The 60,948-nt window shown below is 37.7% G+C and overlaps 3 protein-coding genes across 3 annotated transcripts; 1 reads left to right on the top strand and 2 right to left on the bottom strand.

Moving 5' to 3' along the window:
* Nucleotides 1–11,276: 11,276 nt before the first annotated feature.
* LOC149823235 (structural maintenance of chromosomes protein 2-1-like) lies at nucleotides 11,277–34,651 on the bottom strand. The gene is made up of 21 exons (XM_090018726.1): nucleotides 34,194–34,651; nucleotides 32,217–32,897; nucleotides 31,927–32,070; nucleotides 31,525–31,815; nucleotides 31,210–31,395; nucleotides 30,911–31,075; nucleotides 30,773–30,832; nucleotides 29,002–29,064; nucleotides 28,261–28,352; nucleotides 27,617–27,713; nucleotides 24,290–24,406; nucleotides 14,767–14,985; nucleotides 14,296–14,436; nucleotides 14,053–14,220; nucleotides 13,366–13,550; nucleotides 13,158–13,251; nucleotides 12,792–12,880; nucleotides 12,428–12,653; nucleotides 11,806–11,880; nucleotides 11,537–11,679; nucleotides 11,277–11,464 (listed from the first exon to the last, which is right to left on the bottom strand). The coding sequence occupies exons 1-21, from the start codon at nucleotides 34,509–34,511 to the stop codon at nucleotides 11,434–11,436; spliced, it is 3,585 nt and encodes a 1,194-aa protein (XP_089874852.1). The 5' UTR covers nucleotides 34,512–34,651; the 3' UTR covers nucleotides 11,277–11,433.
* Nucleotides 34,652–35,615: 964 nt separating this feature from the next.
* Nucleotides 35,616–36,014, bottom strand: LOC149823234 (uncharacterized). The gene has a single exon (XM_090019904.1). The coding sequence runs from the start codon at nucleotides 36,012–36,014 to the stop codon at nucleotides 35,616–35,618; it is 399 nt and encodes a 132-aa protein (XP_089876030.1).
* Nucleotides 36,015–51,423: 15,409 nt separating this feature from the next.
* On the top strand, nucleotides 51,424–59,608 carry LOC149823233 (CASP-like protein 5B2). Its single transcript, XM_090019995.1, has 3 exons — nucleotides 51,424–51,750; nucleotides 57,365–57,497; nucleotides 59,229–59,608. Exons 1-3 carry the CDS (start codon nucleotides 51,620–51,622, stop codon nucleotides 59,436–59,438), a joined length of 474 nt encoding a protein of 157 aa, XP_089876121.1. The 5' UTR covers nucleotides 51,424–51,619; the 3' UTR covers nucleotides 59,439–59,608.
* Nucleotides 59,609–60,948: the final 1,340 nt, after the last annotated feature.

Genomic DNA, 60,948 nt, shown 5'->3' with positions numbered 1-60,948 from the left:
GATTTATTTAGATATGCATAAGGTTTTCCATTCTATGAAACTTTGGGAGAGGGTGATTGAGTCTAGGTTGAGGAAGGTTGTCACGATATCGGAGAATCAATTTGGTTTTATGCCTGGAAGATCAACTATGGAAGCTATACATCTTCTTAGACAACTTATTGAAAGATGTAGAGAGAGGAACAAAGATTTGCATATGGTTTTTATTGATTTAGAAAAGGCATACGATAGAGTACCTAGGGACGTTCTCTGGTGGACAATGATAAAGAAAGGTGTTTCTCTCAAGTACATTAGTATAATTAAAGATATGTATGAAGGAGTAGTAACCAATGTCCGCACTTGTGGAGGGGTGACAACCAATTTTCCGATAACGGTTGGGTTACATCAAGGATCTGCTTTAAGCCCTTTCATATTTGCGATAGTGATGGATGAGCTTACGAGATCAATTCAAGAAAATGCACCATGGTGTATGTTGTTTGCTGATGATATTGTTTTGATTGATGAGTCTAGGGCTGGGGTTAATGCTAAGTTAGAATTATGGAGACAGACATTGGAAGCTAGAAGTTTTAAGTTGAGTAAGAGTAAGACTGAATATATGGAATGTCGGTTTAGTAAGCAACGAAGTAGTGATGGGAGTGTAGTGAAGCTTGGTGAGCAAGAAATACCGGTGAATGATTATTTCAAATATTTGGGATCCATCATTCAAAAGTTTGAAGAAATTGATGGAGATGTAAATCATAGGATAAAGGTTGGGTGGATGAAATGGAAAAGTGCAACTGGAGTGTTGTGCGATCGTAGAATGCCATTGCGGTTGAAGGGAAAGTTTTATAGGACGACTATTAGACCCGCTTTACTATATGGTACGAAATGTTGGGCTGCCAAGAGACATCATATTCAAAAAATGAGTGTAGCTGAGATGCGGATGCTTAGATGGATGTGTGGAAATACAATAAAAGATAAGATTCGGAACGAGGAGATACGTAAGAAGGTAGGTGTTGCACCCATTGAAAATAAGATGCGGGAGAATCGTTTACGGTGGTTTGGACATATTCGGCGAAGGCCTAATGATGCTCCAGTTAGAAGGTTGGAGAAATGGGAAAATAGATTAGTTAAAAGAGGTCGGGGTAGGCCTAGGAAGACTTGGATGGAGATGATCGGAAAGGATATGAATGCTTTGAACCTCACCGAGGACATGGCATTGGATAGAAATGATTGGAGGAAAAGGATTCATGTGGAAGACCCAAAATGAACTTCTCTTTTTGGTTCATAGCGCTGACCCCAATTGTTTTGGGATGAAGGCGTAGTAGTAGTAGTTGTTGTTGTTGTTGTTGTTGTTGCATAAGGTTTTCCATTCATTACATTCAGATATTACAATCACTGAGGAATCTAATGTTACTCAGGTTATATCATAGAATAACAATTTGTTCTGGATACTAAGCCCAAGTTTGGGATGAAGAAAAAGTTTGATAACTTGAGAACATTAGTCTAAGGATTTTTGTTTTTAAATATTTACATGGTTTGGTCCAATAAAAGAACCTAAATGAGCAGTATGGCCATTTACTACAATGTGTGACATGCTGAAATAATACGATTCATTTAAAAGAGTTCTTGGGCAAAAGAAACACTTAGAAACATCTGAACATCATGTGATTTAGTGAATAAAAAAGACAATTGATTTTACTGGGTCATATTTTGTTAAGAGACTTGATAAGGAACATAAAAAGAATGTGATGCTTCTTTCATTCAGCGTGTGTATATTTATGTACAACATATATTCACAAATAAGGTAACAACCAAAAGATAAGTATGAAATTTAAATTTTGAACTGCTAATTTAAATCCTACGATATCCTTGGATTATCAAGGGAAAAGAGTAACAGAAATCAGTTCCCAGAATCGCTCCATCCGAGAATCATGTCCAGGATAGCATTTTGAGAGTTACCATTTTGACACTCCCCCTCAAGTTGGTGCTCCTATGTCGATGAGGGCCAACTTGCGTGTTAGGTGACCGAATTGCTCTCGTCCAAGGGACTTGGTAAAAATATCGGCAATTTGATCCTTTGATCGTACGAAGGTAGTGCAAATCTCTCCTGTTTGAATTTTTTCTCTAATGAGATGACAATGTATCTCAATATGTTTGGTCCCTTCATGAAAGACTGGATTTGCTACTATGTGCATTGCTACTTGATTGTCGCAACATAGATTTATTGGTTCTTTATGTCCAATGCCCAAGTCTTTAAGCAAATACTGGATCCATGTTCATTCGCAACATGCTGATGCCATTGCTCTATACTTTGCTTCGGCTGATGAATTTGATACTGTGGTCTGCTTCTTAGTCTTCCATGATATGGGGCTTTTATCAATCATAACACAGTAACCCGTAGTGGATCGCCTGGTCATTGGGCAAGAAGCCCAATCAGAGTCAGAAAAACCTGTTACATTGACCTTGCTTCGTGATGACATCATGATTCCGTGTGATATGGTTCCCTTTAAGTATTTGAGGAGTCTGTACATTGCATCTTGGTGGGGAATCCTTGGCTCATTCATAAATTGGCTCAAAATATGGACTGAGTGAACTATATCTGGTCGTGTAATGGTCAAATAAATGAGTTTCCCTACTATTCTTTTGTACGACGTAGGATCTTTGAGAATTTCTCCACTTTCATTATCGAGTTTCAAATTTTGCTCCATGGGAAACTCACATGGTTTTACTCCTGTATATCCAACACTTTCTAAGATGCCGAGTGTATATTTTCTATGGGAAAGAAAGATGCCATCCTTGGATTTGGTAACTTCAATAACTAGAAAATATTTGAGCTTGCCCAGGTCCTTTAATCGAAAATGCTCATTGATGAGTTCTTTTAGCTGTGATATTCCCTGCAAATCATCTCCTGCAATGATGATGTCATCAACGTAGATAACTAGGAAAATCCTTCCACTGGCCGTGATTTTTGAGAATAGGGAATAATCGGCTTTGGATTGGAGGAATCCCACACTGACGAGAAAATCTGAAAGCTTGGCAAACCAGTTTCGTGAAGATTGCTTGAGCCCATATATGGATTTATTTAGTCGACATACAACATTCTCCCCCTGTCGACTATAGCCTGGTGGAAGAGTCATATAGACTTCTTCTTGAAGGTCTCCATGCAGGAAGGCATTGTTGACATCAACCTGGTAAAGATGCCAATTAAAGATAGCAGCAAGTGTTAGAATACGAGTGGTGGTGACTTTAGCCACAGGAGCAAATGCTTCGTTGTAGTCAATTCTTTCTGTTTGTGTATAGCCCTTGGCAACGAGGCATGCCTTATAGCGTTCAATAGATCCATCAGAGTGATACTTGATCTTGTAGACCCATTTGCATCGAATGGGATGTTTGCCAGGAGGTAAATTCATGAGGGTCCAAGTATTGCTTTCTTCTAATGCTCGAATCTCAGCTTGCATGGCGTTTTGCCACTTCTCATCTTGCATGGCTTGGTGGAAGGTGGATGGCTCAAAATCCTTAATTAGGTTAGTGAGAAAACAACGGTGTTTTGAAGAGTACCTATGATCATCCAAATGTGAAACAATTGGATAACGTGTTCCTTTTTGTTTGTAGGGAACAACACTCTTATGATTGTTGTTGGATTCGGGTAAAAGAGCAAGGCAAAGATAATCCTTGAGATGTGAAGGTGGGTAATGGTGTCGTGTAGATCGACGAACGAGTCATACTGAGGTTGGAGAATGGGTAGGGTCGGTCGCAGGCTCAAAATTTGTAGGTTGGGTTGGAGGTTCGATGGATATATGGCTTTGGTTGGTATTGATGCCTGTATTTGGATATGGATTGGAAGCAATTTGTTCATCGAAGGGTAAGGGGAGAACAATATGAGATTCATCCATTTGGGACCCATTATTTTCTTGGTATGGAAAATTGTTTTCATAAAAACGAACATCTCGGCTGGTAAAAACGATGTGGTTTTCTAAGTGATATAATTTGTATGCATTTTGGCCAAATGGATAACCTATGAATATACATTTTCGGGCTCTTTTATCAAACTTATTGATTTTATGGATATTGTGAGCATAGCAAAGACAACCAAAAACACAGAGATATTCATATTTTGGAGGACGATTATATAAAACTTCATAAGGAACCTTGTTTGAAATCGCATTAGTTGGTAAACGGTTGAGAAGAAAAGTTGTAGTCATGATACTTTCTCCCCAAAACTTAGTACATAGGCCGCTTTGAAAAAGAAGAGCACGGGCAATGTTCAAAAGATCGCGATGTTTGAATTCTACTACTCCATTTTGTTGGGGTGTGGCAACACAACTATGTTGACGTTCTATCCCCATTTCATTTAAAAACAACTGCATTTCTTGTGAAAAAAACTCAGTCCCATTGTCACTTCATATTTTCTTGATTCATACTCCAAATTGATTTTCAATAAGGTTCACAAAATTTTTAATGATGGAAAATGTTTCAGCTTTGTACTTTAATAAATAAACCCAAACGGCTCTTGAAAAATTGTCAACGATTGTTAGGAAATAATGGGCACCATTAAGGGATGCGGTCTTATATCCTCCCCATATGTCACAATGAATCAAATCAAACACTTTAGAGGTAGAAACTCCACTGTTGGGAAAAGGAAGTCTAGAGTCTTTAGCTAGATGGCAAGCATGACAATTGTCTATGTGCTTAAAATGTTCAATGAAATTAGTACCAAGTAGAGAAGTGGTTCTAGAATTTGATGGGTGTCCGAGACGACAATGCCATAAATTGGACTTATCAATGATGGAAGAATTGATGATTTGATCGGCTTGCTCAAGGATATATAGTCCACCTTGCAATTTACCCGTTCCAATCATAGTCGTCGAGTGTTGGTCCTGCAAGGTACAAGAAACATTATTAAATATTGCTTCACATTTGGAGTCATCACACAACTTGGGTATGGAAATAAGGTTGAATTGGAATTCTGGTACACATAGGACATCTTTGAGGATGAGAGTGGGAGTGATAGTTACGGTTCCTGTGTAGGTGACATTGGCACGGGTTCCATTAGGGAGACCGACGGATGGATGAAGGGATTTTTTTGGTGACTCTATCATTGTCAAGTTATTGCATATGTGATCGGTGACTCCGGTGTCCAAAATCCAAAGTTTGTTTGAAGAAACAGGACAACAAGACAAGTTTAGGTTCATACCTAATATGTTCGCAAGTGGTTCGGTTTTAACTTGGTTGGCCTTGGACATGAGTTCAACAATTTGCTTGAGTAGTTTGGGACTCACTTGATTTGTGTTAGGCTCACTTATGGTCTGGTTTGTGTTTGCAGATGTAGTGGCATTCACCTTAGGCCTTGAATGAGCATTAGAAAAATTCGTCCTACTTGGGAACCCCACCAAAAAATAACACTTTGCCTTTATGTGTCCCAATTTACCACAATGTTCACATTTCATTCGAGGTTTCGCTCGTCCTCGTCCTTGATGTTCTCTGTAATTGTTTGGCAAAGAAATATTGGCAGCAATAGATTCCGTTACTGGTGTCACCACGCTCAGTTCTTTATGTCTTTCTTCCTGTATAAGGAGAGAATAGGCTTTGGCCATAGTAGGTAATGGCTCCATCAATAGAATTTGGCTTCGAACTTGATTATAACTTTCACTCAACCCCATTAGGAATTGGATTAGTTGATCACGTTGTTGCAATTCATACACTTTCTTCATAGCACCGCAAACACATACGGGCAAGGATGTGTAAGAAGCAAGTTTGTCCCATAATGCTTTGATCTTGCTGTAATATACGACAATCGACTGTTGCCCTTGTCTACAATTCAAAATTTGATGTTGAATCTGGTATACTCGTGGTGCATCAGCTTGAGTGAATCGTTCACTCAATTCGACCCATACTTCGACCGCAGATTGAGCATAGATGACAATTGTAACAAGATCTTTATGTATGGCGTTTAAAATCCAAGATTGAACGAGGTTGTTGCACTGATTCCAGGCTGCGACTAAATGGGCTGGCGAATCTTGTTTTGAGATTGATCCATCGACAAATCCCATTTTGTTTTTGGCGTTTAATGCCATGATTATGGCAATTCGCCATGTACGGTAGTTATCCCCTGTTAAACAATGAGAAACGAGCATGGTACCTGGGCTGTCTGAATGATGGATGTAGTATGGGCTATCATTCTCAGTTTCTTTGCTTTGAGATTGAAGGTATGACTAGATATTTTCGCCTGCCATGGTCCTCTTTGGATGCAATTTAGTAGCCGGCTAACAGAATATGCAATAGTTCTTCGCCTGTGAGTAGCTTGATCTCACAGCTCAACACTGGAGTGGACAGAGATGGTGCAGCAGCAGAGATACGACAGTGTGACAACGGTGGTCAACAACAACGATGATAACAACGTTAGGTTTGATATGTTGCTCAGTGAACACACGATGGTCAGCAAATCTGCAGCGAGAAAAACTATTGTTTTGCTGCTTACATGACGACCAATAGAGAGGATGGGTTTGCAATGCCAATGGCCTGAGTTACAGACGCCATGCTCTAAGTGCCTATCCCACTTTGAGATTCTCAGTGAAGAAACAGTTCTGGTGGTGCTTTTCCTTCCCAGCAATATCGCAAGATGCAGAGGAGGCGACACTGTAGCAGCAACAACAGAAAGGGGAAAAGCAATATGAACCAAATAGCAAAACCAGATTTGGAGGAGGGGATCCGGTGGATGGCGACGCATTGTGTCAGATTTGAAGGATCTGACGGTCGGCGTTGAGGGGCGCCAAGGGCGATATGTACCCTCCTTTGATCCACAGACGATGGTCGAAAGAAGAAGAAGCTGATTGAGGCAACAATAGATCTTCAATGGAGAATACCAGCTTCAGAGATCTGGCTCTGATACCATGTTAAGAGACTTGATAAGGAACAGAAAAAGAATGTGATGCTTCTTTCATTCAGCGGGTGTATATTTATGTACAGCATATATTCACAAATAAGGTAACAACCTAAAGATAATTATGAAATTTAAATTTTGAACTGCTAATTTAAATCCTACGGTATCCTTGGATTATCAAGGAAAAGAGTAACAAAAATCAGTTCCCAGAATCGCTCCATCCGAGAATCATGTCCAGGATAGCATTTTGAGAGTTACCATTTTGACATATTTCCCGGTCCCAAAGCTCCTCCAGACTTTTATTAGGACTGCATGTAATGAACTGCAAAGTCTCGTCTCACCAACCTCTTCTGCAGGTTGAAAGTAAACTAATTAAAATAGTGGTCGGCACAGCAATAAGGTGCATAATTCTGCATATATCAGAACCCATAGATATACATTATGATTATTTCCATGTACTTTCATTCCCACGGAAGGACAAGAATGTGACAACTCTAATGCACCTTTGAGTACAGATTGTCAAGCTACTGTTTCAGACAGGATGACAATCCAGGTGAAATGCTGGAGCTCAAAATTCATTGTACACCATCCATACGAAGTCTAATGCAGAAGGTAAATGCCCACCGTATATGTGGAGCACTGCTGCACCCTACACAGAACGCATAATCGGCGAGTATCTAACTCTGATTTGCAGTTTCATAATGCAGATGACCAAGTGACCTGGATTTCTGAGAATTTTGAAAAGAGATCTTTGGGGATGGACCAATCAACTATATCAAAGTTCTTTGTTCTTGTAGCATTGGTGCTTTTTGGAAGAACAGTGTGGCCACTCTAGATGCCCTATCTTACTGCAACTTGTGCAGGAGATTTGTTTAGCTTATGGGCAATCGATTGGAAAGCTGGTTCTTTAAGGATCTCACCCTTTATCCAGGTCCCAGGAGAACCCAGAGGAGAATATGCCTGTAAAATGTACCATTGAATGCCACCCATGGGTTTTGAATGTGTGATGTCTTGTCAACTTGTTGGTATTCACAAGTAGCCGTTACCAGATGAGCAGAGCAACTGTGGACATCACTTTTACTTTTTAAAATAAAAAATATTGAAAATACTAAAAATATTAAAATAAGTGGCGATTCAAGGCCGAGTTGGGCTGAATCCTCTGATTCAATGCAAATTGGATTGAATTGCCAATTCAAGCTGATTCTAATTGATACTAACAACATTGCTATCTCCACTTGCTTCGACCTAGGTAAGGGAGGCCCTTCACCAGTGGGTTTTGATCCTAGGCCATCCCATGAAGGCTACAACTTTCGAAACCAAAAAACAGGATCATCGAGGGACTTGAGGGAAAAGAAGCCAAGCATGCGAGGGGGAATTCCTTGAAATTTACAGAGTATATAAAAAATGGAACATGGTAAAGAAATTAAACCACAGGAAATGGATCACCAAGTACCTGGTAGATTATATTAGAATAGCTTCCCTGCTTGCTTCTCAAAATGTGAAATTCAGAACAAATGATGGTGTTGAATCTGAAAAATATGAATGATTCCAAGCAGCGGAGGGTTTCCCAATAAAATCCCCAGATTACTTGCTCCTTGGAAACTATTTGGTCAAGGACTCAATACCTGCCTAAAAAAACAGTTTAGGATGTAAACTGTTCGAATTCGGTTGGAACAAAGTGCTAGCACTAGTATGTGAGGATTTAAAAAATTTCAAGTACATTTTTACTAGAACACATACTGATATGGTTTCAAAAGATTTTAACGAGTTTTTAATAAGCATTGGCACGTGTTTTGAAAAAATTGCTATGAGTTTCTATACATTAAATTTTCATAAAGGTACTTACAATTCAAAATAGTTAAATATGCACATTCGATGAATCATTTGTATTATATTTTTGTGTCATAATATTTAAAAATCTTAACGAAAAGTGTTTTTTGTATTCATACTTGTTTTTGCATGTGCCATGTTAATAATATAAACAAGTCTGATACTTATAATGGATATAAATGAGTTTCCACTAGTTATTGGACTAGTTTTTAAAGTAATTGGAACAAGTTTCTTAAACATTTATGGTTTCTAAAACAATTTTCTTATCAATATCAGATGCTGATACACGTGGTACATGATACCAGATGGTGTATCGAGTACCAATCATAGTGACAAATCTGTCGAGATTTATGAAAATATCGCAAGAAATTACCTGAAAGTTAAAAACAGTAAATTCTCTCTATATTTTTAATTTCATGCAAGTTTTTCGTCAAAAACCTTAATATCATATTTTAAATGTGATATTTATGTTCATATAAGCTATTTATTATGAAAAAACTGTGGTTTTTATTTTTAAATATTTTATATTTATATTTTCTTATAAAAATACATTTTATTTTTTTCGCCAAGACTATGTCAAAAAACATGAGATTTAAAAAAATCAAAATTGGCTGCTGATATTTTGCCGTTTGTAACTTTTATCACTATGGTACTGATACAACTATGGATTTTTTTCTTAACCATAACAAAATTTAGATGCATTTAAAAAAAAATTAAAATATAGGTACATTTTTATTTTTGCCAAAAAACTAAGTGCCAATTTGTAAATTATCCCTAACTAGGGCTATCAATAGGCCAAGTTTGTACTGGTACCCGATCCAACCCGGATTGGGTATGGGCATAAAAAGTATTAACCTGAATAATATCTAGGTCAACCCAAACCCAACCCAAGCAATATGTGGCTTGGATTTTGCCAGGTACCAGATTCGACTGGGCTTTTTTGCCAAGTACTCGACCCAACCCGAGTGTTTTATATGTACTTTAAGTAAAAGTAAACTTAAATTATACAGATCTGAGTTTGAGATTTCATTTTTGTGCTCCAACAAAACCCGAGCCTGACAATTTGTTATTTAGGCAAGTTCAGGTATACCTTTATAACTTGGGTACCTGATCGTTGACAGGTTTACCTAGTGCATTTATTTAGGCTCTGTTTGAGAGACCGTGTTGGAGAGAAGATGAGAGGGTGGTGGGAGTAGGATGAAAATGAGAGATGAGGCCGAGTTATCAACATCCTTTTGAGGATGTAGTTGAAAATGGCTCATTTTCACTCCAATCTCCACTCCCAACACCCTTCTCAACTCCAATTACACCCTCATTGAATAGTATCTCCACTCTCGTCTCCTTCCATCTCCAATTCCCAAACAGCACCTTAATGGAGGACATTCTAATCACTTTTCTCAAAGCCCCAAAATAAACGGAGTTACCCGCCATCAGTTGCTCATGCCGGCAAGCATGTCTCTAACGGCAGCTGCCATTGGATTCACAGCCCAGTTCAGGTCATGACCATCTGGTGCAGATGCATCTCATGTTCCCCTTAAAAGAATCTTAATCACCCAGCAGATGGGTCCACATCTCTCATCTGAGTTATATCCAAATACAGGCCCACGCCCAGAAATGCAGCCGAGTCAGATCTGGAACCAATCATCAGTTGCGCGGAAGGGCCAGTAGATTGGGAGTTGCAGCTTAATGGTTTTAGAGACTCAGCGTGCAGCTAGTGCACATCACCTTGTGTTGGGACGTTGCAGGTTCAAAACTCAATGGTATAGTTGTACAACTGATAGGAGCCTGCCTAACCCCAGCTCGCCTTTAAAAAAAAATCTACTGAGTCAGACAGCAGAGTCTAACGTGATAGAATCTACAAGCAAATTAAACTTGACGTCTTAACCATGAAAGCACGTATTTCAGTAGCTGACCACATATAAAGTGGTGCCCACAAAGGCTCCGGTCATCTGGTAAAGCTACATGTCAGTGTCACTAAGTTGACAGAATGTCGGGCGTTTGAAACCCACAAGGAGCAACCCTTGTCACAATGTCAAAGCAGGGTGAAGTCACTGACAGGTAGGGATGGCAGTGGACCCGAGGCAAAAAGGCCCCCACCCCACCTCACCCTCTTTGGACTTGGGATGGACATGAAATAGGGATGAAGGTTAAAATCAAAACCCATGCTGCGATGGACTTACGCTTTCTCCCACCCTGTCCCGCATGACCCCGTTTGAACCAGGGATGAAGGACATGAAAAAGGGATGGAGGTGGGGATGAAGATTAAAATGAAAACCGGTGTGAGGATGGAGGCAAGATGGACTTACCCTTTCCCCCACCCCATCCCAAATCCTTGTAAGGGATGGCAATAGACCGAGGGAAAATGGGGCCCAGCCCTGCCTCGCCCCCGTTTGGACCGGGGGGTGGAGGACATGAAACGGGGGTGGAAGTTAAAATCCAAACCCATTCACGGATAGAGGTCCGGATTTTGAGACAGACGGGGTGGGGGTGAAGACCTTGTTCCCCACCACCCCCACCCCAGTCCATTGGCCCTCCCTACTGATACGCAAGTGTGACTTCAAGGATTTCGCTAATGTACAGTTGGTGATGAGAACATTTTTCCTTGCTTAGTCCTTCGGCACTGTTGCGTAAAACAGGGAAATAAATAGAAACACACAGTTCATTCAACAGCAGAAATGAGGCGTGGCGGCTCAAATACATGTGGATTATCTACAGCAATAATGCTTCTCTTGCGGTTGGAACTATCACCTGACGGAGTTTTCTGCTAGCGGTGCTCTGTGGTAAGATTCAATCAATCAGCAAACAAATTGAAGAATGGGGATAAGAGTAACAAAACATAACATTTACCTAAAAGGTGTTTTGTCAGAAGACTTTTTGTTTGGTTTTGATGCAACTGTTCTCTGGACTGTCGAAACTCCATCGACGAATTTAGTTCGAAAGATCACATTTGCATTATTGAACATGCCTTCTTTGAGAGAAACAACAATGAACTGCAAAGCAGGGAGACCGATCACGAAAAGAAACAGGCTAATTACACAAACATCAAACAAGCATCGCCAAATGTTTACCAAACAAAAATGCCAAGTAAAATTCCAGTGTGCACACTTCTTACTTACCTGGGAATGTGGGAAATGTGATTTAATCATTCTTCCAATGTTTTGTGTATGGCTTAGGTCTAAAGCAGCATCAACCTGTGGAGAGACAATTATTCTTGTGTCAACCAGAATTACTGCAATAATTGAGGCATAGTTCTTGCAATTTCAGGGTTTCTTAGCTGATACATTACGAACCTAAAGAAATTATGTTGAACCAAATACAGTTCTATGAATATAAAAATCTAAAGGGAGTGACATTGTAAAAGTACTGCACAAAGCCATATTACAAGCTGGTCTCCCGTGGAGTTGACCAAATAGCTTATCATGGAACTTGGCACAATGAGGAAGCACTGCACAAAGCCATGTTACAAGCTGGTCTCCCGTGGAGTTGACAAAATAGCTTATCATGGAACTTGGCACAATGTGGCCACATGGAATCGTATCATTAATGCAAAAGCAACAAATATATAATACGGTTAAATCATAAATTTGTGCAGATATTGAAAAGATGGAAAATCCAGGGAAGAGTCAAGAAAAATATGAGATTACAGCAGAAGACCTTAAAACAAAATAAATGAGCACTTTAGATAAAATTGTAATAGAAACTAAAGGATTAAGTATAAAACAAGAAGTATGATGATACCTCATCTAGTATGTACAATGGTGCTGGTTTAAATAGAAGCAATGCCAAGATGAGAGACAAAGCAAGGAGTGATCTTTGGCCCCCACTTAGCTCTGATAAGGACTGCTTCCACACGCTTCCAAACGCAACACGCACCTCTAGTCCCTCCAAGAAACTGCATCCTTCTGGAGGCTGAAGCTTTGCCATTGTACCAGGCAGTAGAGTAGAGAAAATTGAACCAAAGTCTCTGGAAAAACACATAATATTAATATAAAACCTCATTTATAAACCTATACCGGCATGCTTTCAGATTTAGCAGAGGAACAAGACTACGTAAAATATGCAGGCAATTGTAATAGATGACCAAAAATGAAATCCAACTCACTTGTTCACTTTCTCCCAAGTAACCCTTAGTGTCTCCTTCTTCTTCTCATCCAACTCTTCAATCACCTTCTTAATCTTTGACTTGTCATTCTGTAAAGAAATTGACTTTTATTCAGAAGAACGCTATGGAAGACAAGTGATCAACATAAAAGGCAATTGCAGGTGGTTGGCCCTTGACCACCACCCTATTCCAAGTGCAATCTATCTTTGGCCTGTTGGTTCCCATCTGGGTTTTCCACTTCCCACCACCCCCCAAACCCCAAAACAAAGCCAAAAAGGAAAAACTAAGAACAAAACAGGGTTGATCTTTCAGGGAGGGAAAGGCTGCAGGTTCTTTCAATGAAATGAAAAAAGGACAGCAGCTTACCTCAATAATGGTTTTCTTTGATATCAAGCCTTTGTATTCATCTTCAGCCTTTTCAAACATTGCCATAACTTTCTTATTGACCCTCTTCTCAAGGCTTCAGGAGGAAAAAGTAAGGTCAGAAATTTGCAGTATTTGGGAAAAAGAGTGCCCAAAAGAGTGATTCTCCTGCAAAGATTCAGCCTAGAGAAGTTGGAATGTGAACACATACCCTGATTGCTCAGCTTGCAGCTTTTCAAATTCTTCCCTTGATTTATGAGGATTACGAGCAGAAAAATCATAATCACTATCACTTTTCCCAAAGAGATGTCTCTCAGCTCGAATCCAGCTATGCATTTCAAGTAGCTTATCTACCTTCAAAGCGCAATCAGCTCTATCCGTTTCCATCCGTCTCACCTAGATGAGAAACCAAAATTAACTCTAGAAATGGAGCTATACAAGTAAATACCAACATTAAAAGTAGGTGGGCTTCATGATTCTTATTTTGTTGAATCTTAAACCAATGAAAGGATTCTCATACCGAGACCGTATTACCAAAAAGAAAAAAAAGTGCAGGACTTCTTGAAAATAGGATGATGGGACACAACAGCACCATACATATACATGGAGACACATGCATGATTGTCTTCTATTGACAGACTTCAGCAACAATAAAAAGTGTAGGACTTCTTGAAAATAGGATGATGGAACATGACATCACCATGCGTGCACATGCAAATGCATGAGATTAAGCCTTCTACCCAGAGAGTTCAGAAGAATAAAATGACCAAACTCAATAGTTTCTCTCAGTTTAATCACCAGAATTCTTCCAGCAGAAACCAACACAAACCACCACCACAAGAAGAGACAAAAACCATCCTCCACAAAATACTAAGAAACCAACTACAGCTATAACTACCTCATTTTCCATTTTCTTTTTGTCTACACCTGCATCACTGAGCTTGTGTTGAAGCTTCTGTTGTTGTTTGTTGACAGAATTGATCTGGGCATCGCATTCTTTCATCTTGGAATGACTTATACCAAGTTCTGATTTGGCATGGTCATAATCTTCCTTGATGGAATGAACCTGCACACAAGTTAAAAAGCTGCTCGTAGTGAGAAGATTACGTTAAACTTACAGGTACAAATACAAGTATGCTACCTTGTCTTTCAGTCTGCCAATTTCCTCCTCAAAAGCCTTAATCTGTATTTCAAGAGAGCTCAGTTGATTTTCCAATGCTTCCTTTTCTTGAATCATTGCTTCCTTCTCCATAATTAGCTTCTGCTTTTCATTGTCATGCCCCTGCAACAACACAATTTGAAGTCAGAAACATGGTCCATCAAGTCACATGCACCGATACTATGAATCTAATGAAACCAAAGCCTAAAGATATTAATATATTGACTCCCCTTTCTATTAAACAAGAAAATGATTAGAACATCAACTCTGCAAGTGGAGGCGGTTATGCAACCATGCAGTAGCTCAGTATTCATTCACATCATTTGCATGCCCGCTTGAATAGGCACATAATAAAATGAGGAATAGGACATTAAAAAATAATTCAACTCAGAACCACAACCACATGAATAATAGCTTTGACATGGTTTTTATAAAGAACCCAAGTATATATACCTGAAGGTCCTTTGAAGCTGACTGCATTTGCCCTTTAATGGACTTAATTTTCTTATCCAGTGCCCCAAGTCTGCTTTCACGTTCATTTGTATGTTTCTTGATAGCTCTTTCAAGTGATGATACTGCAGACACACATGTTTCATGCAGAACTCGTTTCTCTTCTGCTTTATGCCTCTCTTCATCAAGTTCTTCCTCAATCCTTTTAACCATCTCAGCTAACTGCATGCAAATGTTGCATGAACAATAAATAATTGCAAAAACACATTTTAGTTGTGAAAAGTATATCAAACAATATCATGAAAAAGAATGCAAGTGGGATATATATATATATATATATATATATATATATATACACACACAGTTTTGTAATAACTAATGCCCGTTAGGGGCATTTTTGTCTTTTCACATATGTAACAAATAACTGGTTTTATAAACCAATTGTTTCTTTTTATTCCTTTTATTTTTGTTTTGTAATTAATAAATACATTGAGGGTGCTATGGTCATAAGACCATAGAGACGTTGGGGCTTCCCATCGTCTCTTTCGTTGTATAAATAGGGTTGTTTCCCCCCTATTCCCTTATGCTTTTTACTAAAGCATTTACTCAATAAATTGAATATATTTTTTATCCTTTTATGTTGCCCTTTGTTTGCTATTACATGTGCTTGAGCATATTATGATTGTGATCTTGTAAGCCCTTTGTGGCATTGGTTCTATATTTTTCCGCTATTTCATTACATGGTATTAGAGCCATAGTACTTGACGCAGAGCAGGATGGACTCTGGTCCATACAGCGTGACCCAAGCAGGGGACCGAATTTACACTCTGGGGATTGGATCCAAGCAGTGGTTCGAAGACACGGGGAAGAGGTCCCACTGCGTACCAATTCCAGGCGAGCACAGAGAGTACGGGACAGACAACTCCAGATCCAGCAGCACACCTGAGCGGCATCGGGTCCAGGGCCGGACCTGATACCCGAATCCATCCAAGGCCTTTAAAAACCCCTCTAGGGTTTTGTGCGCAGACAGAAAAAATTGAATACGCCCTTAGCAGCAGCTTTTCTTTCTTTGTGTGTGTGTTTTCTTTCAGTCTGTCGTTTTCCATATTGATTTCCTTGCCCTTCTTTTGCAACGTTATTTATTCATTTTCCTTGCTTCCTGTTAGTTGGATTTGCTTTGTCTCATTAGACTCTCTTTGAAAATAAAGCATAAAGAGTATTTTCACTGTTTCGGTGGCCCCTCCCCTGAATCTTTTCACTGTCATCGCGTGACGTGGGTCGTGCCTTCGGTTCAGCCCACAACACACGAGCAGCGTTCCTGTGTTTATTGTTTGCTATTTTTGTGCCTTGCACGATGTCGTAGCTGAGTCCCTCCATTCAACACCCAAGTGATGCAGCAGTCAACGTTCCCATGCATCAGTACTCTTGGTCTTGTGGGAAGCATCATCAAGTGTTTGTGGTGCTCGTGGTGACTCAAGTGGAAATATTCTTCCACGATATTTGTTCTCTTTCTCTCTCACTTTTACTACTCAAGATGGAGTATGAAAAAAAAATTGATTTATTCTTCAAACTAAATAACTCCAACTCTATGTCACACGGACTCTTCTAACTTAAAACTGTTAAAAATTATATATATATATATATATATATATACACACACACACTCCCCGCACCTAAGTTTTTTTGAAGTATCACATCGCCGCACTCGTACCTGCATCTGCACCTATGTGACATAACTCCAACTACATAGTATGAGCATCCACAATAGAAAATAACCTCGAAGGCAAAAAAAAACTTTGAGGATATGTGATGGGCACCATCTCAGAGCCGCAACTCAAGCTCACTAAAAGATACGGAGATCAAAAGAAAGCCTTGAAGGTGATGCACGTATGAAAGTTATTCAAGATCATCAAACTAAGGTAGAGGATTAGGAAAGTAACCATGTTAAGATTCTTGCATGGTTATGAACAATGTTGAGCTCAAGATATGTGCCAACATTGCCAAATTTCGTAAAGCCAATGAAGCTTAGTTCTTTATGAAGGGTATGCATGCCCAAAAGGACCTTGCAAAACAATTTTTCTTGCAAGAAAAAATATGAACCATCAAACAAAATGAAATGAGTGTTCATGATTATTTTAGTTCTCTAGGCCCACTATGGGATGAACTAACTCTTTTTTAACACAAATGGGTTGCTAGCAAAGATGTGGAACTTAGAAGAGAACAAATGGAAAAAAAAACATTTTTTTAAATTTTTACATAAGATTAAGCCCGAATTTGAGCAATTTAGATTTTCCCTTCTTCATAGATCTAAACCTCTTCTCTTAGAAGATGCAGTTAACGAATTTTACCAAGAGAAAACTTGTCTCGGCATGCTTAAAGGGGGAAATGAAGTGTTAGTTGTCTCTAAACTCGGAAACCATGTGAAATCTTATAAGGCTTTATGCTTTGGGAGGCAAAATAACTATAATGGTAGATAGAAGAAAGTTATTTGCCACTATTGAGATGAAACAGGACACATAACGCCTAATTGTCTCAAGCTCAATGAGATATCCAAAAACAAGGTAGCTTCTATTGAGGAGACCACACCAAAGAAAGAAGAATTCGCTAGAAAAGGAGGAGACCACACCAAAGAAAGAAGAATTCACTAGAAAAGGAGGAGACATTTTTTCACTTACTCAACTATCAGAAGCACTCCAACAACTTCAAGGGTCACGATAGCATCATCCTCTCCTCCCGATATGTGTTCTTGGATCCGTGACTCGGGAGCTTCTTTTATATGACTCCATATGAAAATTGTTATTATGATTTGTACGCTAATTCAAAAAATTCTTGTCTCCACCGTTGATGGAACATCCTTGCAAATTAAAAGTATTGGAACTTTAAATTCTTCTCAAAATTTTTGTGTTTCAAAAATTAGAGATGTTCCAAAATTAAATTTAAATCTTTTTTCGGTTTCTCAAATAGCCGATCATAAATGTGAAATCTCCTCAACTAAAGTTTTTTTCGTGAAGGATCTCCAATCTGGGAAGCGGATTGGGCAAAGCCATACGAGAGAAAATCTCAACTTCAGGGACTCTTTGAATCTTCCCTCAAAAATATTTTGTAATTATATCCAAGATACAGACATTGAAACTTGGAACAAAAGACTTGGATATCCAAGCTATTCAAAGATATATTTTTTTTCATTTTGAAAAAAAAAAATTGCAATATGAAATATTTAATTTGCAAGGATTATATTTTTTTAAAAATGAAAGTTATTCCATTTTCAAATAGAACATTTGTCTCTAAAAGACCATTTGAATTAGTGCATTCAAATGTTTGGGGGTCTTCCCTGGTCATGTCAAGAGGAGAATACTCATATTATGTTACATTTATCGATGATTTCACTAGATATGTATGGATTTACTTCTTTAATATCAAACCGATATATTTTCCAACGCTCTTTGTATTATCCCTTAGTGGACTTGTGCTTATGCATTTTTGGGCTTGTATGTACTATTGTACTTTGTTCTTGTAATTTTGCTTACTTCATTATATGGTATCAGAGCCATAGTGCCTTTGGTCCTTTAGAAAAATATTTGTGGGTTGGTGATATGCTTGCAGAACTCAAGGTCGATGAGCTCTTTTCAATAGATCTCCATATTTTCGCTTCCTTCTTCTATCAAAGTCAAAATGGAGAATGAACAAAAAATAGATCCCGCCTTCAAATTAAATGGTTCCAACTATACGAGGTAGCTATGAAAAATAACATTAAAGGCAAGAAGCTTTAGGGATATGTGATGAGCTCTATTACAGAGCCTCAACTCAAACTCACTAGGTTAGAAGCAAATCAAGAAAAAACATTGGAAGGAGATGCTCGAATCAAAGCCATTGAAGATCATAAAATCAAGGTAGAGGATTGGGAAAGCAAACATGCAAAAATTCTAGAATGGTTCATGAACAATGATGAGCTTAAAATATGTGCCGACATTACTAAGTTCTGGAAAGCTAACGAAGAACGGTTCTTTATGAAGGGTATGTATACCAAAAAAGACATTGCAAGGCAATTTTTTCTTCAAGAAAAAATATGTATCGTCAAATAAGGGGACATGAATGTCTGTGACTACTATAGTACTATTGGTCACTTATGGGATGAATTATCTCTTATTGAACCCAAATGGGTTGCTAGTGAGGATGTTAAACTAAGGGAACAAATGAAAAAAGTGCATATTTTTCAATTTTAACATGGGCTTAGGCCCAAATTTAAACAAGATCTTCTCTCTTCAATCGATCTAAACCTCTTCCTTTGGAAGACGTTGTTGCCGAAATATGCCAAGAAGAAACTCATCTTGGTATGATTAAAGTAGGAGATGAGGTATCAACTGTTAATATATATATATATATATATATATTCAAAATACCTGATAAGGGTATTTTGGTTTTTTCACATGTAATATAAGTTGTTTATTAACACAACTTATCTTTTGTTTTATTTTTTTTCTTTTTTACTTTGTGGAACCCTTGAGGACCCCGCCTATGGAATCGTTGGGATCCCCAACAATCATAAATATGATCGTTGGGGCTCCCTAACGACTACATCAGTGGGAGCCCCAAGGTCTCCCTCTCTCTCCTTGTTTGTGTATATAAAGGGGTTGTTCCCACCCTCATTAGTAATATGTTCTTTCCCTCTCTCTCAATAATATTTTTTCTTTTGCCTTTTGGCATTACCCCTTTATGGGTTTATGTGTTTGCACTTAAAGTGCTTGTGTACTCTTCGTGGTTCTTGACCACTGTTGGACTTACAAGTGATTTTCACTTATTATTTGTATTTTTGCTTATTTCATTACATTAGCCATTTCTAAACCTGGCAATCATGTGAAAACCTACAAGTCTCTACACTTTGGAAGGCAAAATAGCTATAATGGTAACTACAAAAAGGCTATTTGCCATCATTGGAATGAATCGGGGCATATAAGACCTAATTGTCGTTAGATAAATGACTCCCTAAAGAACAAGGTGGCTTCCATTGAAGAATCCACACCAAAGAAAGATGAACCAAGTAGAGGAAGAGACTCTTTTTTACTTGCTCAAGTATCGGAGGCACTTCAACAATTACTCAAATCTCCATTTACATCGGGTGCTGCGATAGCCTCATTTTCCCCTCTAGGTATGTCTTCTTGGATCCATGATTTGGGAGCTTCCTTTTATATGAAGCTCATGAGAATGGTCTATCTGAGTTATGCACTAATTCAAAAACTACCTATGTTTTCACTGCCAATAGAACATCTTTGCAAATTAAAAGTACTAAAACCTTGAATTCTTTTCAAAAATTTTGTGTATCAAAAGTTAAAGTTGTTCCACAACTAAATTTAAATCTTTTTTCCGTTTCTCAAATTTTCGATCATGGATGTGAAATCTCCTTCTCATCTAAGGGTTGCTCCATGCAGGATCTTTGATCCGGAAAGCAGATTGGGGAAGGTCATAGGAGAGGAGATCTCCATTTCATGAACTATCTAAATCTTCCCACAAATTCTTTTTTTAATTATGTCCAAGATAAGGATATTGAAACTAGGCATTGAAGTTGCTTACTCTCTCAAAGGATACATTTTGTCTCAAATGAAGCTTGTTGCTGATATTTGTGCTAAGTCTGGTATATCAGATGAAAAAAAAATAGAAACCCCTGAAGTGATCAATTTTAAGTTAAGACATGAAGATCCTACACTATATCGTCAATTGATCAATTAATCGAGTCACTCACCTACTTGTCAATCATCAGGCCTGATATAGCTCATGCAATTCATGTAGTCATCCAGTTTCAACATGCTCCAACAACTATGCACATGGGTGTTGTGTTAAGAATTATCAACTATATTAAAAACATCGTAACAAAAAGAGTTGTTTATCTTCAGCTTCTTCCCTAGAGTTGCTTGCTTGTACTGATGATGATTAGGGAAGACATCCCAATGATAGAATCTCAACCACAAGTTTTTTGTGTCTTTTTAGGATATTTCCTAATATCATAATGCAAGAAGCAGCAAAAAGTATCATTATTTTCAACTGAAGTGGAATATCGTGCAATGGCTACAACCACATAGAGTTTGTGTGGCTAAAAAGTCTTTTCAAAGATATGGATGTCATCATCTCAAAATCTTCGAAGATGTATTGTGACAATAAGAGTGCAATCTACATTACAAGTAACAACACCTTCTATGAGAGAACAAAGCAAATAGAGATGAATTGTCATTATGTCTGTGATGAGTACCTGAGAGGAACTATTATGTTGTCATATGTCACATCAGAATATCAACTCGTTGATTTCTTCACTGAAGCTCTTCCTGTATCTCAATTTTTTTCTCCTTAGCAAACTTTCGGTCACTTCATCGTAAGTTTAAAGGGGATGTTAATATATATATATATATATATATATATATATATTCAGTTTTGTAATAGCTAATGCACATTAAGGGCATTTATGTCTTTTCACATGTACAATAAATACTTGTTTTTATAAAATAGTTATTTATTTTTATTTCTTTTATTTTTGTTTTGTAATTAATAAATCCATTGAGGGCTCTATGGTCATAAGACCATAGAGACATTGGGGCTCCCCAACCAAGCTCCCAACATCTCTATGTAGGAGCCCCCAATGGCCTCACACTCTCTCTTTTGTTGTATAAATAGGGGTGTTTCCCCCCTTATTCCCTTATGCTTTTTACTAAAGCATTTATTCGAGAAATTAGATCAACTATGGAAGCTATACATCTTCTTAGACAACTTATTGAGAGATATAGAGAGGGAAACAAAGATTTGCATATGATTTTTATTGATTTGGAGAAGGCATACGATAGAGTACCTAGGGATATTCTCTGGTGGACAATGATGAAGAAAGGTATCTCTCTCAAGTACATTAATATAATTAAAGATATGTACGAAGGAGTATTAACCAATGTCCGCACTTGTGGAGGGGTGACAAACAATTTTCCTATAACGGTTGGGTTACATCAAGGATCTCCATTAAGCCCTTTCCTTTTTGCTATAGTGATAGATGAACTTACAAGATCAATTCAAGAATATGTGCCATGGTGTATGTTGTTTGCTAATGATATTGTTTTGATTGATGAGTCTAGAATTGGGGTTAATGCTAAGTTAGAATTATGGAGACAGACTTTGGAAGCAAGAGGTTTTACGTTGAGTAAGAGTAAGACAGAATATATGGAATGTCGGTTTAGTAAGCAACGAAGTAGTGAGGAGAGTGTAGTGAAGCTTGGTGAGCAAGAAATAGCGGTGGATGACAGTTTCAAATATTTGGGATCTATCATTCAAAAGAATGGAAAAATTGATGGAGATGTAAATCATAGGATTAAGGTTGGGTGGATGAAATGGAAAAGTGCAACTGGAGTGTTGTGCGATCGTAGAATGCCGTTGCGGTTGAAGGGGAAGTTTTATAGGACGACAATTAGACCCGCTTTACTATATGGTACGGAATGTTGGGCAGCCAAGAGACATCATATTCAAAAAATGAGTGTAACTGATATGTGTATGCTTCGATGGATGTGTGGAAAGACACTAAAAGATAAGATTCGGAACAAGGAAATATGTAAGAAGGTAGGTGTTGCATCCATTGAAAATAAGATGAGTGAGAATCGTTTACGATGGTTTGGGCATATTCGTCGAAGGCCTAATGATGCTTCGGTTAGAAGGATGGAGAAATGGGAAAATATATTAGCTAAAAGAGGTCGGGGTAGGCCAAAGAAGACTTGGATGGAGATGATAAGAAAGGATATGAATGCTTTGAACCTCACTGAGGACATGACATTGGATAGAAATGATTGCAGGAGAAGAATTCATGTGGAGGACCCAAAATGATTTTCTTGTTGGTTCATATCGCCGACCCCAATTGTTTGGGATGAAGGCGTTGTTGTTGTTGTTGTGATTTATTCAAGAAATTGAATATATTTTTTATCGTTGTGCACGTTGTGATTGTGATCTTGTAAGCCCTTAGTGGCACTGGTTCTATAATTTTTCGCTATTTCATTACAGAGGAGGCCAAACCAAACTAACCAAACCGAAGGTATTTGAGAGGGAGGGGTAAAAAATTATATGCTGGACATACACCTAATGAGACAGGATTCTACTAGGCAGATATCAAAGATATGGATATAGGTTTTTGGTAAACCAAAACATGTAAAACATTAAAAGCTCTAAATACTTTCTAAAAGGAATAGTAACATACTGACAAATATTGAACAATTAATATAGAATGCATTATTCTCTTGATAGGCATCCAAGGACTCATGATGTATACATATCATATACCATTGCAAGCGATAATAATCTATAATATTGATTTTTATACATTTAAGCATGTCGATTAGATCTGTAAAATACAACTGTACAGCGAAAGGAATGTGCTCATCACTGAACAATTAAGTACATCTAAAGTAATTCAGTTTGTGATGATATACACCTAAAGACATGCCCGCAAAAATATAATCCATGGCATATTAAGCAACGCACATACAAGATTCGGATACATGTAAGTCTATGCAATGATGGCATCATATTTTGTGCTATCTATGTAAGCATAACGAAACCAAATGAAACATGAGCAGCAGTCATATTTTCAAAATGTTTACGGATAAATTGGTTAAGATCTTGGAAAAAAAGAGAAAAAATAACTCTTTCCATTTACTATTCCACAGGTGGGCAATGAAGTAGGCTGCCCACAAGAACCTCAGGTTTGGCTCACTAAAAGCTTCATTTGAGCTCATTCACTTAATAAGTGAGACGAGTTTGAGATTTTTGAGCTAAATCTTAGACTTTAGTTAAATGAGTTGAACCTAAACCCACGCATAGGGTCATCTAAAACCAGATAACCTCATGTATAAGCTCTAAAAATGCCACAATACACACAAGCTATATAAAAGCTTTAACACAGAGCACACATGAAGTAATGATTAGTGTATGATCTTGCAAACATGAGCAGATCAAGTTAAATCCCATCTGTTCGACCATTCATAAAAATCCAGAAAAATATAAATGTTTTATTGAATATTTCTTAGATCGAGCTTAACCAAACTGAGCAGGAGCATGCTTGAGTTCAACCAAGCCAGCTCAAGCCTGGTACATTATGTATTAGCTGCACGGAAGCAACCCAGGTTTAGGTTCAGTTTAGCTTGTGTATGTCCCAACTACCATGATTAAATCAAAATAAGGTCAGCACAGTGAGGCAGCTAGGTAGGGCACACCCACCCACCCACCCCACCCCACACCCACACCCACGCACACACAAAACATCTCTTGAAGTGGTGACAGATTAGGGATTTAACTCTATAGGTAAAGCCTAAGCTGCAACATCCTTGGCAATGACTACAAACCATGCTGCCTAGTCACATGGCACGCAAAATTCAATGGAAACAAGTGCACCTGCTGCTATGACCAACCAGTGGTTTTGACTATATAACTAGATTATGATGACACATAGATGTGCAAGAGCAATCACTGATGTGAATTTAATTTCAAGTTTTCAACATATAGGTTATTGCACCTTGTGATGCTCATTTTGTTCAGCTCTGCGCTCGAAGAGAGACAGATCGTACAACTTCAGTTCTAACTGTGACTTCAGATCCATGAACTTCTTTTGCAGTGGAAGAAGATGGGCAATCTGCTTGAAACAGATAAGCAAAAGGTCAAAGGAAAAAAATTATAATTTCACTTGCTTAAAATTAGTCCGCACAAAGCAACGAAAAGATATCCAACTTAAATTATAACAAAAGTTATAAACTCAGAGTTCATGAAACATGTAATGTTATATATAGAAAACTAAAAGAGAACACCACAGCCTGCATTATTACAATATAAAGCCACAAGGTAAACCAAAGTTTTCAAAAACAGCTCCAGTTAATTAACCACATAAATTAGAACAATCATAAAATATCTAATTGAAATGTAGTTCCTGCATCAACCATATAGAACAAGCCTCCTACCTTGCTTACAGCTGCTGCAAATGTATGATTGTGAGTCATTAACCTTTACTGATGGAATTGGAACTAAAATAAGAACCCTTATCTAAAAGAACAAGTGATGAATAATCTTATTTTTGGTACCACAGACTTAAAGAAGCCTGACACATCCTGAAGGTATTTTAACAGTCAAATATGAGATATGTAAAGCATGATTTCCAACAGTAATGTTAATTGGCTCTTTTTTATGAAGTGGGCAACATTTAAAGGATTGCGTGGAACCTAAAATCATATTATCAACTTATACTGCCTTGGCAGAAATACAAACAAACAAACAAAGGACTGATCTACATAGAGGTGCTTAACTTGTGACTATTATGTGTCTAACCACTTATAGTATCAATCATCTCAAATAGAAGCCTAACTTTCGCAGAAATAGTTCAACCAGATGCCCAAATGAGCATCACCTAGTTTTTTGACAGAAAATGTCAATTTAGTAGCAATATTACAAATCTACCCCCTACAATTGCCCTATCGGTTTAGGCACAACTTTCCAATCTTAGGCACAACTTTTCAATCTTAGGCTCTTAGCCTCCATTGAACGAGGGAAGAATATCAAAGGGGCATCGATGAAATGCCAGACACTGCAACGAGGTAGAAGGTATATGTTTTCTTATTATTGGTTGTGGGCGCCTATGGATGAGAACACTGGTGGTAACCTGTCTTCACCTACTATGAAGTCATTGGTGGGAGTCTAGGCAAGCTTGGGGCTTCCACTCGTCTGAAGCCAGGTTGGCTACATAGAGCACTTTTAAACTACCAATAATTGTGAATACAAGTACACCAAGGAGGAAGTTCTACCAGAATCTCTCATCAAGAGTACCAAACGTGAGTTTTCTGAAGCTCTCATGTTGTCAACAGATCTTCATGCAAGCTGATGGTCAACTTCATGGATGGGTGACAATAACATCATGCCAAAATGGATCCAATAGAAATGCTGAGGCCTCTTCTTATCCTCATGCTTATGTGACCCTCCCAGTGGTTCTTGACAAACTTAGCTAGAAATCAGCATCTTGGTGAAGGACCAAGCTTAAAAACTACAGCCAAATGAAGGGGGCAGACCTGGCAAGCTGTTGGGTGGACACAACCGTACAAGAGGGGGTTGCCTGATCCTACTACAGCAGTCTATATGCAATACATTGCTGAATGCTGCACCATTCCTTACATGGAAGCACAGGTTGTGAAATTGCCGTTTCTGCATTACAGCAAAAGGGGATGTAGAAGCTTGGCCGCAAATTTGAACTCATATACAGTACCAAGGAGTTTATGACATGGGGCATGATATTTTACTCTTTTTTATATGAGTTTCAACATCTCATACATACATACATTTAATTTGGGAGATCATCCTATTCACGAGGGTTTGATTATAGGGTTCTTGTATTTTTGTATTTGCTCCGAATATATTTCAGGAAATTTGTGATTAGATTATGCAATGGGGGTGATTCTCCTAGCAGTAGATATAGTTTTACTATATAAGAGCCTACCCATAATGCATGTTCATTCCCTTGTTAGCATCACAAATCAACCTATGTGAAAGGCAGGAACAGTGTGGAGAGAGAGAGAGAGAGAGTTCACCTGATAACAAACTGGCTTTGTTATGCATGGATTTTGGAGGTAAATAAAGGACAAAACTGTCATTTTCCGATTTAATGATAGTTAAATGATATTCATGATTAAAATAATGTGTGAAAGAAGTTCCTATCTGAGTTATTTTTAAAAATCTCAGGTGTCAATCTAAAGTTTTTCATGCTACAGGCATTCAAACATAAAATGACCATAAGTCATGCAGCTGTGTAAAATTAAATTTTCCAAACAAAAAAGTGGTTCAAGATCACATTCCAGAACTGGTAGATCTGGGTTAGAAAATAAGGTAAGCCTTGTGATCTAGTAATATAGATGTTTAGAAGAAAAAATAAGTAAATAATTCAAATAAGGTCTGTGCTAGTAAAAAAATGGAACCCAGCACTCATTTTTCCATGTGAGATTTTCCTTGAAAAATAGAAAAACTACACAAAATTTCAAGTGGGATCATTTTTCCAAGAAATTGGTGATAAGCGATAACAGTAAAATTACAACATTTTCAATGCTTTACAATTTTATAGGCACTCTCAACTTGTAACAACATATTGTTTTTTTCTCAAGATATACAAAAAAACTGATGATATTTGTCACAGTGACATACAGGAGGTAGGATTACGGACAATAAATATGATTGCAAACATTCTACGCACTGATTATCCACTTTCCTAGTCTATCTGGCATGCAGACAATTTCAAGTATCAAACAACAAGCGCCATCCAGAAGATTAGAAAGACCATAGACATGCCAAGAAGCTGAAAAACACAAAATGCAATAAAGTTAAAACATGCATAAGACATCAAAAAAGAAAGGTACACCATCATATAACTCTTTCCAAGAAAATTGAAAGAAAAGAAAGGACAGCATGATGCTATAACACCAAAATGGCGACCTTGCAATTTCCACCCAAGCACGCATACAAAGTAGAAAGCCTACACGCACATTGCACACACATATAAAGACCCAATACTTATACATCTCAAGAAGAAATGACCAAACAAGCTATGTCAAAGTTTGGTTTCAAAATCAAGTTCGCATTTATATGCCAAAACATCACGCATTACAGTCACAAATAGTACAAACTTTCTGGCAACAAAATTTAGAATCATTCATGCATGTATCTACAGTTGCCACTCACAGTAGCAAAAGTTGTTCAGACAACAAATATATCAATGAACTCACAAAAATATGCATAAATGGTGGTACAAGTGGACAGGAAAATATCCATAAGATCACAAAAAAGAATTATGGAACATCACACTAAAAATCACCTCAGCTTCAATTTCAGACAACCTTATCTGGCAAATGTGAAGCCTTGATTCTGCATCAGATAGTGCATGCAGTTTCCTCAACAATTCACCACCACCTCTGCAGAAATGACAATTGAATTAAAGGAAAATTTGCAACAATAAATAGTATGATCAAAACTTTCCTTTTCTGGGAAATACCCCAATAAGAATAGTATTGATATTTTTCTTGGAGCATCTAAAGTAAGAGATATGAGGAACGTGTCATATGCATCTGATAGTGCATCAAGTTGCCTTAACAAGTGAGCACTGCCACCACTGAAATGATACTTTTCTTTCCCCCCTTCTGACAGCTAAGCTGGGGGATAGCCCCAGTGGTGTTGAAAGCCTTCCCCTCAGAAAAGACAGTGCAAATCTATCAGGTCTGGCTCTCTTATTCTACTCATCGAAGTGAATTAAAATTAAATTAAATAAGAAATAGTCTATTCAAAACAGAAACCAAGTTATATTAAAGCATCACCAGTGAGAGATCCACTTTATCAATATAAGAATATGCCTTTGTGAAATCCACCAAACAAAAGGATAAAGTTTAAGATCAAGATCAGTAAATAAAACAGACATTAATCAAAAAGTTACAACATAATGAACTAGAAATTTGGCAGACATACTTCCGGCTTCCTCCAGTGAGAAGACCACTTGGCTGGAAAATATCACCGTCTAGAGTTACACTAGGTGTGTGGATATCTCTATGAAATGCAACCTACACATGAAAGAGCTTACCATGAAATGAACTAAACAACAATAGTAAAATTCTAAAAGATGAATAAACCCCAGTGTTGATGCCATAAACTAATAAGAAAAACTGCAAATGTAGGACGTTTCTGCTTTCACCCCCTTATCCTGATAAACAAAATAAAATGGGAAACTTGTGTGCTGAACCCAGGTGAGCACAAAAGATCCAACTTTAAAAAGATGATAGCAAACATAATGGATCTCAAATATGCTCCACTATGCAATGCTTATCAGAATAAATAGGGGACACAAATAACCCTGTATAGGAACATTATGAATCACCTCTTACGATAGACACATATGTTAATAAGTGAAGTACAATCATTTTGTAATCAGAATAAGGGATATTGAAAATATGTAAAATGGCAAAGAAACATCCATACACACAAATTCAAAAAAATTAAGGCCAGTCAGTTAAACCAAAATACATTTACACAGGCATATGTGATAAAGAAGATGGAACAATAGAAGCTAGAAATAAACAGGATTTGAAGGTATGAAATACCAAAGAAACCACCTTTCTCACTAAGGAGAAGCACGAATTCACCTATGAAATTGATTGTCAATGTCAATTTGAAGGACCCCATATTAGTGAAACAGCCAAAGATTTAGCATACCTCTTTTGCAGCATCCATACTACGACAAACAAACGTTGAACCAAATACAAAGGCCATTGCTCTCTGAGAAAAAGCAAAAGGCAAACAAGAGTTAAAAGAAATATATTAAACCATTCATTGTCACGCTCATACTACACATTCCCCATCTAGAAGAAACATCAGGAACAAATCAAGAATAAAGAACATGAAACCGTTCATTTTCTATAGCTATCAGATACTTCATCTTTAACCAGCGAGGGCAGCTCACTGATGGCAACGTATCCCCCCTCTTCAACACACCCAATAACACCATCAAGAAAAGGAGACAACAACATCAGAAAAAGAACAACAAAACGAGCAAAAACCTGAAATCCCTCATATTTAAAAAGCAAATAAAACATAAAGGAACTTTCTTTAGAATTGTCAAACTCTCTCCACATCAACAAAATAAAAGAGAGCACAAACAATGATTGAGAATGGGCTAAGCTAGGATCTTGCTATTCAAATAACTTAATTTAATGCATGCTAGTTGTTGTGTGGATCATGACAAGCATACCGAGTGGCCCATCTACATTCTGTAAGGAGTGCCAAGAACTTGATTCTGTGCTCACTGACACTGGAAAACCATCAGATTAGTAGGTTGAGATGTGCATGTGCATGTGGGCAAGCCTTAAAGAACTAAAGCATGTTACTTGTAGCTTGGACTATGACAAGCATATCTAGGGATAGGGGTGTAACTGGGTTGGTTTGCATTTATCCTCAGTAGATCCATTTCTAGAATAAGTCAAGAATTGGACCCAAACCTGATCGCTATATGGTTCGGGTTTGGGTTCAGGTTTTCACATGACAAATTATGAAATCATATGGGTTATTGAATTCAGGTATGAATCAGGTCGGGTTCTCAGCAGATCCATTTCTTAATCGGGCCTAAAAGTTAGACTCAAATCCAAACCTACACAAAACAGGTATGGGTTTGGTTATGGAAATCAACCAGGTCGGGACTTTACAGGTTCAGGTATGAAGTGGGTCTGGTCAATAACCATTCGGGTATAAATTGGTTCTATTTCATACAACAGAGGTTATGAAACAAATTTAGTTCAAAATTTATGTAAAAGTTCACTAAACAAGTAAAAAATTAGAAATCTTGATGTTTATATATAAGGATAGGTGGCAAATCGGGTCTAAATGGCATTGATGAGAATACAGTCAGGTAATATCAGTTTATGCATGAATTTGATTTGGTTACCGAATAGTCCAAGTATGAAATTGATTTAGGAGGTTCAGGGTTTGGGTATGTTCGGGTATATAAGTTGTGGCCAGGTTTTAAATGATATGGTCCTGACATGGACCATATGGATACAAGTACATATAGCACTGGGTTGAGACTTGAGAGTAAGAATAGGGATACAAAAAGGTTCAGGTTTATATTTTTCCTACCCAAGAACTCGCCTGGTGTAAAAATGGGTCAAAATTTTAGATCTGACTACGCCCATCAGATCTAACAAAATCAAGTTGGGCTGGGTCTAACTGGTTTGAGTCGGGCATTCCAGACCCAATTACACCCCAATTTAACGGCTTATTTATGAACCATAAGGAGTGCTCTCCACTTGATTCCATCCACACTGGCACTGGATACAAATCAGATAAACAAGTTGAATGTGTTGTCATGTAAACATGCCCATGTTGGCCTACATGTTTGGCTGCATTAAGAACAAATTCATATTTTCATAGATGTGAACTAGAACATAAAAGATAATGTTACCATCTTTCCCTTTCAAAACTCATGTCATACCTTCAGTTCTTCATCATATCCAACCAAAGAAAGTGCCAGTTCTGCATTCCCCTCACCAACCTGAAATTGACTAACTGCTTGTCAACCAGGAAACCAGAAAGCAATGGAGGAAAGCCAAAAGATATGCAAAGAACAAACCAGCCGAGAGGCAGCCTGCTGAACTCTTGCAGGAACTACATGAGATTGGATTTTGTTGAGAGGTATAATGGTTACTCTTTTCCGAAGGTCACCCTTTTCAAGCAGCTGTTTGCCAGTGTTCTCAGTGTCAACAACAACATTAAACAACTTTCCACCTGCAGCCACCTACATAGTAAAACAAGCTAAATTATTCATCAAAAACCTGATGAATTCAAATCTCTGAGCTAGCATTATCATAAGAACAAATACCAAACAGCAAATATAATAATGAATGATATGCTTGCACCAAGCGACACCACCTCTATAGCTATCATTGCAGTGGCATCCTTCACTTTAATGAGTTTAGCAACCACTCCTTTAACCTTTGATCTGTCAAAATCTCTTACAGGATCACGATATGTGAATTGAACATTTGTTAATTGTGCTGAAAGAACTCTTATTTCATCCTTCAACTTCTGCACTGCATCCAAGCCCTCAGAGCGCTCCTAGGAAGGAGATCAAGAAGATGGTAAACCAGAAAAGCTCACAACCTGTGAACAATAACATGAATCTGACACAGAAAAGGTTTCTTTGAATATATGTTAAAGAACTGTCAAAGTCATCACTTTCAGAACCTTTTGCAAAGCTTCCATGTGACCTTCTTCATAAACAAGAGATTCCAACGCTGCCTTGACATTCTCTACATCTTTCATTTTGCATTTCAACTCATTCTCTACTTTCTTGGCTTCTTCTTGCTTAGACATTGCTTGTTTCTTTTTGTCCTTGAGCTCTTTCTCTAAATGTTCAATCTTTGTTTTCAGTTGTTTCACTTCAGTTTCAGCATTGCCAGCAGCAGCTTTCGCATCAGTAAGTTGATCGTCCAGACATTTAACCTCATTTCCATTACTCTTACCTGCTAATACTCCCTGTAAACACCAACTGTTCAGTCATTTTCTAGTGAATTAATAAGTCTTAAGTGCAGAAAGCATAAAAATTAATATATTCTGCAAATGAAGGAAGCCAAGATAAACCAATACCTGGTACTCTTTTTCATACTCATTCAGGCGCTTAGAAAGGTCGTCCACCCTTTTCCTTAAATCATGTGCTCCATCCTCAGCTTGTTTAATGGAAGTTTCCTTTTCATTTATAGATTTTTTGATGTCTTTTATAGTTGTTAAAAGCTGGTGGGACAGACAATACCACAGAACACATAAATAATCTCTTATAATGTCATAGAACAAAAACGAGAACAAGAAACAGATTCCTGCTGCAGCTGAACTACTATGGAAAAGAAAATTCACATAGAATTACAATATACTGTGCACACCTTTTGAACAGACTTGTTCTCGCTTTTGAGAGACTCCTGCTGATTATTAAGCACAGATGTTTCTCTCACAAGGTCATGTGATAGAACATCTACCTTCTCGGATAAAGATTTAACCTCACCGCCCATCATTGCCTCCTTTTCAGCTGCCAAAACTGATATCTTTTTCTCCATTTCTTCAATTTCCAGTTGCATGCCTTTCATGGTCTCATCAAGATCAGAAATCTTAAGCTTCATCTCATCCACACTGCCAACTGCAAGGTCACGAGTTTTCTCTGCCTGAACGAATTCATAAGCAATACAGAATCTTCTCAATCGATCTAGTTCTACATTGCCATTGGTCCATTGCATATATTGTCCCTTTTCTTTTCGAAGCTTCTCCAGGGCAGGTAAAATTTCCTGATCAAGCAGCTTGTCAATCTCATCTACCTTTGTCTGTTTCTTCTCAAGTGTCTTCAAAGCACCCTCCTTTTTCATTTCATACATCCGTGTTCCAGCAGCTTCTTCAAGCATTGATAAAATCTCTGGCGGTTTCATGTTCAAAACCTTAGTTATTCTTCCTTGCATGATGAGAAAATGTGGATTGTTCACATTAAGCTGAACAGAATGGAAAAGATTCTGGACTCGAGAGGGCTGAGCAAGGTGCCCATTAATAAGATATTTGTTCCTTCCACCAACCACAATCTGCACACAATGCAATGCTAGTCAAGGCTAAATCAATATGCAATGATGGCCAAAATTCAACAAGTAAACTGGAGCAGATCCACTATATAGCATTGACTGAACAATGTTATGAACTTATGATGTCTGCCATTGCCAAGGTCTCCAACCATTAAAAGCTATCATAAGAGCACACCTCATAGCATAGAAGCTCAGCATGCCAAGGCCATGGATTTCTTGTGAGATTTTCACAATGTTGACTGTTCTCAAGATTTTTTTTTGCTGATCAGTAGGTCCAGCGCAAAATGGAAGAAGATCGAAAGGATCTTTCAGAATAGTCCCTTTTCTTGAACCAGAGATGCTAATGGGATAGGAAACAAAGTGGGGAATCTCTCTACTGCACCAGTCTCCCAGACTAAGAATAAGTAATGCTGATCCTTCTCAAGTTTCTACTAGAAAAACTTGAAAAGATAAGCTAGAAGTAAAAAAAAGTGAAGTAGTAATGATGTGCATCAAAAATTAAGGTAGTAGATAAATAAACCACGAATTCAGAAAATAGATAGCTTCTAAGTATATTCAAGTAAATCGTGTAACATTTCTTATGGGAATCTAAAAACTTTTTTTTACTGAATTAAACATATCATATTGTAATCGTGATAACAGTGCAACATAATCATTTAGAATATAATTTATCATGATATCATACAGGATTCAACAAGATACACCATTAAATATTATATAGTATAATTAATCGTATTGTATTGTACAAGTCGAAATATATAGGTTCCAGAGAGTTTTCTTTTCCGTTAGAAACATCTTCACCCTCAACACGTTAGAAACTTATTTTCTCTCCCGTTCTATGGTTTTTTATACCTAAGAAAAATGGGGTTTTCGGAAATTTTGCCCTAATAAAACTCTTAAGAGACCCGATTCAACCGTGGTCTTCAAGAGTTTTCCGTAATGGAAACTTCGAGAAGACAGATTCATGTATGAAGAGGCTAGACCTATAGATTCATGACGTAGTCCCGCTCTTCCTTCTGTTCTCGGTCTTTTGTGGGGCTTAATCCATAAATGAGGAGGATAGACTATGGATTTAAGGGAAAACAAAGGACAACTATAAGGCAACAGGTTAAGTACATATCCAAATCTGCTAACTACTTTCAGGTCTTTAAGAACTCCGAATTTGGTCACTTTTCTATTTTTAGTGATTATATCATAGCAAATGCCAACAGATCTACAGTACAGAATACAAGATCATGCAATACAAATTTTCATGACAAAATTAGGCTATGACAATCAAAAGAGAAACACGAGGCTTACCTGGCGGGTGACACTGATCTCCTGCGAGTCCTCGTAGCCGAGAGGGCTACGGGCACGATCGGAATTGTCGAAGACGACGGAGACGGTGGCTTTGGTGACCCCCGACTGGCCCTGCTTGTAAACCAATTCCTGCAGATTGGAGGCCCTGACTTGCTGGAGGTTCGTGATCCCGAGAACGAAGCAGATGGAGTCGAGGATGTTGGATTTGCCGGATCCATTGAGCCCGGTGATGGCGTTGAAGTAAGGGTCGAACCCTGGAACCACCGTTCTGGTGGCGTAGGACTTGAAGCCCTCGAGGCAGATCTCCTTTATATGCATTCCTCTTCCACTTCCTCTTCCTCTTCCTCTTCCTCTGTAGGGTTTGGATTGGGGTTAGGGTTTTTCTGTGCTTTCCTTTAGTTGGGTAGGAGGGAAGGGAAAGAAAAGGGTTTTATTAGTTTTCTCCTCTGAGTTGATACGAACAGGACTCATTTTCTCTGAGGACTCTTGGCGGGAATGTGAAAGTTTTAACTCTGGTTTGAAATTTTACCAGAGTCGCTTAACCGGCGGAGCTCGTGCGATGTTGGGTTTTTAATGCTCCGTTCTGACCCGGGTTTGATTTTTATGGCCCTTTTGGACCTGATGGAAGCAAGCACTTTGTCAATTGTCACTAGGATACACACTAGCTGAACTCGAGCCCGCCCAAGCCGAGTTTGGCACATACAAGCTCGGTTCCCTCAAACCTGCCTTAGCCAAATTTGGCTCATAAAAAGCTCGGTTCGCTCAAGTAAATTGGTGTACTAGCTTAGACTCGACCTGAAGTGATGCAGGGCAGGCGGTACCAGTACCAGTACCATGTGACCCTGGCACAGCCAGGGAACCCGACCCACCAGTTGGAATGGACGATCGGACCCAGCAGCAGGGTCCGACCCCAGGTGAGTTGACTCGATGCAGGAAGATAACGCGCACCTACTCCAGAAAAGAGAAGACTTGGCTTAGCACCGATCCAGTCCCGAATTGAAGCCTTCTCGGGTCCGGGTCCGGACCCGGATCCAATGACCATCTTTAAAAAGCACAACTTAGGGCTGCGTGAGGCCGTCTTTTGGAGGATAACTACAGCTTCTTTTCTTTTCTCAGCAGCCTCACTTTCTTTCCCTGTCATTTTTGTTCTTTTCTTTTATTAATGTTCGTTGTTTACCATTTCCTTCAATTTGTTTATCAGCAACCTGTCATAGACATTGGTATTTAATAAAATAAGCCCAGCAACACCATCTGGGTGAGTTCTTTATTGTTTTAAAGTTTGTTCAGCCTACGATCGTATCGGTCGTGCCTTTCCAGCTTCCATCAAGATCACGCGAGGGTTGGAGATCGCCTCCAACAACTGCGTCTTCGTTGCCTTTGTAGCAGTCAGTTGACGGTTGCATCATGAAGTCACCAACTAGCCTAAGTAAACAAGTGTAGTGGTGTATGGGCTCGGGTCGAGTCCAAGTAAACTGACAGAGACCAGCACTTTGTGTAGCCCCCGTGCTTCTCGAAGCGGTTGGTGAGGGTGTCGACTGAGAAAAGGAAGGGCACTCGGTAGACGGCCTCCCATGGCTTCTCGAGCTCGCCCATTGCGGCCTTGAGCTTTGTTCGCTTTTGCATCTTATAGAGCTGACGACACAGACGCGCCTTGAGCAGTTGCTTAGCCTGCATTAGCTTCCATTGTTGCTTCGACACTCCACTAGGGAACGTCCGTTGTCTAGCGCCCATCCTGTCGATCGTTGGAGAGTAGTCGAGCCTCGCCAAAAAAGGGGTGGGCCTGACCGAAAAAAGGAGGGCCTCAATTCCTAAAGAAACCATCCTCATGGAAGAGTGGCACTAGTGGTGGGGCTTGGGAAGCGTTGAAGCCACCTGCAGCATTGTCACCATCTTTTAAATTTCCACGACCTGATATCCCACCGTCAACATGGTTTGAAGCCTCTGTTTCAATGGAATGTTGGGAAAAAAGAAGTGCAAACCGAATGCAACTACTTCTCAAACAGAGGTAATGGCAACAAAGTACCTAGAAGAAGAGTATTTTTATGCCTTGCACACATAGAATAACTCCTTCCATCTGAGCTCCAAAATAAAACCCTTATCATCCAAAGGATACCATAAAATATATATATATATATATACTTCGATCCGCAAGAGCAAGGGATAATAAAGAAAATAAAAAACGCAATAAAAAAGCGGCACATATCAATTTTAACGTGAAAACCCATCCCAAAATGAGAGGTAAAAAACCACAGGGTTGAGAGTAACACAATAACTCCAATATATGATATAAAGAATGGCTACAAAGGGGCATACACAATACCTACCCACAATAAGCCCACAAATCACCACAATAGGGAAACAACAAAGCAAATAAAGAGGTGGAAGTCGAAGAATATCACCTAATCAATAGTGACAACATTCCCACAATAAGAAGCATGCAGATATGATGACCAAGGAGTTGCCTCATGGTAAGCTTGAAGTATGTTGCTCTATTGTCGGTTTGGCGAAATCCTCCACATAATCAGTGAGGGAGAGATGTGTTGGATTTGGGTCCCCTCCATGTGAAGGACCTGATTTAAGGAAGGTGAAGAGACGCACTTCACCTTGCATCTTTATTGAGGCTTGAAAAGGAACAAGATAACAAGAAGTGAGGGTCTAAAATTGAAAAAGTGAAAAAGAAAAAAAAAGGAGAAAAAGGGCACAATGGCCCGTATGCTTAGTGGAGTCCTTTTGGGTTTTGCTCTTTGAAGAAAATAGAGAAAGAAAGAGAGGGAAGAGGGTTTTTCTTCCTCTTGTTTTATGTGGGGCTTCCACAAGATTGTGAGAAATAGTGAGAGAGAGTGGGAGAGAAGGAGGAAGAAGGGAGAAAAGCTTTGATTGTTGGTGTTCTTTATCTTCTATATTATTTCATTCTTATTTTGTAAATATTAGGGCAAGAGAAAGAGGACTTTTTGTTGTGAGAAGGTCATTACTATTGATTAGGTGATATTCTTCTACTTCCACCGCTTTATTTGCTTTGTTGTTTCCCTATTGTGGTGATTTGTGGGCTTATTGTGGGAAGGCATTATGTATGCCCTCTTGTAGTCATTCTTTATATCACATAGTGGAGCTATGTTGCTCTTAACCCCGTGGTTTTTTACCTCTCATTTTGAAAGGGTTTTTTTACGTTAAAATTGGTGTGTGTCTCTTTCTTATTGTGTTCTTTATTTTCTTTATTATTCATTGCTCTTTTGAATCGAAGTACATATATATATTTTGTGGTATCCCTTGGATGATAAGGGTTTTATTTTGGAGCTCGGGTGGAAGGAGTAATTGTATGTGTTATGTGCAAGGCATAGAAGTACTCTTCTTCTAGGTACTTTGTTGTCATCGCCTTCGTTTGAAAAGTGGTTACATTTGGTTTGCACTTTTTTTTTTCAACATGAAAACCATGAAAATTTCTTTTGATTGACTCTCCCTCTCTTAGCCATGATAGGATGTGGCATAACAGACGATGAAGCTCTGAGGTATTGTAACAAGCCTTCTTTAAGGGGGTTTCTCACTTTAGATTTTGATAGATCATCGATATGTGAGATCCTATTCCTTAAAAGGAAGAGTGTGTTGGTGGTTTCACTCCCTTAGGTAGTTGTTATCTAGCATTGCAGAATCTAAAATAATGAGAGAAAATTGGTAGCTACTTTCATGTCATGCTTATCCAAATGAAGCATGTTCAAGAGTATTTCATTTGGATAAACCTCAACACTAGGTGGTTTCATGCATTGGAGAGAGAGTGGATTCACTTCTCTCCTCAACACATGAACCCATGCATGAAACATGGCCATCCTTGGTCATGTATGACTAACATCTCCCACTTGGCCATGTAAAAATAACTATGATGTTGGATTTTACTTTACAAATTTGGAGTGTTTTACTTGCATTAATGCTTCTGAAATGAGTTATATATTTGGTTACTCATTCAGCCATATGTCTTATCAGACATATTTTAATCTCATACAAGATACATGTTTAGAGAACATTTCCTCTAATATGCCCTTTGTTAAGGGATAAGCAATCATATTAGATGTATGTAACTAACTGACTTTGATTTCATTCATTTCAATAATGTCATAAATATAATGATATTTTACCATTATATGTTTACTTTTAGAATTGTCTACCTCACTTTTCATAAGTGAGATGGCAGCTTGGTTGTCACAATCAATTTAAACTAACATGTTAGTTATATTCTGCTTCAAATTATTAATAAAGCGACTTATCCAAATGGCAAAAGTGGCAGCATCATTGCATGCAATATATTCTGTTTATTGGGTATGCTGAGTTGCACAACCCTATTTGTTACAAGACCAGGAAATTGCTCCTCATTTTAGGAAAAAAATATATCCAAAAGTGGATTTACTATCATCTCTGACGAGCTACGATAGTGAGAATTATCCTTATCAAAGCAATTTTTCTAACAGGTGAATATGTATCAACATAGTCTAACCCTTATTTCTAAGAAAATCCTTTAGTTGCCAACCTTGTTTTAAATTTATCAATACTACTATTGGACTTGATTTTTTTTTTTAATCAATTTACATCCAATGGCTTTCCTTTTCTCATACTTGATTTTTCTCAATAGACTCAATATCTTCGTCTATGGCTTTTACCTAGTCTGTTGACTCACGTGATTTCATTGCTTTATTATAGGTCAGGTTATCTTTTATGTCATTCAAGTCTAACACATAATATAGTTCCTCCAACAGGTAGACATAATAGTCATCCAAGTATGAGAGAGAGCTCTAGACTTCTTGCGGCCAACCTCGGTCTAAATAGAAGAAGACGAAAAACTAACAGATGGTCCATCATTACATAAGCATTCTTATGAGTTGTCAAAGTCATAATATAAATGAAGATCATCTCTATTTATTTCAGGAATAATTTCTTTTATGTTTTGATCTTCCAAGAATATAACATTTCTACTTTCATACAAACCCTTATCTGGATGGTAAAATCTATAACCTTTAGATCATTTGAGATATTCAATATAGATGCACCTTATAGATCTTGTATCGAGTTTATCTTCTGATCGGTCTATATCCTTTATATGAGATATTAAACCTCATCTACGATGGTGACTTAGGTTAGCTTTTCTTCCAGTACATACAAGAAACCCTACTTAAAACATATGTTGTCGTATATATCGTTTCTCATTAGATAACATGCATCTAACCATGTCAATAAGTGTAACGCTCCAAATAATTAACTCAAAGATTTTGGAATAATTTTTTTTTCTAAACATCAACGGAAAAACTTTATTAAATCCTCAGTCAATTTATTTGGGTGGGTTACAAGCAACAGTGCATAAGCAATAACATTAAACTCTTACATTGAATGATTACAAGTCATCAATTACAAACTTAATGAGTTTATTACAAGTCAGAGTTCCTCAGAACATCCGCAAAAGATATAGTCACATGGCACTATCTTCAACAACGACCACAATCACTCGCCTTTCTCTATTTCCTGAAAACATTAATTCAGAAGGGGTCAGAGTACCCCGTATGAGTAAGAAGCATAATATCCGTATGAATGTACTCAGTGTCATGTGTACAAGTACATGTGCTACCCATTTATATAAGCAGTAACAAACTTTTGGGTAGTAACAAACTTTTGAACAAATGTGGATTTACCATTCATTTAATTAAACATTTCATGACATATTGCATACAGTATAGACATCAATGTACAATACATTCTATTTATGACTCACATTTAAGGTATCACATTTTTCATGTAAAGGAAACAGATCTGAGTTAAGCACCACCTGAATGAATCACAACGTACTCTCGAAATTGCAATATCAAGCATTATGCAACTACTTAAATATTTTCAGAAATGCACTAACTTTATGTTTTCTTTTGTTAATTACCCAGTGGGTACGCACAAGCATTCAACATCGTAGCAGACCGAAACCACACAGAGGTTTGTTTGTTTTAATCAGTACTCCATATAACTAGCCATACGGAGGTCCATAGGGGATAGTTCACAGTTGAGAGAGTACTCCCCAATGGCAAAACTAGAATTAGGATGCATCCTGTAACTTTTGCAGAAGACTTGGATCTACCACCTAGGACGCATTGGTAGTCCTGCCCCTAACTCCGAAGACTAGGAATTGGGTGAGACGCCTCGCTCTCACAAAACTAAGATGCCCCACAGAGTTTGTACCATCTACCCTCTCTAAGGTAGACCTTGGGTCCAGTAACATACACCGTCTTTCAGGTGTACACAAATCCTTAAGAAATCAGTAACATATATCGTTTTTAGGTGTACCCAGTATCCCGGGAAACCAGTAACATATATCGTCTTTTAGCTATACCCAGAATCCCTTTTTTATTTTAGATGTGCATATTTTTCATTTTTGTTCGTTTGGGTCCAGTAACATACACCATTTTTCAGGTACCCAGAGCTTTGGAAAACCAGTAACATATACCATCTTTCAGGTATACCCAGAATCCCAATAGAAACATGTAGCATGTCTTTCAGGTATACCCAGGATTTTGATTTTTCATTATGTGAACATATTTTAATTTAGCTTTTATTTTTGTTGTTAGGGTATACGTATCATACCCCACTGGTTATGCTACAACCTGGCATAACCCAACTTTAACATTTCCTAAGTGCTCGTATGGTACTACAAGGGTTTTACGAAGCCACGAACTTAATTTTGAATGTTTCATAATTCATGATCCGCCATATCAATAGAGTTTATCAAATCTCATGCCTTAATTTATTTACATTTTTGAATTAGAACCATGGTCATGACATTCATAGGTGTAAGATACATAATCTCATGTGTTCGATGGACAAAAGTTTGTAAGACTCTCTCATGCTTGATAGATTTTCAAAGTAAAAGCAATTAAACTAACATTATATTTCTTATATCAGAGTTTTCTCATAAACATAGGTTCATATACAAGCTGATCCCTTATGCAGGCATACATTTAATAACAACATGAAAAATTTCAACAATCAACTTTATATGATACAAGTTATATGTCAAAAGTAATATACCATATATTGCACCTAATTATTAATTGGGGTGTCCAGTTCATTCTATGAAAATTAACAAAATTTTGTACACCATACATTTACCATCACATCATATGCAACTAAAATATCATGCATCCTCATTTGCTTACATTACTTATTTATTTGCTATAATGCATGCATATGTATTTATATAAACATGATTATGTTAAAACACACATAAATTGACTGTACGTATTTTCTGGAAGAATGATATCACTTATCATTCAAGGAAGTTAACCATTTACGCTTTTATTTCCAGACAATACTATGAGCTGACCAAAACTGAAAGTCACAACCTTCCAAGTGGGAAAAATCAGTAACTACTCAATTAATCACTATTATGGCAGTTCAATTAAAATTCTAGAGTTTACAGTAGAGGAAAACTCAACAAACACATATTTCATTTTATGACAAAAGATAAGATGGATAATTGCAATATGAGTTTCATAATTTCACATTATGGCAACAACAATGAATACGATATCCAATAAAATTTCTAGATCCCCATGTAAACAACAAGGAATTGTCAATCATAGATTCTTTGGCCAGAAAACCATTTGTGAATTCTCACCATCTTACTAATGTCACAACTATGTGCATTCCAAAAACTTCTTAAACAGTAACATGTATAACTATTATGAACCTAAACTGAATAATTTTACTCCATCCTCATCATAACAACCACAACTGAAAATAACTGAACAACATCAAGTAACAACAAAAGAGCTGAAAATCCTCTACTTCTGAACAAAAAAAAAAGTGATCCATGAAACTAGAAAAATGTCAGTTCTAATGAACTTATCAAAAACCAATCATTACAAACAAGGGTATTTCTATCTAGAGTAAAAATCTAAATTAACAAAACTGAAAATTCCCTTTAAGAACACCTAAGATATATGTAACGTTGGCAAAAAACCCTTTATGTACACTAAAGGAAAAAAATGGATAATTGAAGAAGAACTCCATGCCAAATGAGTCTAAATTACTTCATAAAAATGAAGAGTAGGTTTCAGAAAGAAACTTTATCAAAAAACAAGACAAAACATTCTAGGTTATATTGTTTCACATGAGCTGCTCAAATAATTCAATATCTATGTGCCAACAACAACCATTGCAAGATCACAACCACGATAAGCCATCACTTGGTCACTTCAAAAGCTTCACGTATATTATATAGTTCTTGTTTTAAATGTGAATATTCACTCAAAAACATGAATGCCGCCATGGTACGGGTATGCAAGCTTTCAGTCGTTGGTTTCTTTTTTTTTTGCCTAGTCCAAGAGAACCCCAAGACCACGTTGGACGTGAGTCAAGGGCGGTAATAAGGCAAACAATCACCTGACTTGGTAAGTCAATTGATAAACAAGAGAGCAACAATCTTTGAAAGAAGGGAAGGCAAAAATGGCGCAGAATATGTTAGTTGTAATCAAAATGAGTGTGATATTCCATTTTACAAGAAAGAAAACAAGGATCACACAAGTTGCAATCAAAACGAGTGTGATATTGTTAAAGGAAACAAGGATCACACATATTACAAAAAAATTTCATAATAAGAAACAAGACTTGTGTGATGAAAATAATAATCAGGGTGGCACAAAATCTGCGTTGGATATTAAGGGAAAGGAGCCTCACATGGGGAATCTCCAACACAACAAGGAAAGTTGTATTTGAAAGTTAATGAAGCCTTGCAGGAAAATAGGAACTTAGTTCAGTTGGAAAACAAGAACAAGTTAGCAAAATTATCACATGTAAAAATATTGGAAAGAAGAGACAACTACGTAAACCTTTCTTAAGTGAAGGAGGTCCTTTAGAAAAAAAATCGATAGAATGAGGACTCTAAGCAATATTATAAAAAAGTTGTGAATAATAAAAACACACCAGGTTGAGAGTGGTGCACTCTCGAAAGAGAGATTCGTTGATGTAGGTGATCATACACTAACCGCATCTTCTCTTGTGTGAGTGTGAGCAATTTATGCATTACCAAGAAAAATGAGTGTCAAATCTCCTTTGCCAGTTTTGGGAACAAAGCATCACATAAAGCATACATAGTATCTGCTGATAACATTACCTATTGACCCAGTCAATACATGTGGCAACTAAATTCCTCAACATAGAGATGTATAAATTTATGTGTATATATATTATTGTTACCCACATGAGATTGAATAAACTAGAAATGTGATATGCACTTACGCGTGCACCATGGCACCCTGCACACCCATAGAGACACTACGCCCCTTACCTCGTTGAAGATTGAATATGGAAGTAGTCGCGCTTCCTTCACTCGTGCATTGAATGACCTCATGCAAGCTTCTCGCTGGAAGTAATGGAGCTTTAGGCGTCCTCTTGCATCGTTTGGCCCGATTGTACGCGAAAGATTTGGTTCAAGTCTCTAATGGAGGAGGACCGACTAGAATGGAAAAAGAGGGAAGGTTGGGAGAAGAAAGGGAAGGAGTTTTGAAGGCTCCTCGGTTTTTGTAAAATCTCTCTTAAAAAAACCGTCTTTCTATTTTCTTCATTATGGCCTTCTCAAAACGGCCGGCCCCTTTCAATTTTTTTTTTGAAACTCCCTTCTATTTCGAAAATATGGAAGGGAGGCTATTTCCTATGATGGGCGGTTGGGCTTCCAAGGCGGCCCAACCGTTCAACCCCTCTTCCTTAGAAAGTCACCTTTCTTAATTAACCCCTCTTTGTTGAGGAGTTATGAAAAAGAATGGCTTTTCGAATTCCCACCAGCTTCAAAATTCTTTTTTAAAAAAATTATATCCTGCGCCCATAGGATTTGAACCAGGGTTCATCTCCCTAAGGAGTAACGAGCCCCACCAGTACGCTATGCTTCATTTTGTTTCAAATTCTTGCAACAAAATTCTATTTACTTACTTTCACCCTGTGACAAGTTTCCAAAAAGGAATAATGTTTTTGTGTAACTCTTGGTGCACAGGAGGATTCAAACCTGGGATATCCTCCATTCTGGCCGTGCGCCCCACCACCACGCTACTTCTTTGCTTCTTGTCTTGTTTACTATTTTAATATATTTTAAGCATAGGTGGTCCTCTGACGCCTTCTTACTCGAACCCGAAGTCCATTGCCCGTAAGGCCCGAGATACCTCGTTTTAGTATTATAATATTATGCAACCAAAAATATTCTTTCTTTCTTATTGTAAATATTCAAAATTTTTAGGGTTTTACAATAAGGGTCCTATTGAATCTTTCAGCCACACCATTTTGTTGAGGAGTGTCTGGAGTCGTAGTTTGAGGACCGATCCCATTAGCCTTACAATATTCAAAAAAAATATTTGAAGTATATTTTCCTTCTCGATAAGAGCAAAAAATTTTAATCTTGGTACCAAGTTGGTTTTCGACTTCTTGACGATATTCTTTAAGATTTTTTAATGTTTCATACATATATGTTATAAGATATAAATAGCTATATATTGAAAATCATTAATAAAAGATATAAAATATTGCTTTTATTTTTATGTTTGAGTTCTGAAGGAACCATAAATGTTAATGTGTATGATTTCTAATAATTCAGATGCTCTAATAACATTATGTGATTTTTTTTTCTTGTTATTTTACTATAAATACAAGATTCACATGTGAAAACAAGATTCATCAAAGTTAGGTATTATATTTAATTCAACAAGTTTCTTTATTTTTTTAAAATTAATATGTTCAATCTTTAGTGTGAGACGTTCACATCTATGTTAAAGACATTATCAATATAAGCAGAAATAAATCAAATTTTATTAATCTTAGAATCATAAATTTTGAACAGACCATGTTTATCAAAAAACCCATCAAAAAAAACTCAACAGTGTTTTCCTATGGCAACCTTTTTCGATAAAAACCTAAATTCAAAACACTTAACAATCAATGCCGAAACAGATACTAGATCTCATCTCATGGATAGTATAAACGAAACATTTGATTACAAAACATTGTTCCTAAAAGTTTCAACACGATAAGTCCCAACACCCATAATATCAAAGTAGGTATTGTTTCCCATATACACCAGATATTCCCCTAGTTTATACTCGATCATGTCCATAATTCTTTCCTTGCTCGTGGCTATATGAAGTGTCGTCCGAGAGTCCACACACATCCAGAAAGTGTCAGGTGTGCATATGAGCATTCTGATATCACGTAAATTATATAATGCCTCTCATTTTGCTTGTCATTTTTTTTGTTCTTGCTTTTGTTGTTGTTCGTCCAACTCCAACAATCTTTCTTGGAGTGTCTAGGCTTTTCACACTTAAGCACTTCACTTGGGAGGTGAATGTCTGCAGCTTACAGAATGTTGAACATTTTTTCTTATCAAATTTGTCATTACTTTTAAAAAACTTTTTTTTTGAAATGTGGGCATCTAGAAGGGCTATGATTGTTGTTTGAAGCACTTTTAGTGAAATATAATTCACTTTTCATGTCTTGCTGCATATGTTGCTACTCGATTTTAAGTTGAGTAGGCAACTCTTTCAATGTAAGGTTTTTAAAGTTCAGTCTTAGAGTTGTTTGCATGATCTTCCATGAAGATGAAAGACTATGCAAAATAGTGGATATCTGCATACTATCAAGAATAACATTCCTAACAATCGTCAAACCCTTTGCCATTACTAACATTTTATTCATATGGTCAACTACATTGTCCTTTTCTTGCTCGTATATGAATTATATTGATGCAAGAGCAATTGAATATGAGTTTAAAAGGCAGTGTCATATTTCTTCGAAATAACATCAAACATTGACTTTCTTATAGGGTAATCTTCGAACACCCTAATTAGATCGTCATCCATGTAGGTGAGCATGATGGTTTTGTCTAACATGTTATCTTTTTATATTTCAAATAATCATTTTTGTTTGCTTATGTAGCTTTGTCATCAGGGTCTCTTATTTTGGTAGTTGAAGCATTCTTGATGCCTTCTAAGGTCAAAACAAGATGAATCCTCATATTTCGAATATGAAAATTGATTCTATTTAATTTATCAGTTTTGACCAACTCAGTATCATAAACCCTACTGGACATTTTTCTCATTTTAAGTATTTTATATTGACAAAATATGATAAATATATGCAACATTCAACAACAAGATAATTTTGGTTCATATCGCCGACCCCAATTATTTTGGGATGAAGACGTTGTTGTTGTTGTTGTATTCAACAACAAGATAAATATCATAATATTAGTTATGAACTCACAAAATGTCATGTTCACAATCTATAAATTCATGATATTAAACATATTTTGTCATGCAAATATTAAAAAATGGAAGACAATCAATTTCTAATTCATTTCAACTAAAACAAAGATTAATAAAGCAAACTGCAAACTCTAAGCATTTTTTTGTAATTTTAAAAAAGTTAGAGGTGTGTACCAAAAGAAAAAATAAAATCCCCAGAACAGAACTTTAAAAAAAATAAAGAGGTTTTCTGCAAAATCTTAGAAAGATAAGAGTCTGTCTTGGATGTTTTATAAAGTACTGGCTATATATTTTAATGTATAATGTTCAACATGGACTTTGAACATGTCAACTGCCAATATAATACTATAATGGCTCTTATAGATCTAAGTGCAAAGCAACACAATCAAATGCTACACACTGCATGGGGGTTGCTACCAATTTATCACGGTTGGGGCACATAAGGCTGGGTGGCCGTGTCCTTTACCCAGAGTTTTACCTTGCAAGAAAGTGAGATCATTAATTAAGTGACTTGGTTCTTGGTAATGGTTTTTCTTTGTCTTCAGAAAAAAAAAACTACATTTGCAACACAGGTTGATTACTGAAATATCTTTGTCTAAGTATACTAAGTATACTGATTCATCCACCAATGGGGGCTTCGTTGAGAGCATATTTGGTGATCTGTCAAACCACTTTAAGAAAGTGAATTGGCATCTTCACCGTCAATTGTTTCATCCCACAAGGATCTAATGGTCCTTGTGTACATTGTTGATGGCGAGGATACATGACAAATCACTTGATTTGCTCTCGGCTTCGCTTGTCTAGTAGTAATAATTAGTGCACGTCACATTGTGTTAGGATGTTGCACGACTGAATCCCAATGGTATATATATTGATGTTTGTATAAAACCCTAGCTTTCTCTGTTGAAAAAAAGTATAGAGATTCATCCATACCCAAATTATGCGAACCGGTAGCCCATGGGTCGAAACCAGGCCCAAACCTGACGAAATTGAGGCATGGGTCTGTGTACTAGCCAGTGGCCCAATTTTTCAGAAGATTCAGTTCTCCATAGTGGTGGGAACCCACAAGCATCCTCATCTGATCGGGTAGGGCATAGGCCTTCCTCCATGGTTAACAGAGGGTGGTCTTCCAGCTAGTGGGTCAAGCCTCCATCGATTGGTTTCACCCAGCGTGAGGTTGTTGGATGATGACCTGTCAATTGGTGTTACAGATTGAATTTTAGAAGATGATGCAGATTTGAGCTCCAAGATCCACACACCATTCTCTGCAGCCAATGAGGGTCGTCCTAGCCTAGGTGAGACCCAAGAAAGTGATGTGTAATGCTCACATGTAAAAAAGTCAAGGGACACATGTCCATACCAGAGGAAAGGATAACCTAACACATGTCTGCACTAGAACCAATGAGAGCCACCCAACGGGGCTCATATGGGGGGTCATCTAATTGAAGGAACATGGTGAGATGTTCTTCTTCTCTAGATGTTTCTCAAGTTAATTAGGAGTGATGACATAGTTAATTAGAGTCTAATTAAGTTTTTTTTAATTAAGACTTTAATTAGAGTATGAGTGATGACATAGGTAGGACTCTATAATCATCTCTCTAGTTTAGCTATTGTTTTACAATAGATTTTTTTTATAGCTTATGAATTATGTGATTAAGTAAAAACTCTATCTCAAACCTCATATATATAAATAAAGGTCTAAAGTTTCCCTTTTAGGTATGAATAAAATAATATTAAAGTTTTTTAAGGACCTTTCTATCTCTAGATGTCTTTCTCTCTCTCTCTCTCTCCTCTCTCATTTCTTATGTTTCTTCATTTACTCACTGTGATTCACGTGAGGCCAGGCCTCCCTAGGTCGTTTCTTCATCTCTTCCAAGGGCCTAAGCTTTTCTTATACCCTTGCCTTGTAACAACGCACCTATTTACCTACAAAAGCTAATGTTGGAGCCTTATCAGTCGTGATTATGCTAATCAATCACCCTCTCAACTTTGTCTCAGGTATTTATGCACTTCACTGGACCCTTACCATACCCTAAGACCAGTCTCTAACCTTTTTAAAAGTTACCTAAACCATCTAGACCAATACCACACCTAAATGAGCAATGTATTTTTGTTCTGTGAGTTGTTTTGCACTTTCTAATCTCCTGCATATACCTCACCATGCCTGAATATGTAGGCCCCTTTAGGAACTCCCTAGACTTGTTATACAACCCTTAAAATTGATCCCAGCCTTAGTTAAGACCTTACTCATGTTCAAGACCCAAAACACCAAAACCATACCCTATTAATTCAACAGAACGTGTAGTTTCACCTGTTTGACCTCATCGACCTCTCCAACATCCTAATCTGACCTCTAACACCTATATCTGACCTCAACACACATCCTTATGTCCTTTTAAAAGCCTTGGATAAGATCCTTGCAGATCTTGATTAAAAATCCACTTGAACGACTTACCAGACTCAATTTTGACCTACCTGATTTAGCGGTTTGACCATATTTTTCCTATACCTCCCAAACCACTAAGATATGACACAATATATACCCCAGGGTTGCGGATAGCAACCGTAACAAGTGGCATCATAGTAGGGTGTTGTCAAAGCGCGTCACAACTCCAAATACAACGGTTGACATGCTGTTAAAATTATGCACAAACTTAACCGCATTTATGGACCGAATGCACACAACAAATTGTGGGCAAAATTTAAAGAGTCATTTGAAGCACTTGTTGCGATAGACTATGATACAAAAAAGGCAACATTATTGATGAACTGTGCATATATGACATGCATTAGCCCTTAGAACGTTTGCAGTGAAAGAATTCTTGCAGTAAAAATTAAAAGAAGAAATTCCTTGAATAGGTTTTGAATTGTAGCTGCATGTGTTTGAATGATATCAATCCGAATGAAGACGAGCGCGTGCAAATATTCACACTCTTTCATATGATGCAATATTCTTGCAAAAATCGACCTATGCAGTGATTGAGTATATACGCATAAGCAATATGTACTTAACACAATGTGTGTTCACAGTTCATGCACACATAGTTCCGACGCCGACCACCTGGTGAGAGAAAGAGCTTGCATTGTGGGGTCAAAATAAAAATAATATATATATATATATATATACATATATATATATATATATATATATATAGAGAGAGAGAGAGAGAGAGAGAGAGATTAGGGGCTAGGCAAATCGGGGGATTGGAGAACGAAAGGGGGCCGTCAGCCCCCTATAGACTGGGCTTGAGTGCCCAACCGTACCCCGTCAAGGTGTGTACTACCCATGATATACATGGGTTAAAGTGGGCACCATATGACTCTTAAAAAAGTTCTGTGGGTCAGGATGTTAACGTGGCTCTACCCTTATGTGCTACAACCTACTTTTTTTTTTTTTTCTATATGGAGCAACTTACTTGACAACCACCCATCTTGGCATTTTTTCCAGATAGGTGTGGTGTCCATCCCGAGAAATGCCCATGCTATTTTAAAAAATAAATGAATTATATGAAGTGACTTGCTTGACAACCACACGTCTAGCGTCATTCACCATGAGAAATGTTAGCTTAGCATTGCGTTGCTGCATATGGGGGAAAAATCTAACTTCTCTTGGTAATAGATAGAGGTCGAAGTCAAAGGCCTAGCTAGGAGGGGGCAGGACTGGGCTGTAAATTTTTTTCCCAGTCCTATCCCAGAACTGATTCCATATGAAATAGATTTTTATCCATTTTTTAGCCCAGCCCTAACTGCAGCAAAATTAGTCCATATGAAATAGATTTTTATTAATAATTATAGCTATTTTTTATTTTATCTAAAAAAAAAAAATTCAGGGGCGCTGCCCCAAACCCCCGACTATCACACAATTTTTTTTTGCTAGGGAAGTGAGGATCCGTCTTGCCCGGTTGGGCGTGGGGACGGAGGACATGAAACAAGGAATATAGGTGAAAATAAAAATCAGTGCAGGGATGGGGGTAGGGATGGACTTACACTTTTTCCCATTCTACCTGGCTTAGTCCCTAATCCTTATTAGTAAAATAATTAAATACTTTTAGTTATTTAAATTATATATATATATATATATATATTGCTAATACTAAATTTTTAACCCTAAAACCTAAAACCATCCTTTCAGCAGCTCAACGTCTCCTTTTAACGAATGCAACGGTAATAGAAAGCGACGGTAAATTTGGTGATATTGGAGAACGGGGACAAGGACAGGGATCGTAAATTTGAGGGTGGAGGTCAATATTTTGAGATGGGCGAGGACGAAGACCTTGTCCCCCCTCACCTACCCTGGTCCATTGGTAGCAGATGAGGTCATGCTGAACGTGAGTTTTTTGCTCATGCCAACATCGTGGCCGTCTGTTTGCATTTTAGATGAATGCCACGTAGCATATAACTATTACGTTGACTTTGTAACTTTTCAAAATACAAAAAGAACGGCAACGATGCTGGCGAGCAAAAAAAGATCATGTTTGCTTCCGGTCCACATCCTAGCAATAGAAGTACAAAAGTACAAAAATTATCTATATAATATATTATACAAATATTTATTATATTAAAATTAAGATATTTTAAGAATAGGTGGTAAGATTAAGACGCCAGAAAATTTGGTATTTTATCAGCCTTCGACAATATCCGGCCATAAAATCGTGATATTTTCAAAAAATCGTCCCTAAATTTTTTTTAAAGAAAAACATCGTTCCTATTTTCGATATAACCATATAACAATAATGGTGCCGGAACGGATTCCGGTAACGGTCCCGAGTTCCGGTCACCAGCAACTCAGTCAACACATACGGTTACAAAGAAAAAGGAATAAAAAACCAAAAATATTTTTAAAGTAAAAAAGCAAAACGATAACAGAATAAAGCGATTCACAAAAAAGCAAAAAACAAATAAAAAATAAAATATCAATTTAAAAAAATTTGGATAAATCACTTCCGTCCCTAATTGCTCCCGCTGACTGACCCAGAACGGCGAGAAACGAAAAGAGTAGGGAGAACTTTTGAGTTCTCCATCGGATCCCATTACAATCTGGGGACAATTTCTGGATTCGTTCCCGAGCAATTCCTAACCTTCCGACTCCTTCTCTACTGAGAGGGAAACGGGTTGCGGTTAGGGTTTCTGAGATTTGGTGTAGGGGTTCGCCGTGCCAGGATGAAGGATCTCCCGGGGATGCCGGGGACCGTTAGCGGTCTGGTGCTCCGGATGGGGCAGTGCCTGCTGGCGGCCTGCTCGATCGCTGCCGTTGTGACGGCTAGAGGCTTCTCCACCTACACCACCTTCTGGTTCGTTCTCTTCTTCTCTCTTCTGTCATATTGTGCAATCAGTGTAGTGTTTTTCACTTTTTATTCCTTGAATTGCAGTATCTTCTTCTCTTGTTCGTTTGTTTGTCTGTTGTTTCTTTTCCTCTTTCATTCCTTTCTCTGTGTGAATTTGTTATCTGTGCCAGCGTTCTCGGTGTCGATTTCTGGGAAAAATTGTTCGTCAGTTTCCTTCTTTTGTGGCTGTTTTGATGTCTTATGATGACGACGATGATCATACCAAATTTGTTAATATATATATATATATATATATATATATATATATATATATATATATATATATATATATATATATATATATATATATATATATATATATAATGAGTCGGTGCTAAACCGCGTGCTAAATAGGTTTTTCGGGCTTTTTTTCATTTTATTTTTAAGTTCTGACCGCACAGATGTGATCTATGTACTTGATTAAGAGTTTGATTCCAACACATGGGTGGGTTTTATAAAGTTCGAAAAATCAACGATTCAAAATCTTTGTAAATTTTTGAGGCTCCAAACATCAGTTTTTTTCATAGAAAACACATGATCGGATTCTTAGTAAATCGTCCATGCCCAACCCGGGCGGGAACCTCATAAAAAGCATGAGAGAAGCTGAAAAACCTATTTTATCATGGGGTTTAGCACGGACCCATTACTCTCTCTCTCTCTCTCTCTCTCTATATATATATATATATATATATATATATATATATATATATATATATATATATACAGAGGATCCAACTTATCGTTGGGCACGCTGGGCGTCGGACGCGGTCGGGCCCTGCTGTATTTTTATTTTTTTTATGTATTACACTTTTATGGTCCAAGACCGCCGCTAAAAGTGTCAAAACACAAAAATAAAACTCTGCCATTGATCGCACGCTCGATCAACCGTGATGTTTTCGTCCTAAAATCATCACACTTTGTGTCTGATATATAAATAAAACATGCTATTGGATTTCCATTTTTTTGGAAATTCCAATCCCATAGATGTGTTGAGCAGGACTGATTTACTAGAAATCGACACTTGGATCATGCATTTTGGATGAAAAAATGTTTAGATCATCTAAAATTTATGAAAATTGTAGGCAGTTGATTTTTGAAACCTTATAAAAACCTATCCATGCATCAAAATCAAATGCTCCAAAAGTGATTCCTATAAAAACAAGCATATAGATCACATTTGTAGGGTCAAAATTTCAAAAAAACACCTGAAAACTGAAATCCTTTAGCACGGTGCCCATTTTGCAGGTTTTCATTTCCCACACACACACACACACACACACATATATATATATATATATATATATATATATATATATATAGTAATGCAAACATTCTAAATACCACATACTAAATGGGTTTTTCGAGTTTTTTTTTATTGTGACCATATAGATGTGATCTAGGTACTTGATTTTATAGGGACTACCGGACTAGCATAGTTAACAGCACATCCATGTGGCCATGCATAAATAAACTATGCTTTTATTAATATTTTATGACAAATAAGATGAATAAAAAATGGAAATGTATGTGTCCTTGAAACAAATGAAATTGTTTTACTTTGAAACTTACAACTAAAAAGAACTAAAGCAAACACATACACTCTTTATAGAGCTTGCTACATGTTTTTAAAACATGCAAGTAAAAAAACTAAAGCAAATAAAAAAAGAGTTATATATATATATACCATAGTAATAAAACTTAAAAGTAAAAACATAAGCATACCATTCTTAAAGGAAGGCAAGTTTTGGGGCAAGCTGAATTTTTTAGGTAAGTATGTTTTTCGTGTTGGAATGGATCTCAGCTATGTTCCAAATGCCTTTTATAGACCAGGCCTGATAAAACTTGAAAGCCCCCACAACAACTGGTCTTAAATGAAGGAAACTGAAAATATGCATGGTTTTCAGAACTGAAATTCATGCAAAACTGTAGGCTTATGAAACAGGTAGGTTTATTGCAAACAGTAAGTTTTCCAAACGATTCATATTCTTGCAATTAATAAATAGATTGTGTGTGTAAATGGAACGTGGGCCTCTTCTTGCAGCATATGAGAGAGAGAGAGAGAGAGAGAGAGAGAGAGAGAGAGAGAGAGAGAGATTTACCATTTTACATTAAATGGTAACTCTTCAGGTTTTGAAAGATTACAAACTACCACATAAGTAACACTTTGTTTATTGAAGAAAATTGTACCTAAATGACCAAACAAATTGAAAATGATATTCTCAAAACACATGGCAACATTGTCAATTAAGATAAATTTATAAAGAACTCAATTTTTGACACCTATTATCCTTGCCTCTGCTTTTATAATATTTAAGGTAAGATTAGGATAAGCTCTTGGAGCAATCGATTCTGACATATGGGTGGTTGGTTTTTTTATAAGGTTCAAAAAATCAACCGGCCAAAATCTTTGTAAACTTTTGAGGCTCCAAATATCATTTTTTCATTGAAAACACATGATCCGGGTGTCGATTCCTGTTGTTATATATATACAGGGGTGTAGCTAGGATTCATGTGAGGGGGTGGGGGGGGGGGGAGGCAAACAGGGGTGTAGCAAAAAAAATTTTTTGGTGTGATAGTCTGGGGTTCGGGAGCAGCACCCTTGATTTTTTTTTTGAGATAAAATAAAAAATGGCTGCAATTATTAATAAAAATCTATTTCATATGGACAAATCAAACTATTCGCTGCAGTCAGGGCTGGGCTACAAAAATGGATAAAAATCGATTTCATATGGAATCAGGGCTGGGCTAGGACTGGGCTTTTAAATTTTTTTTTTTAACTGGGCCGGGAGGCAGGACTGGGCTACAGCCCAGTTCTGGCCCTCCCCAGCTCCGCCTATGTGTATATATATATCAATTGTCTTCTTGTTGTCAACTTGTCAGGATATATCAGTTTTTTTTCAGTGAATGATAAATCACTGCAAGCAAAGGAGACATGGTTTAAGTTATGAAAGATCCAATACTTAAAAAATGGACATGCTTTAGACTTTTAATTCGTAATTCACAGTCTGTAACTTCATATTTGGAGCATTTTGTAAAATGTAGCCTAATGGTGCATGTTTGCATCTTTATGTGGATAGAAAACTTTCTTTATTTTTTTTGTTAATCTATCCTTACTGATGTGATCTACATAGATTATTTACTAGAATTTGATGTTTAATATTTCATTTTTCTTTTACTGTCTTTTTATCTGCTGCAGTATGTACTCTGACATTAATTTGATACTTGGGTCTATTGATCTTTTGGAATTCATTTTCAGAATGGACAAGGTATCTGTCACTACATGTTAATTGTATGCAGTGAGGGAAGCAAGAGCAGCATATGCATTTGGATAACACTAGGATAAGTCACCATTATGCTTCACATAACATATACATAAAATTGCTGTTCGAGACAATGATGCTTATTTGTAGCTGGCTATGTTTGGATTTCATAAAATGTGACCTGAATACGAATGATTATCAGAACAAGTCACAGGATTTACCTCAATTGCTAGTCATGCCTTACCTCACCAGTTTTAAAGGTCTGGACCAATGCATCCTACTTCTTGGATCAATCTGATGGAGTGATGGGAGAAATAGGATAAAGAAAAACTCTACCGTGATCAAATAAATATGTAATATACTTTGGCCAAAATCTGCAAAGAACGGTGCCCTGCGGCCTGGCGTGTGTGATGTCGGTGAACAGTGTGGTTGGATCAGTTGATTGTGTTTACATGCAGACATCGATTTTCAAACATTTTGCCAATGTGAACATGCAAAAAGGACATTCACATTTTAAAAATACCATTTCTCAAAATGTAAAATCATGTATTGCTCATGTGGTCAAGTGCCACACAAGCCTCAACTAAACGTGAGTTGGATGCTGATTTGGCAATCTCATGATTCTCATCTCATGTTGGAATGAAGAAAAAAAAATCTTTGTTGAATCCATCATAGGTTTGGTTGTTGCAATTGCTTAATCAGTGGTACCTTGATTCCAGATGGAACTACCCTGCCTTTCCTTCCAGCATCCAAACATTGGCTAGTCCAAAAAACAAGATATGCCTTTGGCTAAGTCTCACTAAATCTGGGTGTTAGTGGTCAAATCAAGTACAGTTCTTGGTTCATAATTTAAGAAAGCAGTGATCATCAATAATTTTTCACAAACTGTTCAATATCCTCATACCGGTGATGACCACACTAAATTTGATTGTGAGACCTCAATAGAAAGTCTAACAATGTTGACAATCACTAGCTGAGATGGTATGTACTCCTGCATTCTATACACAGACCTGCGTTCACAAGTATGTCCTCTTAAGAGCGGAAAGTTCTGTTGTGATATTTCTAAGAAATGCCTCTATCTGCAAAGAGAAGGCAGGGTAAAAATATGAAATGAGCAAACATAAAAAAAATAAATTCTAACTTGACAAACACTCATGCAGAAAAATGAACCTAAAAATCAACTGAAGTTGCAACAAATTGAAATTGTTAACAAAGCAACATGACTATTAGTTGCTGTAAACATCTGAATAAGACTACTGCAGAGCCATCTCTTAATGAGTATAACATAAGCCAGTTCACAAATATCTCAAAATTTGTACAATATTTTCACCAAGGTTTCTGTAAGAAGAAATTCTCAGTGTATATAGAATATTTTGTAGCTCCTAAACAGTTTTATGTCCTAACCATCCTAATCACTGTCTAAAAAAATAGTTGCAAGTGTTTTTTTGCTTAATCTGAACATGTGGATGTGTTTGTCAATGCTTTTGCTAAAACACATGATTTGGACTGAATTAATTTAATTAAAAATATGATATTTTTATCACAAAGTTTTGTGCAATATGAGCTATTCATTTGAACATGGAGAGAGAGAGAGAGAGAGAGAGAGAGAGAGAGAGAGAGAGAGAGAGAGAGAGAGAGAGAGAGAGAGAGAGAGGTCTTACTGCATAGAGTTGGGAACAGGATGTAAGATGAGCGGATATCTTCATGCTTTTCTTAGTGAAAATTTTCATTCTTTTACTGTTGCTAACCTAAGCCAATCATCATCATTTCGATGCCAGCAGGCTCTGTACCTGTGGCCATTCTGAAAATTAACAGTCACCAAGGTCTTGGATTCTTTGAGAATTAAATACCATCAATTCTACAGAAAAGCTGCACACATTTTTTTGGTATCATAGTCTCTTACATTGTGCAATTTCATTCATGCCTCTTAGCTTGACAGAAAGAATGGTTTTTTTATTTCTTATGATGCTAATTATCAAACGGGAGTAAAATGCCGACTGCTGTTGCCAACTCTTTAGTACGAGATAGAGGAGAGCAACTTTTGAAAGTGGTTGAAATCTAAGCTCTTGTCTGGTTAAGCATATGTAGTAGCTTCTTTGGCTACTTCTCTTGCTGATTGTACCAACTTCAGAAGTCTCTTCTTCTTTTGATATCTTTTATACTTCAGTGTAGGGCATACTTCTCTTGCTGATTGTGGTGGCTTTCAAAGGTTTTAATTGTGTCTTCGTCTTTGGATATCTTTTCTACTTTTTTAGTGTAGGGCATACTGTAAAAAAGAGTAGGTTAATCTTTCCCTGAAATTGTTCTTTTTTGGCTTTCAGCTACTTAATTGCTTCGATGAGTTTGCAAGTACTTTGGAGCCTGGGTCTTGCATGTCTGGATGCATATGCTATAAGGATCAAGAAGGATTTGCAGAATCCAGTCCTGCTGAGCCTGTTCGTAGTTGGTGATTGGGTAAGTACTTGGTGGGAGTTTTCTTTTTCTTCTTGTTGTACGTCTCATGTGTTCATTTTCTCCCTTCTATTTTGTGATTGAACTGTAGTAACTGATCACAAGAAAAAAAGGAGCAAGGATGACAATCAATCTTGATACTTGAACAAATAAGTCACATATTAGTGGAATGCTTCTGATTGTGGGTTGGGTGCAACCTTTGACCCTTCATTGTTTATTTCTAACATTTCAGGCTGCCTTAGAAAAACTGGTTGCATCTAGATTTTGCGGATAAAAACTGATCCAAATCCACGTTGGATCTACATTAGACATGGCTCAGCACCAGGGACGGACCCAGAAACTTTTATTGGGGGGGCCCCAAACATAAACCATTTTTTTTTTCTTAAGGGGGCCAGAAAAAAATTTTTTTTGGGGGGTGTGGGTCAGAAATTTTTTCTACCTATGTTGGGAGCAGCCAGATAAAGGCTCCAATATAAGTAGGGATGCACAACGAGCCGAGCTAGCTTGGGCTTGACCCGTTTAAGCTCGGCTCAAGCTCGTTCAAAAAATAAATGAGTCGCGCTTGAACAGAAGTTCATGCTCGGTGTGGATAAACGAGTCGAGCTTGATCAAGTTGTTGAGCTCGATTAAGCTCAAAAAGCTCGATAAGGCTCACATTAGAGTATATATATAACATATTTGCAAATTAATTCCCGAAAGTCGTTGTCTCCGTGTGGCGTTGGTCTGTTTTCTAAGAGGTTTTGACTTTAAACTTCACTTCTTGAAAAATTTTCTTTCAACAATCTAGCAGGTTTTTACTATAAGTATATTTTCTAGGCCATATTATTCTCAAAATAAAGGCAGGGATAATGGTGGGTCGGTTGTGCTTCGTCGGGAGAGATTGGAAAATCAAAACCCGTCTATTCTGGCAATTTTTTTTTTGAATAACGGTGAAGCTCGGCTCGGCTCGAGTTTGAAACTGAGCCGAGCCTGAACAATGCTGTTGCCAGGTCATCTGACCCTGGCTCGAGCAAGAATGGTGAAAAACCAACCCTGAACTCGGCTCGCTTCAAAATGCCGCTTCAAAATGCATTTTGAAGCGAGCCGAGTTCGAACAGCCCAGGATCGGCTCGAACTCTGCCCGTGTGCATCCCTAAATATAAGTTTTAAATTCTTGGGGTAGGTCCGTCTCTGCTGAGCACCCAGATCGTCATTTTATCCAATTGCTTCTGTCCATTAGTTCTAGATGAAGTTCCAAGTCCAGGGTTGGTTTTTCACCATTCTTGCTCGAGCCAGGGTCAGATGACCTGGCACCAGCCCAGTCCTGTGGCAGTCCTAGTTGATGGTTGTAGCAGAAGTTTTTAACATGGTACGCTGTTAAGTGTGGAGGGCTTTTGCACACGTGTTGAATGAATGCTAAAAGTACTAATCTGATTTCATTGAATGGACAAAATACCCTACAAAGAACCAATCAAAATCTGTAACAGACCCGAAGTTTTGAATTAGTATTGTAAGCCAGGTACCATGAAGGAGGTTATACCCAACTTGAAATTCAGGTGTGTTCAACATAAATCTGAGTCCAAAATTGCAGGCGCTCCAGAATATTTTCAGTGATTCACCTGAGTAGCTTGAGTTGATGTTCTGTTGCACCAACTCTCTACATTGTCGAAGTTTTATTACATATTTATCAGTTGTATAAGCTGAAAACTGATGTTCATTTAACTGAATCCTGCTTGTGTTGACGATCTCCGGCAGGTGACAGCAACGCTCTCTCTTGCAGCAGCATGCTCGTCGGCTGGGGTAACAGTACTCTTTTCAAGGGATGTGATGGGTTACTGCAACGCCAAGATGCAGTCGTCTTTGCCATGCCAAAGTTTCCAGCTTTCAGTTGCACTAGCTTTTGGTTCCTGGTTTCTGATTGCACTCTCCTCACTCAACATGTTTTGGCTTTTGGCTTCATTGTGAGTTCACACATTCTTCATATTTTTTTCTTTTGATATCTCCCTCTTCTTATATTGTGCTGATGTTTGTATATAGAATGCCACATTATTTTTCATGTCTGCACAAAAACCACCACTGTATTCATTTCATGCATAACACAGGTCTCTCTCTCTACAAGGAATCAAACTTTTTTACCTTCTCATGGCCCACTGGTGTTTTTGTTTGGAAATTTAGGGAAAGTATCTCTCTAAACTTCCAAAAGATACATTCGAAGCAGAGTCTTTAGGTATTTCAGAATGCAATTTTTTTTAGTGACTTGCGCCACATACTTAAGCTCCGGCTGTTTCATGGAAAAAATCAGCCATTTTTCCTATGAAAGTGGCTGCGGAAAATGGTTGACCCATGTAGCGTGTGATTGGGCCCACATGGATCCCACATTTTCTTGCGTTTTATATTAAAACCCTTAGACAGACGGGGAAACATTTTCTTATGGAAAACATGGGGGGCAATTCGGTCTGGTGGTTTCTCGCAGGAACATATGAAAGGCATTTCCTGCATGGGAAGCAAACAGGCCACTAATGTCTTTGAGTGGTGGTCATTAAGTCACCTGAGGGACAATTCTTGGTGAACAAACACAAGTCTTGAGATGAGATAGAGATCCCCGATCTCTCATCTTCAGCTCTTCCTTGGATTTGAAGATCTGAGGGATTCAACATCGCCCAAGGGAATCTGCAGACCAGGAAAGCCTAAAAGCCGATTAACAGATCGGCGACTACACCGGGGAGTCTATGCCATCAATGTCATAGACCTGCCCTGTGAATGGGGAACAGATTCAGTGATTGGACGAGTATGTTGCGAAGCTACTCTGCCCAGTCACTGACTGTCACATCTTACACCTCCCTCCTTCAAAATGACCCAATACCTTGCAAAGTACTTGGTCCAATCACTGGATCCTCCCTCCTGTGGATAGTGTTACAGAGGAAATGAAGGCAATGCAACAGACAGAGGTGAGTGGGAAGCAATGTGTCGGATGTAGATCCCAGTTTGATTTCATGAGGTGATTCAAAGTTAGTTCAGATGAGGCTAGCTGCCTGATATAGAACTCCAAGCTTCAACCTGAATCATGATTCTGAACTCTAACAAAACAGCTTATACTTATAACTTTTTTTTTACTCGGAGAAACTGCCCTAGGGGTAGAGACCTAGTCGCATTGGCTCAGCCTGCTGTACTTAGGGTTGCTGTCCTGTCAGCGTAAAACTTCTTACCCCTCAACCCTAGGGGCCCATGGGATTTGAACCTAGGCTACCCGTCAAACGGCCTAGGCCCCATCCCACTATGCCAAACCCCTTGGGTTGAGCTTATATCTTATAACTTGGTGTGTGTGAAGTATGAACTTTTCTTAGTGTTCAAGATATATAGATGGGAGATTTGGACTGGGTGATCATACTCACTAATATAACATCATGATTGATGATGTTTAGGCTTAGGTTCAACTCTAAACACCATTTTGAAGATAATGGATGGTGAGTGGTGA

This window comes from Nuphar pumila, chromosome 10 (genome assembly GCF_984573655.1).
Source record: "Nuphar pumila chromosome 10, dmNupPumi1.hap1.1, whole genome shotgun sequence".
NCBI lineage: Eukaryota > Viridiplantae > Streptophyta > Magnoliopsida > Nymphaeales > Nymphaeaceae > Nuphar > Nuphar pumila.
Note: the sequence above shows the minus strand (reverse complement) of the source record. Positions and strands in the feature narration are given on the sequence as shown.

Coding starts and splice junctions, on each gene's coding strand:
- LOC149823235 (XM_090018726.1), bottom strand. CDS start 34,511: ATGCATATAAAGGAGATCTGCCTCGAGGGCTTCAAGTCCTACGCCACC. Junction 28,353..29,001: donor GTATGGATGCTGCAAAAGAG/GTATGCTAAATC, acceptor TTTCATGTGTAG/GTTGCATTTCATAGAGATAT. Junction 14,986..24,289: donor AACAAAATGAGCATCACAAG/GTGCAATAACCT, acceptor ATTTGCATGCAG/TTAGCTGAGATGGTTAAAAG.
- LOC149823234 (XM_090019904.1), bottom strand. CDS start 36,014: ATGGTTTCTTTAGGAATTGAGGCCCTCCTTTTTTCGGTCAGGCCCACC.
- LOC149823233 (XM_090019995.1), top strand. CDS start 51,620: ATGAAGGATCTCCCGGGGATGCCGGGGACCGTTAGCGGTCTGGTGCTC. Junction 51,751..57,364: donor TCCACCTACACCACCTTCTG/GTTCGTTCTCTT, acceptor TTTGGCTTTCAG/CTACTTAATTGCTTCGATGA. Junction 57,498..59,228: donor TGTTCGTAGTTGGTGATTGG/GTAAGTACTTGG, acceptor GATCTCCGGCAG/GTGACAGCAACGCTCTCTCT.